The sequence below is a fragment of the Artibeus jamaicensis genome, unplaced genomic scaffold (assembly GCF_021234435.1).
Source record: "Artibeus jamaicensis isolate MK-2021 breed Jamaican fruit bat unplaced genomic scaffold, CSHL_Jam_final scaffold_1964, whole genome shotgun sequence".
Lineage (NCBI taxonomy): Eukaryota > Metazoa > Chordata > Mammalia > Chiroptera > Phyllostomidae > Artibeus > Artibeus jamaicensis.
Window position 1 is genome coordinate 27920431 of NW_026522030.1, and position 72089 is coordinate 27992519.

General features: G+C 40.4%; 1 protein-coding gene and 1 long non-coding RNA gene across 5 annotated transcripts in view; both read right to left on the reverse strand.

Annotated features, from left to right (window-relative positions):
• Positions 1-20035: 20035 nt before the first annotated feature.
• Positions 20036-58799, reverse strand: LOC119038228 (spermatogenesis-associated protein 31D3-like). 4 transcript variants are annotated; one of them, XM_037130692.2, is made up of 8 exons: positions 58752-58799; positions 58402-58635; positions 39814-39935; positions 36746-36844; positions 36490-36644; positions 24296-24341; positions 23653-23713; positions 20036-23370 (listed from the first exon to the last, which is right to left on the reverse strand). In XM_037130692.2, exons 5-8 carry the CDS (start codon positions 36562-36564, stop codon positions 22575-22577), a joined length of 978 nt encoding a protein of 325 aa, XP_036986587.2. In that variant the 5' UTR covers positions 36565-36644; positions 36746-36844; positions 39814-39935; positions 58402-58635; positions 58752-58799; the 3' UTR covers positions 20036-22574. The 4 variants fall into 4 exon arrangements, with proteins under 4 accessions (XP_036986587.2, XP_053512101.1, XP_053512103.1 ...); XM_053656126.1 differs by having other exon boundaries at positions 39814-40063; XM_053656128.1 differs by having other exon boundaries at positions 36490-36664; positions 39814-40063.
• A 12040-nt stretch (positions 58800-70839) lies between these two features.
• Positions 70840-72089, reverse strand: part of LOC128626057 (uncharacterized) — a 6461-nt gene continuing 5211 nt past the window's right edge. Inside the window, exon 4 of the long non-coding RNA XR_008389934.1 lies at positions 70840-71341. This is a non-coding gene — a long non-coding RNA (uncharacterized LOC128626057). The remainder of the gene's footprint in view (positions 71342-72089) is intronic.

A 72089-nucleotide genomic window follows, 5' to 3' on the forward strand; every position in this document is an offset into this window, starting at 1 on the left:
GGAATAGAAAGAAGACATAAACATTCAAGCAGAACAAAATCAAGGCACAAGAAATCAAAAAAATGAGAAGAGGTTTAGGAACCCCTGGGACAACTTTAAACATTCCAACATCTGAATCACAGGGGTGCCAGAAGGAGAAGAGAAAGAGCAAAAAATTGAAAACTTACTTGAAAAAAAAAAGAAAGGAAAATTCCCTAAGTTGGTGAAAGAAATAGACATACAACTCCAGGAAGTACAGAGAGTCCTGAACGAGGTGGACTCAAAAAGGCCCACACCAAGATACATTATAATTAAAATGCCAAAGGTTAAATACAAAGAGAGAAACTTAAAAGCAGCAAAGGAAAAGCAGTTAGTTACCTACAAGGGAGCCTCCATAATGCTACCAGCTGATATCTCAAAAGAATCTGCTGTCAATATAGTTTGGAGTCTGTACTTTCAGAGCTCAGTTGCCTCAGGCAGCTTTGGAAACTACGCTTGCACAAGGACATTAAACATAAATAAGAACTACACTTTTGAGCAAGAATATGAAATAGTATCTAACACAGTTATTAGAAAAAATATACAAAAAAAAAACTGTATTATTTTTTTTTAGAGGCCCATAGCGGGTTCGACACAGTCTTAAACACCACACACCACCAAAAAAAACATTTGAAATCACATCCACCAAATAAAAAAGGGTATCAAAAAAGTCGCCCGGGCGGGACCACAAAACCAAGAGCACACACACATATCAACTTTTCCGGATTAAAAAAAATATAAAGTAATTGGGACATTGTAATCTATGCCTGCAATCACAAAACCTCTTCCCCATTGCTATGCATGCTTCCTTCCTGTGTATCTGTATCTTTCCCTAGTGCCAGATTAATTTAAAGCTGGGTGAAGCCTATTGTTAGTTGTGAGTTTCATCGTTATTCCAAAACCAAGGCTAGTGCTGCAAAGTGAGCAAAGAGAACAAAATATCAACTGATCTACTATGTGCCTGAATAACTGATTGAAGGTTTACCACTAAAGATAATCTTTCAACAACAAAAGTGTAAAACATTGCTAATGAGAAATGTACATCAGTAGTTAATGACAACAAAGGTGAAATGAAATAAGCATTTTCTAACTCTTTGGCAGGCATCTAACATAATGCAATCTTCTTAGGAAAAATATTCATACTTATTAAAACAAACCTTCAAAATACCCCTGTCTTTTTAATCATTTCTAAGATTGTACCTTCATGAAATTTTCACGGTCTAGAAAAATAGAGATGGACAAAACTACTCATCACAATATGGTAGTAAAAAAAAGCTTTTTAAAGTAATTAAATATGGCTTACTATTAGTAGCTATTAAAAATAATGTCTTTGAAGCATTCTTCAAATAGCTTAAGGTAAGATTACAGATAAAAAGCTGAAGGAAAAAAGCAGCACCCAAGACTGTATGCAGAACATAATGCCAACTGTTGCTCATGTGCACACGCACACACAAAGGACTCAAGCACCTATGTGTCAAAAATACACTAAGATATTAACCGTGCTCATTGAAATAGTAGGGTTATGGCTAATGTTTGTTTTCTTTGTATACCACTAAATTTTAATCTCCACGGGAGTGAAATTACCTTTTTGTGCACTGCTGTATTTTCAGAATACCTCAGATATAATAGGTGCTAAAGAAACGTATCTTGAGTGAATGAATATTTTTAATTTCTCCATTTTCTAAAATAAGTATTTGTTGCTTTCTCACAGAACAAACTCAATCATTGTTTAATATATGTGTGTGTAGGTATAATCTGGACTTGAGTAAATTCTACTCAGTAATTTGTAAGTAGAATAATTTCTATATATGAAAATTTATGTATAATATAATTCTAATCCAGAAGATTTTGTTTCCAAATTCAAGTCTGTGCACCCAGAACATCAAACTTTTATGAGTTATTTCTTTCTGCTCAACAAAGAATATTTAGGAAGTATACATATTTCCAAAATCTTTTGAACTTTATATTTCCCCCCTTATTCTCAATTTCCACACCAAAATATATATACATATATATTAGACAAAATATATATATATGTATTCAACAGATAATATATATATTTTGTCTAATATATATTATATATAGTAAGACAAATAATGTAATTCAGGAGAATAAACATGGGTACTCATTAATAAAATATTTTCATAGAAATAGGGTTTATTCTTTAATAAATAAAAGTTTAAAGTAAATTTAACATGAAGCTCTAAGTGATTATGAGTATCACATGAAAATAAGACTCGTGGTCAAAATTTTGTTCAGTAATACATGTGGAGCTTTGTGATCCTCCAGAAGAAACACTGGGTCCAAAGAACAGATGTGTGAAAATTCTTTGGTTGCAACGGTAGAAGCCAGTTCAAACTAGTTTAAGCAAAATGAAAATTTAATGATTTACTGAATCAGGAAGCCAGGGATACATATGGCATCTGCCACAGTGAAATCAATGCGCTCAAACAATATTATCAGGTCCCCTTTCTCTCCACTTCATTATTCTATTACTCTATCTAACGATATGCCGCATGCAGGCTATCACATGGTAGTCAGTGTGGCCATCAGCAAGCCAACTACATATTTCCAGCTTAACATCCCCAGCTTAAAATTTCCGGAAATACAATTTCCCTCTCTGCCCAAATATTAATCCTATGGAATATTCTGCTTGACCTTTACCCAAGGCTAGTGAAACTCAACATCTGCCTAAGACTTCTGACACCAACTGCCATAAATCTAAGAGCAAAATCAGAGGGAATAGTTCTCACAAGCCTGCCCTCACTTCACACACCAGCCTCAAGTTCAGGGATCCCAAAAAGACCACCCTCACTTCAAGTCGGTTAGCTACAAATGTAGGGTATTACAATACCACCCTCAGGTTCAATAATTAGCTAGGAAAACTCAGAGGACTCAGGAAAACAATTAACTTAGTTTTATTGTACCAAAAGGATAAGAGTGAGAGCCAGCCAAAGGAAAAGATACATAGGGAAAAGTCTGGAATGGTTCCAGGCACAAAGCTTTCGTCCTCAGGGATACAGTATTCTCCCAGCACCAATGTATGACAATACTCTAAGAACACTTTCAGCTAAGGAAGTTCACCCAAGCTACTGTGGCCAAAGTTTTTATAAGTTAATATGTGAGCATGATTCACTGAATAATTACCTACATGGTTTAACCAATCTCCAGCCCATATACCTGCTGGAAGTCAGGCTGATAGTGCATGCTCCAAGGAGTACGCCATAATTCATTTTGTTAAATAAAATACCAGATGTGATCCAATGGGCCCATCATGACTAATGAAAACACTCTTAAGAAATTCTGAAGGATTAGAGGTTACCTCCTAGGAACTTGGAACAAAGGCCAGCCTTCTCCTTGAGCTGAGGCCAAATTCCATATTACACAACCCTATTTGGCCATCCCTAATACAATCAATCACTAAGGTTTAATAAATGAGACAATCCGGCCAAAATGGGTCCATTTACATCCTGGGGGGTGAGAGTATAGGGTGCTGAAGAGGAAGTTCCCAGAAGGAACCATGGAAAGAAGCTAATATAAAACATATGAAGAAAAGACACAACTCTGAGCCACCGTAGTCCAATATAACTGGCCACAAACATTACTTCATTATCCAAAATAAGTCAGAGTATAAAAGTTAATAAGAATCTTAGGGAAGTTAGAAAGAAATGATTCTAAAAACTCCATGATAAAATAGAAATCTAATAGAAATAAATAGAAATCTTTCAATGTAAAACATTAAGTATGCATATAAGAAAGTTATTTGAGGAATACAGTTTTGATAAATATTTGTCTACAGTATGAACTTTAAAATTAGCAATACATTTTTTCTTTCCTTTAAATCATAATGTCTAAAAAAATACAACTGTTTTTATTGGTGAAGGAAAAACATCATTGTAAGCCTCAGTAGTTTTCTTATTTGTAAAATGAGGTTATTACTTACCTACCATATAGGATTTTAAGATGATGAGAGAAAATGTTCATGAAATGCCACACATACTGTCTGGCATCTAATGAATAGTATCCAACTAACACTTGTTGCTCTTGTTGCTGCTGCAGCTCCAGATTAAAAACCACAGCTCAAATACAGCAAGTAAGATAACCCAAGTTCAAATGATCACTACCTTGGAAAAGCAGAACTCAGAAGAATTGTTTTCCAGTTCTTTAGAACGAGGGAACAGTACATACAGAAAGAAATTTGAGATGGGAAACAAGTTTCCCATCACTTCATGTACTAAGCAACCAGGGTCTAGTCACACTACCTCCGCTGGCCTCAACTATTACATGTGTAAAGTGGGGACAGTAGTACTATTTTACTATCTTACTGGATTCTTCATGTGATATGTTGAGAAAGTATTCTACAAAATCGGTGACAGTAGTAGTTATAAGACTATCATTTGCTTTGTACATAGAAAGCATTACTACACAATTAAGCCAAAATATGTAAACTTCAATTGCTTGCATAGTTATTGTGTCGAGAGAAAAGTCATTTCTATCACTCCACAAACATGAGATAGATAGCTATAAACCTATATATTCAGCAGTATTACTAGCAGAACTAACCAATGCCAATCCTATCACTGGAATACGAGGATATCCTCCCAAAACTGGAATGTACTTATTAAAAATTGTGCATTTATTCTTACATTTAAACTTCAGTGTCCTTCAAAATACTCTCCAGTTGATGCAATACCCCATCAAGACTTTTTTCCACTGCTCAGAACAGTTTTGAACTTGTTGATTTTGATGCCTTTTAGTACTTCTACCATTTTTTGTTTCACCTCTTCTACCCAAGCAAAACATTTCCCTTTGAGGACTTTTTGCATCTGGGGAAAAAAATCACTTGGAATGAGAAAAGTGACTTGCATAATTTCATTTTCTCACTTCCTGCTTTTCTTAAACTTCAAGCTCAGAATTCTCAAAGATAGTTGTTACTGGAATATCATAAACAGATGACACCCTATGCAGAAATCAATATTTTAATAGATAGCCACTCTTGAATGGTCAAGGAACCAAACACCAAATTTTACAAATTTATTTCCTTTCCCCATAGATTGACAACCCTTGTGCCCTATCTGCAGAGTCGTGCAGATAAAGAGCACATTAGATAAAAACAATGTTGGCACTTAGTAACAACTCAGATAAAAAATCTGTGCGAGTAGTTGAAATACACAGCTCATTTTTCAAGGGAAGATTTGATTTGTGGTTACTTACTGATGGTTTTCTTGTTAGCATATGTGATCAAATCAATGCTAAGTAATTACATATTAGAAACCAAGTCTCAAAAACAACTTTAAGAAGTAAGCATCAGGCATAAAATTACTTTTCATACAAAGAACAGTGACAGCGAATAAAAGAATATAAAATCATCTAATTTTGCCATCTATTGCTTTTGCTTTTATGTCCTTTAAGCCAATTTCTGTGTTAACATTTTGCCCTCCCAGGAATGTTACTTTCCCATGGACACAGTCAAGAATTCACCAAGTTAACACTATCCCTTTTCTGCTGCTTCAGTGCAAGGAAAGGAAAGTGATTTTACTATAAATAACGACAGCTTTGATTTAGCTCCCATTTTTCTTTAGTCTTAAAGATATGTTTATTTATAAATAAATATGTTTATTTATAAAAACTACCGCTGCTGTTTCCTGTTTTCTTGAAGGAAGAAAACTTGGTGTGGGGTGGCAAACACATAATACAATATGCAGATGATGTATTACAGAACTGTACACCCAAGACCTACCTAATTTTATTAGCTCCTATTTTTTAAAGTAATTTATTGTTAAATGTGGGTATTTTAATTATTAATGGCAAATTATCTGCTACACACTTCATGAGTGATGAATATTGACCAATATGTTGATATTTCAAAGGGGACAGTTGTTGGCCTCAAAAGATTAACAATAACTTAAGGATTCTAACCAAACAACTGTGAGGTATCTTGCACGACACCACAGAACTGAAAAAAGAACTATTGAATAGCTATTTAGTCCTGTACTTTTAACTCCTCTGTCTGGAACTCTTGTACAGACTGGAAGGCTATGATTTTTTTTCCTTCCCTACAGACGGTTTCAGCCAGGGTGAAGGGAACGAAGTGGATGGTAACCAGATAGGCTGATGAATATGATGGAGGAGGCTTCCCATGCGTGTTGTATGTGTAACAAGATTGTGGGTGGGTGCTATGTGTGATATGATATATAGAAGCAGAAAAATGCCAGCTTCCCTGTGCCCCAAGAATGTTCACTGACCAGTAAAAACACAATAAAAGCAGTATTACAGAACCTCAATGTTTTTACTTTACTTCATTTTCAGCCCAAGTGCATCATTGTTCGTACAGGAAATCATACTCGGGTTGCTTTCACTACACAAATAAAACACCCCAAGAATTTTTTAGTAACAAGGAGTTTTTTAATTGGCATGTTAAATCCCCCTCCACACCCCCAAGTCAAGGCGCTCCTCCAATGACTTTAAGCCTTTTGTAGGGTTAGGAACTTGGAGAGCTTTTTAAATGAGAAAGTGATTGAATGCCAGGTGGGATTTGGCCAAAGCTGTCACAGCTCTGGTTGTTACCCCCTCTGGTTGTTACCCCATCTTGCTGAACCAAAAAGAAAACTGAATAGCTTAGGCAGTTTGTTTGAAGATGCACATCTGTCTTTCTAGAAGGGATTAATTCATGGCTACAGTTTGTTTGGGAAATGATTAGCCACAGGAAAATTATTAAATTCATGTGGCATCTCTTCAAGCCAAAATGTTTTATAACTTTTCATCTCTGGATCACAATGATAATAATGCTGTCATTTTTATACCCTCCATTGTCTTTCAAAACACTATCATTTTTTTTATGCATTTATCACAAAAAATACAGAACATGTTGACTTTCCAACTTTTAAACAATAAGGATTCAGGCACTGCCATTAAGAGGAATCACAGAAACACTGGATCTGGAGAGAAGGGAATTATTTTTAGCATATATTCCAAACACTAGGTTCCATTAAAGCCACATTCACATCCAGCTGCAACAGGGAGACAGACTAGGTGGCTAAGAGCTTGAGCAAGAAAAAAAATACAGCAAAATCTGTGACACATTTCAAAAGAAAGTGTCTTCCCTTAGAATGGAGTAATGCTAAATTTCAGTACAGTAAATGGATCTACATCTTGAAATACAGTATAATCTCTTTAAATATCCAAGTAATCAGCCCTCTCTATATTATCCAATATTGTATTTTTCACATTCAAGGCATTTGACATATATAAGTAATCCTTGAATTGAGATGGGGAAGGGAGAGTATTCAATAAACACCAAATGGCTGCTATATGTCAGGCACTATGGCATGTCTTAGATAAACAGAATTTATAAAATGCTGGTTCTTTCTTCTGGAGCTCATAGTCCAATAAAGGCAACAGACACCTGAACAATAGATTATTCAGTGTTACAATAAAGACCACAATAGGAGGGTAACCATTAGGTGGAAGAAGCAGAAATCCACAGAATGCATGAAGGCAAAAACAAAGAATTTCATTGGTTACCTTCAGAGGGCCGTCAATGTCAATATCATCATTGTGATATCATAATGTAGTTTTGTGAGATACGATGTTTCTCAATTGTATACAGATATCTCATGTATAAAGTACACATAAGATATCTCTACTTATTTCTTAAAATGACATGTGAGCCCTCATTCATCTCAAAATAAGAAGTTTATTTTTAAAAACTCAAAATGTGATCACTTAATTATCAAACTCACCTAGTCGTATACTTTAAATACATGCAGTCTTTTGCATGTCAATTATGCTTCGTGAAAGCTAAGGAGAAAAAGATGGCATATTTCTCTTCCTGTTTCCTTTCTGAATAATTGAGCCTTATGCCCATTAGGTAAGCCAAACAAATAGGCATCCACACCAAGAGGAGATGCAGGGAAAGGAAGTTTGAGAGGTGTTGGCGATGCCCCAGACATGAGTGTCAGAGCCTAAGCAGGGTGAACACTTTGTTCACCCTGGTACAGAGAAAGGTTTACCCAACTGCCAAACACACTGATGTCACAGGACAAGTGGTAGAAGAGGACATCCGTACATACAAGGGACAGTGGTGATGAGAGGTTACTTACCTATTCCCTAGCCATGCTCTCTGAGAGGGTCTAGAAGCAACAACATCCTAATAATAATAAGCACATCTAACACCCTGACTTTAAATTCTAAATACCATTCTCCATTTAAGGAATACTTGGAGCAATAGCTGAAACTATCCCAGGGCTGATGTAGGGAAAAGTATACAATCAGCCTGAAAAATCTTTTTGTGTCAGAAAGAAATTATAGACATACATCAATACACAGCTAAATTTGTGAAATTGGGCACCAAAATAAATAGTAACATTTTTAATTGAATCAGCTAGGAAACCAAGAGTCTATATTAATATAAATAATGAGGAAACAACTAAGTGATTAAATTGAAAATACCTTAATGAGAATGTTTTAATTCTGACTCAGAGACTATGACAATATTTTACCAGCATAATTAATGCAGACTATAAAGATAAAGCTAAAAAATCTTATAATCTGGGGGAGTGGGAGAAGGGAAATGTACTAGAGTAGAGAACTCTAGGATTTTTCCAACCAGCTATGGAGAAAATAAAGAAGGAAGAGGATAAAATGACTCTTTTGTTTATACTGGGGTGTCCAGGTGCTATAATTGATACTGAAAATATAAAAAGAGAAAGTTTAAGATAGAGGAAGACAATGGGTTAAGTCTGCAACATTCAATAGTGAGGATGTGACTTCTGCCAAGATGCAGTCATAGGTGGAGACGCTATGCTTTCTCACACAACCAAGTTTAAAGACAACAAAATATTAGCAACAGAAAACACAGCCAGAACACAGAAAATTGAACTTTTCGGAAGTCTGATAACAACAAATTCTTCAGCCTGACCGGTAAGAGGGGTGAAGCCAGCAGCTGGCAGAGCGGGGTTGCACAGGAAAACTTGGTCAGACGGACTCAAGCACACAGATCCTGGGTGTGGGGTTACAAGGGGCGAACCCAGTGAACGACCGGCAGACCCAGCAAGGGCGCAGGGTGGAGGGTTGACTGTGGTGGTGCATTCCTGCGCAGACAGACAGGTGAGGGAGTGGGCAGTGAGCCAGGACCAAGCAGGCCCCAGCAACAGACTGGTGGCAGCAAAGGGGGCTGCCATTTCCCCGCTCTGACCCCGCCCCCACATACAGTGTCACAACCCAGTGACCTGGGCAGCCCCACCCTGGTGAACACTTAAGGCTCCGCTCCTCATACTTAACAGGCACAAACAGATCAAAAATGGCTCAGGAACAACTCAGAGTTCCGGAGCCAATAAATGTAAGCAATGAAGAAATAGCCAAACTTTCAGATGCACAGTTCAAAACACTGGTGATCAGGATGCTCACAGAACTGGTTGATTTTAGTCACAAATTAGAGGAACATATGAAGGCTAAACTAATTGACATGAAGGGAAATACACAGGAAACCAATAGTGATGAAAAGGAAACTGGGACTCAAATCAAGGGAGCGGACCAGAAGGAAGGAAAAAATGACCAAACAGGAAAATATGAAGAAACAAGAATTCAAAAAAATGAGGAGAGACTTAGGAACCTCCAGGACATCTTTAAACATTCCAACATCCAAATTATAGGGGTACCAAAAGGGGGAAAGGAACAGCCACGAGTGGAAAACTTATTTGAACAAATAATAAAGGAGAATTTCCCCAATCTGGTAAAGGAAATAGAATTCCAGGAAATCCAGGAAGCTCAGAGAGTCCCAAAGAAGTTGGACCCAAGAAGGAACACACCAAGGCACATCATAATTATATTAGCCAAGATTAAAATGAAGGAGAGAATCCTAGAAACAGCAACAGATAAGGGGACAGTCACTTACAAAGGAGTCCCCATCAGACTGTCTGCAGATTTCTCAAAAGAGACCTTACAGGCAAGAAGGGGCTGGAAAGAGGTATTCCAAGTCATGAAATCCAAAGACCTACATCCAAGATTACTCTATCCAGCAAAACTTTCATTTAGAATGGAAGGACAGATAAAGTGCTTCTCAGATAAGATCAAATTCAAGGAGTTCATCATCACCAAGCCCTTACTATATGAAATGTTAAAGGGAGTTATCTAAGAAAAAGAAGATCAAAAATATGAACAGTGAAAGGACAACAAACTCACAGTTATTAACAACCACACCTAAAACAAAAGCAAACTAAAAGGACAGCTAGATTAGGAGCGGAAACATAGAAATGAAGATCTCATGGAGGGTTAGCAACAGGGGAGTGGGAGGAGGAGAAGGGGGGAGAAGGTACAGAAAATAAGTAGTATTGATGGTAGGTAGAAAAGAGACAGGGGGGACGGCAAGAGTAGTATGGGAAATATAGAATCTAAAGAACTTGAGGCACATGGTCACAAACTAAAGGGGGGAAATGGTGGGGGTGGGAGGGTGCAGGGTAGAGGGGAATGAAGGGGGGGAGTAGAATAACTGTAATGGCATAATCAATAAAATAATTTTTTTTTAAAAAGATACTATAGTGAGGATGTTTAGCAAGTAATTGGTTTCAGTAGCTTGAAACTCAGAGGAGACTCTAGTGCTGACATAGGTAACCACATGAGTGCACACTCATCTAAGGAGGACAGAGAAAGAGAGAAGCATTCAGCTCTGGACAAAGTCCTGGGGTAAGCAGACATCTAAGGAAAGCTTCATGCCATTTGGACAGCACTGTTTATGAGCAAACACAATTATGAGCAAACATGAGAAACAAAGCATTAAAATTTCAAAATATCAGAAACTATCCAAATGTTAAAAAGTAGAAATTTACTATTGCTGCACTTAATAGGATTTGATCATAAAAATGTTAGTTATGAAAAAGTTTATAACATAAAAACGTTTATGACAGTGTTTTTACTTTAAAGTACACAGTACTTAAGAAATGCAACAAAAAATAGGCATAGCAAAATCTGAAAAGAGATGCATCAGAAAATTAACTAATTGTTTTGAAGGCGGGAATCTATGAGGTTCTTCTTTTGGCTTTTCCATATCTTTAAAATTTACTACATAATACATTCTAATAGTGGAGAAAGTCACAAAAAGTATTCTCGTCTACCACTAAGATAAACATGACAGTTTGTAATTAACAAAGAACCCGACACACACTGGGCCCTCAGTAAGTGCTTAAGTGTATCTATCCTTGCAGTGAACACCTTATTTGAGATCACTAGATTACTAGATTCACTGATGGGTCCCAGACAGGTAAAACTGTTGCTAGACCCTCCGAAAACAATACCAGAGTGCTGTGAGCACCTTCTTCCGGTCACTGGTCCTGCAGAGAACCAGAGTTGATGACTTCATGACAGTGTGGGCTGGGAAGTTGGCGTCTCAGAGTCTGACTGTGCAGACCCTGCCAAGGCGCAAGGCTCTCTCCTCCCAAGGCCGCCAAGGTGCAGGAACTAACTGTATCAGGGAGCCCCACTCATTCCTCAACCTGTGCCTGTTACATGCTTATTCCAGTTCTCAGGGCAAAACCTATTAATCCACATTAGCGTCTCCACACAGAACAGCTGGGACCTGAGACTTAGGTTACTTCACAAGGCCAGACAGCCAGGCCAGGGCAACATGACGGACTATGGCCGTCCCCACGTTGAAGGAGGACCCCGTGTGGCTGGCCAAACCCCCATTCCCAGTCTCGAGCGTCTTCTAGGGCCTCAGCCTCCAGAGGACTCAGGGAATAAGAGCTGCTAAGGCCCAGCAGATGGGGATGAAAATGGGAGACTGAGGAAAGGACCCAGCAGGCAGGGCTGGCAGAAGTCACTGGGTAGCCCCATACCTTCTGGCAACCTCTCTTTGTGTTAAACTTCAACTCCTACCTGCCAGAAACAACGAACTTGGCAGCCACAAGTTTCAGATGTCCTCTCAGCATCTGCCCTGACCCTCGGCTTTAGGAAGCCACAAGCCACAGCCCCCAACCGGCTCCTGAACGTGGCCCCACCCCCAGGGCACGTTGGGTGGAGCCTACCCAACAAATCGCTCCCTCTGCTTAAGGTTCCTTCCTTTAGACGTTCCGGAGCTGCACTAGGTGCCCCCGGGTTGTGAGGAAGTAAAGGTTTGTCAGACCTCCCAGAAGTTAGATACAGTTGACCTGGGAACAACGTTGGGGTTGGGGTGCCTGCCACCTACACAATCGAAAATCTGCATATAGCTTAAGTTGGTTCTGTGCATACACAGACTCAGAACTACCAGTTGAAACTTGAGCAATGCATTTTTGAACTGCCAGGGTCAATTGAACTTCCTGGGTCAATTGAACTACGATTGGTAGAACTGAGCAAGTTAACTGAAAAAATTGAATGTGGGAATGGCTGGTGGGGCAGAGGCAGAAAATGGGTGGAGGAGGGAAAGGGGCAAAAATTGGGACAACTATAGTACAATAACCAAAACATTAAAAAATACAATTAAACTGAAAAAAAAGAAAAGAATCCATGTATAAGTGGACCCATGTAGTTCAAACCCACATTTTTTTTTAAGTCGAATGTAATTAAGCCAGATATTATACACAGTGAGGAAAGTGCTGTGAACTGGAAAGCAAGGACACATCCCAGCTGGGGGTGAGCATGTCCTGAAAACATCCAGCGGAGCCTTTCAGTATAACAGGAAGGAAAGGAGGAATGGGGGTTCACATAGTGGTTTTCGCTTTCCTGTTGATTTTCCTGTCTTTGTTTCTAACTATTAGGTGGAGCTGCTTTGACTCCATGTCTTGGTGGTGTGGCTTAATATAGTAGGTGTCTTGTAGGGTCCATTGGCACAGTCTCTTCCATCATCCAAGCTGGGTAGTTGGAGTGAACCCTCCATGTGGGCTGAGAACTCCCTTCTCTTGTAGTTGAGCTTTGATTGCTGTTGAAGATCAATGGGAGGGATTTACCCAGGCCAGTCAGCTGCAAGAATGGCATGACCACTGACCACCAATCCCCACCCTCTGTGGAGGATCAACTGTGCAGAGGCACGGTGGTGTTGCTCTGACGTGGTCTGTAACTGTCCACTGGGTATGCAGGCTCTGGGATTTCTTGGGAGTTCAGGCCAAGATGAACCCTCTCCTGTGTTCTACTGGGACCACCTTGTCTGAGCTGTAAAGCAGTCGGAGATGGCTGCTACTTGTGCTGGGCTTGGAGATATCCAGGTGAGCCAAGCTGTGAACTTAGGCTGGCAGCTGCTAGTGCCGAGCCTGGGACAACTTAAGAAGAGGTAGGGGGACTGGAGGCTTACTGAGGCCAGCTGTTGCTTATTTGATAGGATTTGGGAAGTTGTGAAGCATGAACCAATTCCAGCCTTTCATATGGAAAAGTCACGGTTAATAGTTTGGGTGGACCCATAATTTGGGTGGGACAGTTCCAGCGTATCTCCAGTGCGGGGCAAACAGTGTTAGCCAGGTTTTTGGAGTCTCAGATATGGCACCTGCCTGCTGGCTCTGTGACTCTGTGAGAAGGGCTCAAAAAAGGTACAATGGCCTCTGCCTGCCTTTCTGTCTGGGAGAAAGCTGTCTCCCAGCTTCTCCCTTAATGACAGACACTTCAGTTCCTTCCTGTATGCCACAGGTGCCTTTCAAGCTGTTACCCCTGAGCTGGTGCTCAGAGGAAGTGAGTCTAGAAGTTCATGTATGGGTTCTTTCAGGGGAACTGCTTGTTTCTTCCACTGACTCGATCCCTGCTGGTTTTTCAGCCAGAAGCTATCGGGACTTCTCCTTCTGGCTCTGGAACCCTTGGCTGGGCATCCTGATGTGTGGCTGAGACTCCTTGCTCCTCAGAAATCCCCTCCTCAGGTATCCCCACCACACGTGGATGTAGGACCAGCCCATTCCAAGTCTCTGCCCTCCTACCAGTCTGGATAGTTGTGGTTTCTTTAATTCTGTAGCTGTCAGACTTCCACTCAACTCCACTGCTGACAGTTCTGACTGATGGTTGTTCTGTATTTTAGTTATGATTTTGATGTGGTTGTATGAGGAAGCAAGCCATGTTCACCTACGCTGCCATCTTGACCAATTGTCTCAAAAACATCCTGTAAAGTCTCAGCAAGATGAGCACTACCAAAATGCTCTAGGTAAGGAAAGGTTATAAAAATGCCACATGAAATATATTCTTCAAAAATGGCCTTCTCACAAAAATAAACAAGCCTGAGAAACTGAACCAAATAAAGGGAGACTAAAGATGTATGACAACTAAATCCGGTAATGGAGGTTTTTTTTAAAAGCCACAAATAGCATTATGTCATAAGTTGACAAAATGGAATATTAATGGGAGATTAGTTATAGGTTTTGTGCCATATCTTAAGTTTATAAAGGGAGTGACTGTTCTGTATGTAAGAGAATATTTTTTCTTAAAAAATATACAATAAAACAAATAGGGGAAAATATATACTACATGAAAAGTATTCTCAAATATTTAGAAATGTGCTCATACTACACAAAAAAAAACAAAGAGAAAGACAGAAAAGATCATAAATGGGTCAAAATGTTAGTAGGTAAATCTCAGTTAAAGGTATATTGTTTTCCACACGTGTAACTTTTCCAGTTTAATTACTTTCAAATAAATTCATTTAAAAATGGACCATTGATCCATGTCCTGAATTTTACCAGAACTTTGATATTTCTGCCCTTGATTCCCACAGCCACCACCACCCTCATATCCTGTCCCCAGAAGTGTTCAATGCCAACTTTGCAATTGTCTGATACTGTTCCACCCAAAAAAACTGGGACTCTCTGCACCTTTGAAACATGCTAACATTACAAACAGGATTTTACACAATAATAAAAGACAACCAGCCTCCTCCCAAAATACTTTTTTCCATAAAATATACACAATGTAAAACAAAAATATCAGTATATTAACAGCATGGAACCCGTAATTTCTTGTCTGATGCCACCAGGTCATTTGTCTTCCACGGGCGGTGGTGTGGATGGGTTTGCCAGCACGTCCTCTGCTCTCCTAGTCACTTACTACTCTTCACCTGGATTTCTAGCTTCCAAAAATGTGTTCACATCTTTTGTCCTATCTTCTTCCCTTCTTACCTTTCTTAAGCACATATTCTTTTTAAACTCTTAATTTTTTAACAACTTTATTGAAACGATAGTTCACATACAGTTCAACCATTTATAATGTATAGTTTAAGTTCCACAATTTTTATTATATTCACAAATATGTGCATCACCACATTCAACTTCAAAATATTGTCACGACTTCAAATAGAAACATTGTGACCTTTAGCGACCACCTCTCTCCTATCCCCTCCCTATGGCCCTAAGTAATCACGAATCTACTTGGACTTCGCACGTTGCCTAAATGAATGTTTCATAGGGATGGAATCATATGTGGGTATTTATGACTGGCTTCATTCACCTGGCTTCATTCACCTTAATGTTTTTAAGGATCATCCATGTTGTAGCATGTATTTGTATTTTTCAATTGCCAACAATATTATACTGCATGGTTATATCATGTTTTACTTACCTATTTGATCTGTTTCTGGACATTTGGGTTTTTTCCATCTTTTGACTACTATGAGTGATACTGCTATAAATGTTTGTTTATTTTTCAATTACAATTGACATTCAATATTATTTTACAATAGTTTCAAGTATACCGTACAATGGTTAGACAGTCATCTAATTTGTAAAGTGATCCCCTCAGAAGTCTACTACCCATCTGGACTCTTGCATCAGAAGGGACTGGCATGAAATATTCAATTATGAAGAGCAAAGACCTGCAACCAAGACTAATCTTTTCAGTAAGAATACTATTACAAATCAAAAGAGAGATAAAGAGCTTCCTAGACAAGTAAAAGCTAAAGAGTTCATTACCTCCAAACTAGTATTACAAAAAATGTTAAAGGGACATCTTTAACAACAACCAAAGGAAAAACATAAACATGAATAATAAAAAGGCAATAACTACAGACCTTTCAATAATCATTTTAAGAAAATGATAAGAAAATAAGATCCATACATATACTGTCTGCAAGAGATCCACTTCAAATCAAATGATGCACACAGACTTTAAAAAAGGGGATGGAAAAAGATATTTCACCCAAATGGAAACAAAAAAGAGCAAGAATAGCAATACTTATGTCAGACAAAAGAGACTTTAAAACAAAGGTTATTATGAGAGACAAACAAGGACATTTCATAATTTTAAGGGCATTGATCCAAATAGAGGATTTAAGCCTCATTTAACGTGCAAGCACCCAATGTAGGAGCACCTACATATATGAAACAACATTGACAGATATAAAAAGAGAAGTCAAGAGTAAAGCAGTCATAGTAGGGGCCTTTCACACCTCACTGACATCAGTGCATATATCTTCCAGATGGAAAATCAACAAGGAAACAGCAACCTTAACTGACCCATTAGATGGATTTAATTGATATTTTTAGAGCATTTCACCCAAAGCAGTACAAAATATATTCTTTGCAAGTACACATAGAACATTTTCTAGGATAGACCACAAAAAAAGCCTCAAATTTAAGAAGTTGATATACCAATCATCTTCTTTGACCGCAATAGTAGGAAACTAGAAATTACAAGGAAAATAAAAGAAAACACACATGGAGGCTAAATAACACACTAAAAGAAAGAGAGGGTTAACAATGAGATCAAGAAAGAAATCTAAAGAGACCTGGAGACAAATGAAAATTGCAATTGATTCCAAATCGATGGGTCACGGTGAAAGCAATCTTAAGAGGGAAATTCAATGCAATACAGGCCTGCCTTAAGAAACAAGAAAAATCTCAAACAGTCAATCTAACCTTAACACCTAAAGGAACTAGAAAATGAACAGAAGGAAGGAAACAATAAAGAGCAGAGAGGAAATAAACAAAATAGAACCCAAGAAAACAATACAAAGGAAACAAGATAAAGCGTTAACTAAATTCATAAAGAAAAGAGACAGAGGATCTCCATAAATAAAATCAGAAATCTTTATAAGTTTTTCCATGAACATGCGTTTTCATATATCTTGAGTATATACTTACAGGTGGTATTGCTGGGTCATATGGTAACCCTATGTTTAACACTTAGAGGAAGTACCATACTGCTTTCCAAAGTGGCTGCACCATTTTTCATCCTCAGCAGCAGTGTATGAGGGTTCCATATTCTTTAATTCTCCATGACACTCATCTGACTTCTTAATTCTAGCTACTTTTATGTGTGTGTGGTGCTATCTCATAGTGTTTTTAAATGCATTCTTCTGATGGCTAATGATGATGGGCATCTTTTCATTGATGGTAATCTTTTACTTTTAATGGCATTTTGGGAAGAAAAAATGATCAACAAGTATACCTCTTTCACTGAGTTTGTCATCTGATGTGGACCCCGACTCATGGGGTCTGAGATGTTATGGATGAGATGAGACAAATTCACACAGAGTACCGAGTCCTGTGGAGGAAAAGGGATGGCACTGCCACTCTCTCAAAAGGAGAGTGCACTGACCCTTGCCTTGACAAGCTTTTATTGCTTTTCTGGGCACATTACATTGAGGACAGTTCTCATTTACTATGCACAGGTTCATTTTAGGTAAACCTTTTACAGCAAGGTTTAGGTAAACCTTTGTTTACAGAAAACAAAGGAAAGAATGATGCTAATTACTTCAAAGAGAAAGATATTGCAGACCAAGAGCAAAAGTGTTTGAATCAGTTACACTCCATACTGGGGAAGTTTATCACAGAATTTAGGAAGTTACTGTAAGCACCTTTGCTTCAATTCAGGGTGAGGGAGTTTTAGCAAAAGCAAGTGTCAGGAGCAATCTAGGTACAATGCAGGCCTGATTCCCCACGGGAGAACCTATCCATAGACGTGAATCCTGTGCATTGGACCTTGCTTTCCACTGGCCTTTCTGAGTGGGAGGTGGGCACACACTATGCAGAATGGTCTCCTATAGTCATCTTCATGTGTGACAGGAAAAAACACTTTCTAAATATTTAAAACCACATATAGCAATGCCTATTACATACTTTTCTACTTCTCTATCATTAGAATATTAGTATAATTACTGTGTGATTAAGAAACAGCAATATTGTGCACTGGAATTGCTCTGTAAGATTACTTCTTGAATGGAGTTGAGAGAAGAATTCACTCAAAGGACTCCTCAGGGTTGACTAAAAGGCAGAGCAGAACTGGTTGCCAAAGCCTTTAAAGCTCAATGCTTTTTCATCACCAAAGTTGTTTACATCTGTGGTGGATATGTGTTCTACACATGATAAATATCAAAGTAATCTGGGAGCTTTGACCTGGGCACATAGCATATGTCTGTGAGATGGATGGCAAGATGTTTCAACGGGCCTTTTGCAATTTACTCCTAATGTAAAAAATGGATTGTCAAACATATGCCAAATAATGACTATGAAAGTGGGTGAAGGTAACTGGGGAGACATATTATTCTATCTGTGCTGGTGTATGTTTATGTATTTTTGTAATAATGTTTTAAAAAATAAAATATATTTGGTACCTCATAGGGGCAGAGGGAGGATACCTGGCAGGGATGTATCAGTTCATCAAGTCAAGAATTTAGCTATCCCTCAGTAAGGTGATTTCAGGAAGTGTCATTCCTCTGAGGTTGGGAAGGAAACTACTTTCCATATACCATGAAGGAAAGGGGAAAGAAAGAATGTGAAAGTGTTTTGTTAGAGTGTTTTGTTGAAAAGTTCCCATCTCAAGGCTTCTAGGTCCTCTGAGAACAGTGGTCCAATCATCTGAGTAAGTGACAATGGACTCAGTCTGTGGCAAGTGAGATTTGAAATAGATTTGAGTAGCTCTGGAGAGAGAATGGACTGAAGAAACAGGAACCTAAGCTCCATTTGTTTTGTCCACTTTGGTAAGCACGGGATAATTGTTTGTGGAGTGAAAGAATGATTTCCAGGTAGCTCTGGGACACCAGTTGACTCATTGTGAGGTGGAATCCAATACTGATCAGTTATTAATAGGAAGGCACTTCTGGAAAAACAAAAAGTTGAATTTTTGTCAGACAGACAGGATTAAAGGGAATTTGAAGGGGTTGATTTGTATTGCAGCTTCTTAAGTGTTGTTTGCCCAGTAAGACCATCTAGCTTATGTTGGTGAAGGAGGAAGAAAGAGGTTGCAGATTGACAAGGAGTAAGTGGAAAAATGATATGGGGTTGGAAAATTCACTAGGGGCTTATAAACTGTAAGGATAGACATTTAAGGTCACAGGGTAGAAGGTCAGACCATAATGTTCCAGATAGCAGAGGTGTTCTTGGCAATAAGCTCAACAGTGGGGCAGTAACTGCTCTGGAGTGGACATAAAGGACCCAATATGAGATGATGTGGGAATTGGGAGGCTGGGTTATTGGCAGCTCAATCTACATGGATGTTATAGCCCTCCATTGCCTGCTCGCCTCCTCAAGTTCCCTGCCCTGGGCCTCTTCCCACCTATTATCCTTCCCAGTGCTTCCACAAACTCTGCATTTTTGTGACCCCAATCTTCAGACATTGCAGAGTCGATGACATAACTCTGGACAAGAAAATACAAGTGTGGTAGTGAGAGTTGGCTGTGGTGGACATTTTTTTTTAATTTGCACCCAATATTCACAAGCTTTACTGCAAAAACTACCTCAAGTGCTCTCTCTAAGACAGTCACCCCATTTTTTGTCTCAGTGTGTACAAGTGGAGAGCATTCTCTGAGGGGAAAGGTGTGGGCTGCTATACATGTTTATTAATGCTAACCTAAGAGGTAAGTGACAACCCATGTCCTCAAACTTCTTCAGGGAGGAAATGGGCTTTTGGGGAGGGAAGCATATCTATTTTTCAACAGGAATTCCAGGGGGACTGGTCACTTTTGGAAGTGAAAGAAAGCAATCGGTGCTACACTGACTTTTTTTTAAAGCACAAGTCATGAGATACCCTGAATCCATCCCCCAACACAGTACACAGAAAAGACATTACTGTTATTAGGGAAACATTTATTATTAAAGTGAATCAACATTGCCTACAGGGAAGGAATTATTTTGGTGTCGGAAATTTTTTTCCCCAGAAAATTCTGGAGTAAGGTTTTCTGTCTGAATAGAGACTGATCTCTGAACACAGGACCTTTGGCAGTGCTAGAGCAGCAGGAGGCCCCTGGGCAGGTTGAGGCCCGCAGGTGGGGTTTGGATGGGGCACAGTTGCCCTGTGGGGCACAGATCGGGGTGCTTCTGACTTAATAGCTGGTGCCTTATGGCCACAAATTTCTGGTGGTGTCTGTCCTTGTCTCTGACTTCTCTACTGTTTGCAGAACTCTGTCCCGCTAAGACAGCTGCTAGGCAGCAGAACTTTGTATTTGTGACATTATTGGAGGGAACCCTGGAGTTGAAAGGATGCCCCAGGACAGACTCCACCCAGGCCCACACTGCTGCCTTCTGCTGAGCTTTCCCAAACTTTACTGACCAGGGAGCAGGAGGAGTAGGTGTCTGGAGAGCAGATGGTGTCTATTACCTGCTGAAACCCATCTCTCCTCTGGAAACTTCCCAATGTCTGTCATGAGTTTCTGAGCTTCCATCGTTCTAGTAAAGGCAGCTCTACTTTTAACTGGGCCTCTGCTCTGTGCAGATGAAATAGGGCTGCCCTTTTCCTAGGAGTTTGCTCGCTTTTTGCATTTTATACCAGGACAAAGGTATTGAAAAAAGCACCTAATTTTATTTCTGAAAAGGATTTTAGAAGAAAACTATCTCTTCTAGGACAGAGTCTGGGGAGACTTGCTCCTAAGTGTGTCCTCATCCAGAGTAGGAAACCCCTTCTACTTTGGGATGTTCCCAACCCTGCATCCCCTCCACCAAGCTCCTCTGATTTGGATCCTGTGGGGCTCACTATTCTTGCAGTGGTGGGAACTTGTTACCCTGGCACAAGCTTAAGACATACTTAGGAAGCCAAGGCTCCTGCCACTGCTCCATACTGACTCCTCTGTCCTCCAGATGGACATGCAGCATCTGGGACACTCCCATGTCCACACTGGAGACACCTTGAGCATGAAGCTTTGGAATCAAGCTGAGTCATGTGACATGCCAGTGGGTTGGCCTTGGGCCTGGCTATGCTTCCTGTTCTATTTAGAGCTTGACTCAGCAATTAAATTCTTCTCTAAGGTCTCATAATTTAGGATCTTGGACAACTGATATCTTTTCTGGGGACTTTCTGTGGTTAGAGTTTTTACTTTAAGTTTCTACTTAAAGTAGAAAGGACTTGCTACTTTACTCTCATTCACTAGTTTTAGATTGAAGAGCATCAAGCTCTTAGCCTTGAACACACTGGGCTTAGAAACAGGTTCTGATTTCTTCTCCATTTTCTCTGTCTGTTCCCATTTTTAGTATATTCTTGGAATTCACATACTGATCTGTTGGTTGATGTTCAGTCCTGGCTAGCCTTGCATGGGGGTAAATGTTGGCTATTGGAGAATGTCTCTGACTTGCTTTGCCAATGATGCTGTTTGTGACAGGCGGAAGCATCTGTGTAGCATCCCCAATTCTCTAAACCTCCTCTGCAAGCCCGTAGTGGATATTAGAGGGTGATGGTCTTAGGGTCCTTTGTTCTTCCTTGCCCACAAGAGATGTGGCATGAAGAGGATAATTCAGGATGGCGGCTGAAGTTGCTATACCCTCTTTGTCTTTTTTAAGAATTTTAAAGCTTCTAAGAAGCATGAAGCCACCAGATTTGGAACCTATCTCAGAAAACATGTAGGTTGAAAGTGAGATAAAGTATCTTTCAAATTAGAGATCTCTATGGATTGAAGGAACATTGAGAGAAGTTGCACAACATCCTCATAGGAAACTTGGTAATATGGGCTTCCAGCAACTGCTGTGCGCTGGATCCAGCACTCTGTGCTCCTGGGAAGTATTAGGGCAGTTGTTCCCACCGCTGATGGTGGCTAACTCTTCTGTTTTATTTCAGGGGGGATTCCACAAAAAGTGCCTGACTGATAGCATGTTACCATGCACAGTCCCAGGGAGTTGATTCTCACTGATTCCCTCAAACTTCTTGCTCAAATGCATTTTCAGGACACTCTCCATTCATGTCTGATTTATACTCTGCCCTAACATCATTGAATTTTCTCCTGACAGACTCATGTAACTGTCTAGGTATTTCTCAGAGTCATGTACCACATCCTTCTCTGAAGCACTCTCTAAGTCATTCAACAGATAATCTTTTGGATCATTCTCTAAGCTGTGTTTTTCATCCTTCCCCTCCTCCTCCTCCTCTAGCTGAAGCATTTCTGAGCTCCTCCTAGAGAAGCTTCCTGGTTGGCTCAATCCAGTATTTAGATTTTCGCTACTCTGACCCTTATACACAGAGATGCAGGAGAGGAGATGCTAATTTCTCTATTATTCAGATATACCGAAGAAATGGCTAGAGGACTCAGCAGTGACAAAGACTCATGGATCCTCTGGGGCAGGCCCCATTGGTGTTGGATGAGCCTCTCTTTAAGGTGTTCTAGTTTCTCCCAAAGTTCATTGCTAAGGAGAAATTTTACAGGAAAGATGGAAAGTAAACACAGGCTCGAGATGACTGGCAGTAAGGATTGTTGGCAGTTAAATAACAATATTCTTCTGAGATTTTTGGACCATAGGGGGTAAACCCGACAGACTTTCCTGATGCTTCCGCAACACATTTCTTTCAAGGTGTTGAATGTGAGATGAGTTGAGATAGTCCGATTCATTCCGGAATCTATGGAAATACATTCCATAGCCCTTAATCTGACGTATGGGGCTGGATGATAGGACTGGGCATGGGGACTGAAGGTGAGCCTGGGGTTTGATCTGAGTGAGAGATAGAGGCTGAGACTGGGGCAGGGATTGAAGCAAGGGGTTGGTATCTTGGGTCATAGAAGAGTCAAGAAAGATGGTATTCAGGGTCAGAGTGTCTTCTGATTGGACAGCAGCACCTGCACTAAGACTATTACGTGATGGCAGAGAGAGAAGGTCAAGGGGTTTGGGTGGAGAATGGTCCACTAGAAATTTGGATGCCAAAGGAGGAAAAGGCTCTGGTGGCAGAGAGTGAACCAGTGGTGATGGCACTGAAAGATTATGGAAGGGAGTCCTTGGATTAAGGCAGAGAATGGAGGGCCGTGGTGGGAAAGCCTCAGGCAGAAGAAGTGGTATTAGACGTCCTGGAGGGACTGCTGGAAAGGCAGGGGCCTCAGTGAACAATGGCTTAGTCACAGGACCGGAGGAAGGCAGAGGAGATCCAGAAGGAGTAGAATCTTCGAGGGCCATTGAGAGCAGCAGCTGATCCATCTCAGTGGTTGCATTATTGCACACCTCACAGGAGGGATCTGGACACAACAGCTGACGGAAGCGGGTGGAATCATGACGCTGGCCAAGGGGGCTGCAGGAGACAAGAGGTACAAAGCTGTAGCCAGGACCAGAACAAGGAAAAGAGGACCTACTTGCCTATGAGGATGGGGCCACCTGAAGCCTGCTGCCCCTTCACATTACCCCACATCCATGACTTCACAATGCACTCAATACCACTCACCCCAAGGCCTTCATTCACATCCCCATTCCTATGGCAACCCACTCCCATGGCTATGGAAGGCTGCACTGAATCCCTGAAATTGCATAGAACATGCTAAAGAGAATCAGAAAAATAGAGGAAAACACAAGTCACCTTTTAAACATCGAAATCAGCACCCTTTTTTCCTCTTCTTCCCTTTGGTGGTATCGCCAACCTGGAAAGCCAGGACAGTGGGTTTTATTGGATGAAGGTAGAAGCCCAGGTGTTATAGAGGAGTCTCGTTATGGGAGACCATTAAGATATTAAACTTGGAAAGTCCCAAGACTCAGTAGATGGTGTCGAATGGTTAGCCATAATATTAAAATGGTTTCCTTGTGTGCGTAGCTTCATTTCTAAACTACTTTCACTAACATTATCTCATTTGATGCTAAAAAAACACTCTGTGAGGCAGAGAGGTCAGTAGTTACGTCAAAGAGGAATCTGATCATCCTGAAGTCAAAGAACTTTCTCAAAGTCAGGAAATACAAGTTCTGAGTCTTGACATCTACTGGGCAACACCCCCTGCCCGGATCAATCACTGCTTCATACCCAGAGATGGCAGAGCAGGGAATCTGAGAAGAGTCTCGGGTTCTGACTGTCATCAGTCAGATGACAAGCCTCTCATCAGTGGGCTCTGTTTCCCGAGAGGAATTGCAACAAGCCACTGATAGCCTCAGAGATCGTGAACCTGGGATTTCATGGAAAGGAGGAACAGGGTCACCCTTGGGGAGCTGAAGTAGAATAAGCAGAAACTTACCTTTCAGTTTCCCACCTTTCCCTCTTCTGTTGGGTCTGCACTGACACTGAAAAAAAGGGAAGAGTCATTTCTCTCCTTAGGAAAGTCAGACATTCACAATCTAAGACTAATACAACTCAATTTTAATGACTAGAATTTCATATTCCTTCCTTTTATCAATTTCTATTGTTCAAAGATATTCCCAATGTTTTCTTCTTCAAAAACCTCAAAGTAATATTGTGTCTATGAGACCCCTCACACTTGGAATTCTCAGACAGATTTTATGTCTTCCTTTTGCTCAAGGAAGACATAAAATCTGAGGCCCACAGTCGCACATCGGCTCCCTCAGACAGGACCCTGTAACCTGGAGCAGAGCTCAGGCTCCAGCCTCTGATGAGAGGCTCTCAGAATCTCAGCACTGCTCTCCTGATCAGCACAACACAAGGGAAAGCTTCGTCCATTTATGGGCGAAGCCTGACATGGGAATATGCCTCACAATGAAGAGCAAGGGAACTCATCTCTTGCAGAGAACCCAAACTCAAAATGACCCAACCCAGGGCCAGAAAATCACTTTTGGGGATTTTCTAAGGAATCCTCCACCACACCAAGGTGGTGTGTGAGCTTCAGATATTAACCTGAGTCCTCCCAGAACCCCTAACCCTGCCTGGTCTCTTCTAGAAAAGTGATGTTCTAACTTTTCATTAGATGGCCCACCTTAAGGGTCTCTCTGACCCCACTAAACTCATGTACAAATGTGGGACTAGAAATGGAAACAACAATAAAGAATCTCTTCGGGGCTCTCCCAAGGTTCTTTACCTGTTGTGTGGGTTCATTTTCCCAGAAGATTGATATGTTCACCAGGAAATAAAAGAAGAGAAGGAGCAACCACACCACACAGATGTAAATCAGGGTGCGGTTACAATCTAAAGATTCTGAGCAGAAGCTCAGATAAAGCTCTGAGAGGCTATCCAGAAACTGGCTGAAGGTCATTTTCTGAACGGCAAAGCTGCCTGAGGCAACTGAGCTCTGAGAGTGCAGACTCCTGACTTTACTGCCAGGCCTGCATCACTGAGCATTGAGGAGTCACAAAGGGTTTCTGAGGGTGGGGGAGGGCACACTTTCAAGAGAGTGTGTTCACATCTCTCCCAACACTAGCCCAGCAGCTTTCCTCCCCCCTCTGTCTTACTCTGCCATCCTATTTTCCAACCCACCTTATATCATATATGAATGAATGTTCTCCTTGTTCCATCTATAACCCAGATGAGTCTCCCTTTAATGTATGAAAACCTTGATTTGGGGCTCATGAATTTCACTGCCTTGAAAGTCTGAAATACTGCCTGGAATTTTTGCTTTATACCCAGACATTTACACCCAGAATCATATATGTCCATCATTCCTATAGAAAGTTTTTCTTACATGAACATAGATATAGAACTTAATGTTCCTTTATACTCAGTTTTCTGAGCGCTAAATAGCAAATTTTAATTGATTTGGTTAACCTTTACTGTCTTCGGTCAGAGGGAGTAATTTACTACTCACTATTCACAAAAACCAAAATTGTTACCTTCATTGTTTGTCTAGAAGAGGGGATCAAAGGGAACTAGACATTGAGTTTAATAAACAGGGAAGAATAAGTCCGTTTGCTTGTATAGCCAGGAAGCTGCAGCTTCACACTCCAGAGAATTACAGCATTTCTCCAAGAGGATTAACACTCCTCCTTTTCCCCACTCAGGTACCAAGTGGACCAAGTGGGAGCAGAGGAAGGCAGGCATACGTGCAATATAAGTCCAAATGGTGCGAGTGGAGGTACTGGACCAGAGAGGCCTGTCGGTCCAGCCTGGGGAAAGAAGGGATTAGTTGGGAGACGGACCCACCCAAAGTACATGATAGTTTGAGAAATTGATTGATCATTTTGAGAAATCACCTGGTTTGTCCCACACTCAAGCTAACACAACCCCAAGGGAACAAAGTAGCTGTCTCTTGTCTGAATGACCTGCTCTCTACCCACATATTGTGACCTTTCTCCATGGCCATGTGGGCTTCACACGTAGACTGATGGGGGGATCCTGAAATGGACTGCAGTTGTAAACACATGCTAAGCTAGCTAGATGCTGGACCGGACTGGATTTTAATATGGAGCAGGAACTCTGGACACCGGCTTTTCTCTTGGCCTTGCTGAGGACTCAGCTGGACTTTTTCCATGGTAAGATAGGACATCGGAAACCCATGGGGCAGCTTCTACCACACAAATAAACCATGCTGTTACCGAACAAGAGGTCCAAGGATGGGGGCAATACTTGGCCCACCTAGGGATGCCAAAAACTGCTAAAGAACAGGGGCCCCTCCCAAGGACAGAATACTAGTATCTACTGGGGTGTTCTGCCCGCCGCCAATTGGAAAGACATCTTTCAATGCCAGAGATTTGTGAAAAGGAAACAAAATGTTTACTAATGCTATTTAGGCCTAATGCCTCCACTAAAATATCAAAGTCCTTTAGGGTGTACACCTACACCCACACAGCTCTCCCTTCTCCCACTGTCCCAACTCCAGGTACCGTAAATCAGAAAAAGAGCACACGTCTGCGTTTCAGGCCATTGGCACCATCAGCTGTGTCACCGTGCTGTCACCGTGCAGGCAGGATCTCTTTCTAGTTAATCCAAAGTACTGTGGCACCCTCTCACGGTCCACTGGCAAGAGTTAGTTCCAGTCAAAGTCTCTCCTGCTTTCCAGGCTATGCAGCCAAAGGGGCACCCCAAAGCCGCATGGGCCTCTTCTACCAAAGCTGCAAGAGTCCGCACTCCACCAAAAGCATGTGTCTTTCTTCACCTGGCTGCAGGGATCTCCATTCTGGCAAAGCTGCGTGGTTTTCCCTTTCACCTGGGAAAGAGGGGGTCTGCACTCTGCCAAAACCACATGGGCTCCTTCTTTCACCTCACCTAGAGAGGGTTTTAACTCAGACTGCGTGGCTCTCTTCTACCATGGCTGCAGAGGTCCTCACTCTGCCCCAAACCGAGTGGCTCTCCCCTCACCTGGGCAGTTATCACCTCATATCCTGGAGCCCATCTTTTCCAGGCTCTCACACCAGCGCTCTCACTCAGGGGCGCAACTCCCTAGTTATATCGTGGGTACCAGCCACTCCCTTCTCCCTGGCTCAAAACATGGCCACAGCTATTTAACATATCTATGAAACCAGTTAAAGGTTATAGATATGTTAAATAATCATTCCAGAGGTTAGCTGCAAAACTGTTGCTATGCAAAACAGCTCTCAATGGCCCTGGCTCTATTTGTCCCTTCCCCCAACTGATACTTGGGGGGGGGGTGAGGACATCTTATATGTCTCTCCAATATTCCTATACACTTTGAATTCTGGACACCATTCCAAATCTTTTTTTTGCGCCCCCGCCCCCCGCCCCGTGGCTGCACCCTGTATCAATGCCACACCACAATCTCTCATGCATGGGTCCTTGAAATGCTTTTCTTCTGATCCCACAGAAGGACATAATTCCCACCAACAGCATTACAAGTATATAATAAGTATAAATAATTAAACCTTCAAATGACCTTGGGGGTAAATCTGTAGCAATTATTTCTCTGAAGTTAGTGAAACTTAAACATATAAACACTTTCAGGACATGCTATACACACGGATACACACATCGCAAATCCAGTAATTTCAAAATAAAAGATTTTCTGTTTCCTTTTTTTATGTTAATATTTCTTTGTTTTGTTTTATTTTGTTTTGTTTTGACCCTGTTGTAGACCGTTCTGCCTGGTTTCAGGAATTGTAGCTCTCTGCCCTTTTTGGCTTGAGGATGAATGAGCCAACTACCTCTGGAATATGAGCCACAGGAGACAAAGCTTGTCTCTGGTAGCAAATCTGCCTCAGTTTCCTCTTCCTACCCCCAAAGCTTGGTTGGAAGTCAATGACAGGCAAGACCCCTCACAGCTGGGGGCAACCTAAGCCAGACTCGATCACTTGGGAGGCCTCCATGGAAGGACTCGGAGGGCTGCAACAAGGAGCAATGGACTCTCGCCCCCCAGCTATTCTGACAAAGCCCGAGTCCCCACGTCCTCTGGGAGAAGCACTTCCTGGCACTAATCCCCTTGAGCCTGAATACCTGTTGGGGAGAGATGGGGCTTCTTGCCTTGCTAGAGAGTGTCCTGGGGAACAATCTGGCATCACAAAGACTCGCTGATAAACCTGCAAAATCTGCTTTGCTAAGAGTGCTTTCATTCATGTGTTAAGGGTTTGAGCAGGAAACCCTAAAACTCTGTTCCTGACAGACTCGAACTCATAGTAAGCCCTCAAATTTCTTTGAAATGTTATCTACTGTTTGATCCTTGCTGCCCTGTATTCCTGTGTATTACAACCCAATAAAAGGCTATGGAGCAGGGGGCTCAGGGACTTTTTCTCCTTGGAGAAACTGGCTGCAGATGGCCTTTGTATCCCCTGAGAAACTGGCCACTGCCCACTTCTCCTCCCCAAGCAGATCACAGCATGTCTACGGCCATATTCACTTGTGTCCGTGGCACTCGGGGGGACTTGCGAGAAAGTCACTCCCACAAGTGTTGAAGATATTCTATTATTTGAAGTTACCACAATTGCTTTATTTATTCACCTTAGACATTGTGGTTGCTTCCAATTTTGGCAACTATAAATAAAGGTCTTATAAACTTTCTTTTAAAAAACATTTTATTGACATACAATTCACATACCATACAATTCACCCATTGAAAGTGTTCAATTCAATGACTTCTAGTATATTCATAATGTTGTGCACGCATCACCACAATCAATTTTAAAATATTTTCAAAACTCAGAAATTACATTCCCTTTAGCCTTCACCTTCAATCTTCTTATGCCCCCCAAGCCTTAAGATATCACTAATCTATTTTCTTTTTTCTTTTTAATATACTTTATTGATTATGCCATTACAGTTATCCCATTTCTCCCTTCATCCCCCTCCACCCTGCACACCCCTCCCCCACCATTCCCCACCCCTTTAGTTTATGTCCATGTGTCACAAGTTCTTTAGATTCTCTATTTCCCATACTATTCTTGCCCTCCCCCCTATCTATTTTCTACCTACCATCTATGCTACTTATTCTCTGTACCTTCTCCCCCCTTCCCCTCCTCCCACTCCCCTGTTGCTAACCCTCCATGGGATCTTCATTTCTATGGTTCTGCTCCTGATCTAGCTATCCTCTTAGTTTGCTTTTGTTTTAGGTGTGGTTCTTAATAACTGTGAGTTTGCTGTCCTTTCACTGTTCATCTTTTTTATCTTCTTTTTCTTAGATAAGTCCCTTTAACATTTTATATAGTAAGGGCTTGGTGATAATGAACTCCTTGAATTTGATCTTATCTGAGAAGCACTTTATCTGACCTTCCATTCTAAATGAAAGCTTTGCTGGATAGATCAATCTTAGATGTAGGTCTTTGGATTTCATGACTTGGAATACTTCTTTCCAGCCCCTTCTTGTCTGTAAGGTCTCTTTTGAGAAATCCGCTGACAATCTGATGGGAACTCCTTTGTAGGTGACTGTCCCCTTATCTGTTGCTGCTTCTAGGATTCTCTCCTTCATTTTAATCTTGGCTAATGTAATGATGATGTGCCTTGGTGTGTTCCTTCTTGGGTCCAACTTCTTTGGGACTCTCTGTGCTTCCTGGATTTCCTGGAATTCTATTTCCTTTGCCAGATTGGGGAAGTTCTTCTTTATTATTTATTCAAATAAGTTTTCCACTTGTTGCTCTTCCTCTTCCCCTTCTGGTATCCCTATAATTCGGATATTGGAACATTTAAAGATGTCCTGGAAGTTCCTAAACCTCTCCCCATTGTTTTGAATTCTTGTTTCTTCATTCTTTTCTGTTTGGTTGTTTCTTCCTTCTGGTCCACTCCATTGAGTCCCAGTTTCCTTCCCATCACTATTGGTTCCCTGTGCATTTTCCTTCATTTCACTTAGTGTAGCTTTCATTTATTCATCTAGTTTGCAACCCAAATCAACCAGTCCTGTGAGCATCCTGATCACCAGTGTTTTAAACTGTGCATCTGATAGGTTGGCTATCTCTTGGTCACTTAAATATATTGGCTCTGGGGCTTTGATTTGTTCTTCTGATTGAGCCATTTTTGGTCAGGTCGCACCTGTTATGTATGAGGGGCGGAGCCTTAGGTGTTCACCACGGCAGGGCGACCTAGTGGCTGGGTTGTGATGCTGTATGTGGGGGTAGGGTGGGAAAGGGGTAATGGCATTTGTTCTTCTCTCTCTTGGATTTCAGTCCCCTCTGCTGCTTCCCACAAGCAAACCAGGCCCCTCTGGTGTCGGCTCCTAGGTGTGTGGACCTGTGCACCCTCCAGGACCCTGTGGGTCTCTCCAACAAACTCTCCGTGAACCTGGGAGCTTCTCCTGGCACCTTGACCCCCAAATTTTTTCCAATTGGTGCTTTTAGGCTTTAATTCCCATCGCTGGGGTCCTAGCCTGCACGATCTGTCTCAATGCTTGCTCCTTCGCCTAGTTTATCTGCTCGCGAATGTGTGACTGCATTCAACCAGCCACCTTGTGCCCTCTCTGGGTCTGCCTGTTGCTACCCCTAGCCTGGGATCTGTCAACCGCCACCTGCGCTCCTGGGTCATCCTGGCCACTTTTTCCTGTGTGACCCCTCTCCACCAGCCTCTGACTCTGCCCCTCTTACTGGTCTGGCTTAATGGTTCATTGTTGTCGGGCTTCTGTACAGTTCAATTTTCCATGTTTTGGTTGTGTTTTTTGTTACTAAAACTTTGTTGTCTTTAAAGTTGGTTGTAGGAGGAAGTACAGTGTTTCCACCTATGCCTCCATTTTAGAACATTTCTAATCTATTTTCTTTATAGATTTGCCATTCAGAATATTTCCTACAAATGAAATCATATAATATGTACGCTTTTGTATCTAGTTTCTTTCATTTAGCATGTTTTCCAGATTTGTTTCTGTTGTAGCATAAATCACTACTTCATTTTTTATGACAAATAATATCCCATTGTATGGAGAGACCATATTTTATTTAGATATAAATCATTTGATGAACATTTGGGTATTTCTATTTTTTGGCTATTACCAATAAAGCTATGATGAATACGTGTGCACAGGTTTTGATGCAAACCTATGCTTTCATTTCTTGCTTACTCATTTTTCTCATAATTTAAAGTTGCATTTTGTCAAAGCTTTTTGCTTTCTGAGATTTTGGTAGTATAACCCTATTAGATTCCCTATGCAACAAGACTTTTCTCGTTTAAATGCAGTTTTTATCAAATATCTGCTGACACTCTCAAAAACAGCCCTTGAATCAGCAGGAATGATGTTGATGTGTAAGGCTTAACATTTAAAAATAATGAACACCTTATGTTCTCAAGATCCTATTCTTAGAAAGTCTGAAGGGGTGTGGGTAGAGGAAGTTCTGTGCAGCCAGGGGGAACATGAGCAAACCTATAACATATGTAATAGTACATGTCTGGTCACAATAAAGCATAAAGTAAGTGCTTAAGGATAAAAGCAGCAAAAAAAAAAAAATAGGCTAAAAAACAGAAGGAGCCTCAATTGTGGAAGACTTTAAATAACAATTTAAGAAGCTGAATTTGAACTTTGTACTGAGGGCAGTGAGAAGCTGAGGTTTTTATAAGCAGAAGAAAGGCATACCCAGATTTCTGGTTTGTAAGGTGAGGGGCAAAAGAAAAGATAATTGCGATATTCTGGAGAGATGTGCAAATTAATCACTGTGTCACATGGGACACTTTCTTTTGCAGATGATAGAAAACCAGATGGATTCTGGCTTCAGCAAAAATTTCAATTTTTTGGCTTTCATTTCCTCCACAGTACAGAAGTAGATTGAGCTTCTGGCTCGCCAACCCTTGGTTTTGCTTTCTGAGTGTTGACGCATTCCCAATGCACTTGTCTTGTGGTCCCAAAATGGCATCCTGGCAGGAAAAACAAAACTGTTGTCCTAGTGTTCTCAATTAGAGTCCCAGTATTCCACTGAATGGGACCAGCTGAGTCATAAGAACACTCCTGACACAATTCCTGGGAACCAGAGAATACTTTTAGCGAAGTCTATATCAGTGCTACTCAAAGTGTGGTTCATGGACCAAAGTCTGTTTTCATACTTTTCTTACCATCTGCGAGATTTAAGTATAGAAATCAAGGATCATTAGAAAGAAACATTTATGGCCATCTGACAGTAATTAAATTTAATAATAAAAAATTGAGACATGTATTTTTGGGGTTTTTGTTTCATGTGTCATTTTTTTCAGTGATTTATTTTGATTGTAATTAATACACTATCAGTCCACAGTGGGTGGAGATGTGCAAAGGAAGCAAAGTGGTTCATTGCCACAGAGAGTTTGAGAAACTCTGGTCTAATGTACATGCCCCACTGTGAAGTCTGGGGTGAGTTAGCATTCTGGAAGCACACACACACTTTGGGGAGATATTTCCCTGTCCACATTAGAGAGGGCTTTAACAAATGTCCACTATAATCATCAGACTTAATTTGGAGGGAGAGAGGACATGCCCAGTATCACTCCAACTTTCCTATTTTCTTATGCTTTCTTCCATGTCGACCTACCCTTATTCAAAGTTCTTGGTAAGAATATACTCTGCTTAAGCTTTGCAAATGGCCATTTTAATAGGCTAAACATTACATGGGTATTTGTCTCCCTCCCCATTGAAACTTTTATTATTAGAATCACAGGGTTCAAATGGCTTTGAAGAAACCATTAAAACAAAAGAAACTTTGAGCTAGGTTAACATAAGGTACTTACTATACTGATTTGAATTCCTTTCCCATGCTTGTAACACTGAGGTACAGAAATGCCAGAATCCTATGAATAAATTCCCACTCCCACTCCTGTGTGTGTGTGTGTCTGGCTTTCTCTGTCTCTGTTTGTGTGTGTTTGTATACATATCCTATCCTATTGGTTCTATTTCTTTAAAGAACCTTAATACCTTTACCAGCCTTTGGAAACACTGACTTTTGAAAGCACATTCAAATATTCTGGCTTAAATGCAATATCCACCTTAATCTGACTCCTCCCTCCTATTTCGAGCTCATTTCATAGGACTTTCCAATGCACACTCTACTTTACTCCATCTGGTCACCTCACATTTCTGTGCTCTGTGCTCTGTGCTCTGCTGAGAATGCCTTGGTGCAAAACCTTCCCAATTCCTGCCTTGAAGGCCTGGATATATTACTTCATTAAGAGGTAAGGAGGAAATAAAAGGTAGAGTGAGAGTCTCCCATTTAGAGACATAGAAAACCAGCTTTGAAAAGTAGGGTTTTTTTCTCATGTGCCAAACCTGACTAATTGATCATGGCTACTTGGAGTATTTTAGGAAAGATTCTGAGGTTTCCTCTGAAGGAATGCAGTGATCTATTAGTGATGCCTGACAGTAGAAGAGTAAGAAGGGGTCAGAGTGGAAATAAACCTGCTATGCATTCGCCACTTCTGAACTGGTTATTCAGGAAACTAGCCAGAATAATTTCCTGAGCCCTTTCCAATGCCTCCTCAAACAAGGTATTGGATCTGTGAACATTTTGAAAATACTAATTTATATCCCCATCATTTCCCAGACTTACCTATGTAGGGAAAATCAAACAAGAGCGTTCAAAGAAGGTAGAAAGCATACAGAGAACAGGCTACATTTGCTTCCCCAAAGCCTCCTTTCTCCTGTTATACCAAATGTCAATGCAGAACTTGCCTGCTGGGATGAGTGAGTAGGAAATACAAATATCCCCAGCATGCCCAGTTAGCTACTCCTTGGCAAAGCTGCTTAGCACCTGACACTAGAACATCCTTAAAAATACTTTTTGGAAATCATAAGGCATAAAAATTTTCTTGGGGTATAAAGTTGCATTAGTCCTTTCCTCGAATCCCTGTTTTCTCATCCTGGGATGAGATGAATTTGCAACCACAGATTATGAGATGAACTTTTGTAAACAACCATCTGTTGACGAAAGAACTGTCTTCAAAGATCTGATATCTTTCGATAATACCCTAGCAATCCTAGAAATTCGGTTCTCTGGAGCCAGTGTTCAACAAGCTCAAAAAAAAAAGAGAGATTTTCATGGCATGGAATATCTATCACAGATATTTTGTTCTTCATAATTTCAGCAGCTCCTCTCAACCTTTGCAGCAGTTTTGGAGCCAAGCAGATGGCAGGGGAGGATTTTACCAAGTGGTAAAGTTTCAGCTGCAAAAGGCAATTCCTAGAACAACAATTCAGAAACTCATTTTCCCCAACACTCATATTGGCAGAGGGTTTATGAATCTTTTTAGGAAAACAAGAAGGAAGCAGTGCATCAGAATAAGGCATTTTTGTTTGCTTAGGTTATATGGAAGCAAACACTACTGAAGCCAATTCTTTCCTTGTGTTTGCTATTTCCAGGGCAAAGAGCCAGACTTGTTTGAAAACTAAATAATAGCAAAAAAGCTAAAGCTTAGGATCTGCAATATAACAAACCTCCAGCACACAAAGCAACTGCTAAATGCATTCTGAAACCACTGTATGATAGTTTCAGCTAAGTTCCCCCAACCCTGGTTAGCATTATGCACCCCTGTAGAAAGAGCAAAATATGGACTCAAATCCTGCCTCTGATACTTAATAATGACATGATCTTGAACAAATCATGTGTCTTTTCTGAATCTGTCCCCACAAATGCAGTATGGGGGTGGAGGTGGGGGATGGAGAGGACAAGAGCAATTTCAGAGGATTGTTGTAGAACTCAGTGTGATAGTAATGTCTATGAAAGTAACTGGGATATGGTGAACTAGGAATTAGCACCAGTTTTTCTTCATTTCTCTTCTGCCTATCTTGGCAAAAGTTTATGTCAAAATAACCATCAATTTTCTCGAACTATTTCAGCCCTGGCTCATCCATCTATAATTTCCCTTTTATCTTCAAGCAACTATAATATTAAAATTTGTTTTCCTTGAAACTTCATTTCCCTTTGTCTGTGTGAATAAAGCAGTCACAGTTGGCTTCGGGTATTTTACTTTTGATCCTTTACAATGTGTATGTAACAGAAACTATAAATGTATTTGTTATTCAGAAGCTATAAAAGTATTGTCTTTCAAATGAGAATTGTTTAGTTTAGTTTAAACTTCTTAAATATGACAGATATTACTAGTAGAGATAAAATCTGTGGCAAATATCAGAAAATCTATTCAACTGGCTTAAACAATGAAGGGAATTTACTGGCTTCTGTAACTGAAAAGAACATAAGATTTTCATGGCTGTTTCAGGCATGGTTTGGTCCAGGCTCTGGCTACAATTTTCTTCTATTGTCTCAGTTCTACCTTCCTTCAAATAATATATAGAATAAGGAAATTACTTCAAACTGGTCATAAAGTAGAATTTTCCCATTGAGTCTGTTGGCAAAAAATGGAATTGTATCTTTGTAGAAGAAAAAACTAACCTCAGGTCAATGAAAGGAGCCTTAAGCATATAGAATATAGATAAGCATATAATAAAAGTTAATCACCAAAACAAATCTGGAAATAGCTGAAAAGGAAAGCTGAAGAGGCAGTGATCCCATGTCAGACCAGGAATGGAGACATGAGCCTCAGGCCCCCTTCACTGACTTGTCTGGGTGGAGCATTGAAGTAACACGTCTTTACCACCTTTGCTAACAGGTCCTCAGTGGTACCTTTTCTGACATCTGCAGTCTAAAATCCTGATAAAACAAACCATCTGTATTCTTGGGAAAACAGAAAGCTTTTCCTTCTTAGCATCTCAAAGGATTGGTTTTTTTCCCCTTTGCATCATTTTCCATTACTCTCTGCATTCTTATCCTTGTGAACTTTAAGTGGGCCACCTAAATTTTCCACATCTTTGTTTTTTCTCACTAATGAATTAGGGAAGCAAGATTTGTTCAACTAATTCTTTTCCCCAACTTACCCCTCCAGTTGGCTCCCACATTCCAACAATGCAAGTCTCTCTCTTTCTAAATCCAACTAAGCGCAGACTTCTGTGTTCTTCCATTGCTCTGGGAAACTTTCTTCCCTGTCCCCAACACACACACACACACATACACACACCCTCCACTCGCTTCACTGTCCAATGAAATCCTTCAAGGTTTAGTCTTATCTGGTCTTAATTCCTTAGTAATCTCACCCCATACTGTGATTTTCAGGACCACCTCCCACCCTCCACCTGAGCAACATAATTAAACATCCCACTCTTCTGCTCACCTGGCACTTAGTCCCAAACTGAGTGGTCCTTATCACCTGTGTCGCACTTAGTTCTTTTGGTGACTGTTTTCCCATTAGATTGTTAGTTGTTGGAGGCAGAAATCACGCAGTTTATCTCTGTGTCCCCAGAAGAGGGAGAAGATTTGGAATTTATGCTGAAAGAAAAAAAGAAACTCTGAAAAGATTTTCAAGATACCTTTAAAGTTTCTGAGTAATAGAAGTAACTCTGATGCCCTCCCCTCTGCTCCACTGGTACCTGAGGGTCGAGGAGATAGATGGCGGACATCTGGACTTCCCACTTGGACACTGGTTTTCTACTTGACCCAGAAATCAGGTCAAGGCCATCTCAAAAATCCTTTTAAGACAAACATAAGAACAACATGTAATAAAATAAAACCTCTTTTTGCCATTTAATTCTTAGTCAAGTTTGATATGCTAAGTTGCTTTAAAATGAGAAGTGTCTGTTTATTAGTAAGTAATAAGGTGGCTGTGTTTATGAAATGGGTTGTAGCTACAACATATGGACACAGTTATGAATAAAGCAAACTGCAAAGAGATTAACAGTGGAAGATCTGAGATTTTATTTGTTTTTATGAGGACTCTCCCAGTTACCTTATGTTTCTGGCAAAGTCATAACTGTACCCTAAGGTCTGTTTAGCCTAAACTAAGCAGTCGTCATTAACCCCATTAATGCCAACGAAAGCTCAGGGGAATTCTTAGCAGACTAGGGTTGTGGGGAGGAGAATGATGGCATTTTACTTTAAGCAGACACAGTTCTTTGAGTTTCCTTTGCAGTCAGTAAAGACAGTCTCCCAAATTTCTGACTACGAACTTTCAAGTCCACTCTTCTCCTGAGTCCTGTTTACTATGCATAATAGACAGTTACCTAGTGTACAGTAAGTCCTCATTACTTGAAATGACTGTTCTCTAAAAATGCTTGGTAAACTACAAAGGCCTTGAAACTCACTTGTTTTCCTGCCTGAGGTTGGGGACACTCCTCCTCCATCTGCAATTAACAGCACACATGTTGCAACTACCTGCCAGTGAGGATGAACCTTCCCTGATTTCTGAAGCAACATATCAGAGTAGAAAGTTACTAACTTTCTTATAGCTAAACCTAACAGACATCTTTTCATCTTTGTCTTACTTGGCCTTACCATGGCTCTGAATAATAACTTTTTCTTGGAAATAACGACTTTACTAAACTTCCATAACTCGATAGCCATGTGCTTTTCCTCCTGTGAATATTTAATTATAATATATTCTTGTGGGAGCAACTTTGCCAGCAAGTCCCCCCTGTCCACCACAGATGAAAGTAACACTGCCAAGACATGATCTGCTTGGGGAAGAGAAGTGGCCAGTCTCTCAGAGGAGAAAGGCCAGGATCCCCTTCCTCAATGGCTTTTATTGGGTTGTAATACACAGGAATATATGTGGCAAGGATCAAACAGTAGACAGAATTTCAAAGAAATCTGAGGGCTTAGTCCAAGTCAGTGTCTATCAGGAAAGGGGGTTACAAAAACTTTGGGAGACATACTCATTTTCTGCTCAGACCCTTATCATATGAATGAAAACACTCTTAGCAAAGCAGGCTTCACAAGACTTTTAGGAATTCCTTCTTATGCCCGATCACCCCGGATCCCACTCTAGCCAGCAAGGGGCTGCATTGCCTCCCCCATCACAGGTTTTCAGGCTTAAGTGGATTAGAGTCAGGAAGTGCTTCTCCCAGAGGACACGGGGACTTGAGATATGTCAGAATAGCCAGAGGGTAAGAGTCTATCATTCTCTCTTTGTTGCAGCCCCCCGAGTCCTTGATGGCCTCCCCAATGATCACATCTGGCTTAGGTTGCCCTTCCTCTGAGGGGTCATACTAGTCTCTGACTAACTGACCACGCACTGGGGGCAGGGGAGGAACAGAGGCAGCGTTTGCTACCAGAGACAAGCTTTGTCTCTTTTGAGGCTCACATTCCGGAGGTCACTCACTCAGTCTTAGCCATGGGGGGCAGTTACAACTCCTGAAACCAGGCAGAGCGGTTCCCAACACATTCTTTTGGAGACTTTACAAAATCACCCAAATGCAACATTCCCAGATTGAATTTGTAATCTTTCTCTGCACATACACTTTCCTCCTATGTCCTCCTTGAAAATGAATGCCTCCCACATATATGGGTCCTAAAACTAAGGACTCAAACACTATCTCTGAATCTTCCCTCTCCCCCAGTGCCCAATCTGTCAGCCCACCACCAACCAGTCAGTCAATGCTGATTATTACCATCCCTAAGTAGCACTCAAATACTTCTACTTTTCTGCACCCTTTCGGAAACTGCCCAGTTCAAACAGCCAACTAAATAATGGGGTGAGATCTTAATGACCTCATGCCTCTGAGCCTCCATTTGCTGCTTTGTAACATGAGACAGAATGAACACCAACTTTCTTCCTTCTCTATAGGCTGTGAATGTAAGAATTTAAAACGATAGAGGGTATCAGGGCACCATCAATTCCTTTGGGAGACCATCTCTCTTTCCCTATTTAAATTAAATACTAGTGTGACCAACATTGTGCTTCATATTCTCCCATAGCACAACCATAGCAGGCAACAGTGATATCACAGATAGATGAATAACCTATTATCTCAGACCTTCTCAGGAAGATAAGATAGCCTTTGGGCTGCTACCATTCATTAGGGTAACTGGGTTGGGGCCTTTGGAAAGCCCTCAGGCATTTCAGGACTAGGCTCTGAAGGCAAAAGTAACCCACCAATCCATTTAAAATGAGCACCTAATGGTTATCTTCACTTTTGTATTTTAAATATGTTGGCTTTTAACATGTATTTTAAATATGTATTTTGTACTTTAAAAAACTTTATTTCAAACCACTGTAAACTGCCACAGATAGCTTAAATTCAAGGCAGTGGGTTTCAAACTCTTTTGACAGCAACTCACAAAAAATATACAGAATAATTTTTATCACAGCCCAGTATACACACACATGCACAAAACTAATAAAAATGTTTTATGAAATTGTATTTACCAGGTTACATATAATGCACTCTAATATTATCTATTACATTTTATTTCATTGCTTTTAAGTGCTTGTCGAAACCCCCACTATTTTATAATAGTTATTTTATAATCTACTACCTGTCAGGACCTGCAGTTTGAGAAACACTATTTTAAAATTATAGGTTCCAGACACCCAGCCAGTAGTCTGGTGTCCAAATTTTTAAAATGACTCATTTAAATGCATTATCAAAAAGCAATATTTGCTAAAGAAATCTCAGTCCTCCCAAAGGGCATCATATTGGAGATTCCTATCATAACTCACCAAATGAATAGCCAGCCTTCCCTTTGCAGAACTGAGATGTGAATGAAACATCAAGTGAAAATGGTATAAAATCAGAACAGTTGGAAAAGGGGGACCATCACCAAATGCAATGTGTGGTCCCTCTGGAAAACATAAAACAGCTTAGAGTGAGATGAATGGAACAAAGCAGCAAAAAGATATTAATGGAGAAAAGATAAAGCTTGCAACTTCTGCTGCCAAGCTTCACAACTTGCACTTCTGTTTTCCAACCCTGTAAGACAGAGTAATATTGAGAATGACTTCAGTAATCATGCGGCCCTGAGTATCTCAGCAGACATCATTTAAGTCATTTAAAAGGATAACTGCAAATTAAATTAGTTCATCTTAGTTATGCAAAAATGATAAATTCAAATAAGCAAGGTAATTTGCTTCTAAATTAAAATTTTTTTCAATCACTTGGCATCTCAAATCAAAGCAAACGGGGAATGTTACCAATTATATCAATTTGACTCTTAAATTTAAATACATAAACATATGATGAACAAGATTAAAATTCTTATTTGATATGCACTTAACTTATTACCATCTGCACTAGGGTAGGGAACCACATTCAAGATGTGAAACAGGGTCACATCCTTGAAACCAAAGAAATTTGACACCAAAAGTCCCTTTGTGGGAGCCTAGCAACACAGCAAATGCCCAAAATGTGTTAAACAGGTCAACCCCCTCAGGAAAGGTAAGGTAGCTCACACTAGCAAAGGCAATACTAGGGAAACTTATGAAGTATTTATAAGGAGAAATATTTGATAAATTATAAAAATATTCCATTTTAGGAAGTAGTATGATAATATGTTAAAACTTCAAATGGTTGTGCTTATGAGCACAGACTTTTGTAGGTAAAAAGAAATGAAAATGCATTTAACATCTGTGTTTTGCTACACATTACTAAGGAATTTCAATTACACTAGAGCATTGGAAACTAGGAATCAAAAACATTAAATAACTTGCCTTAGGTCATAGAGTGATAAAGGATAGAACTAAGATTTAAACTCCATCATCTGATTATAATAAATTATTCTTGTCACATTGATATCACTTTATCCTGAACGAGTACTAGAAATATATTAGTGTTATACTATTTGCTTAAATACCAATATTCCCTCAAGTTTATGACCGAGATCAATTTAGATTCCAAATTCAAGGTTCATGAGCAATGAAGTGATCTTTAAAGTAAAAAATACATAAAAAGGAAAAACATGCATTCTGGGTGGCATTATGAATTTTTCAAACATCTGATAAAGTATTATTTGTGTTTCATATCATGATGAAAGAAGTTATCTAATATTATGTAACAAACCACACCAAACTGTAGTAGCTTAAAACAACATAGTCATGTATTCTTGTGTCTTTTTGGTCTGTGGATTGACTGGATTGCTTAGGGTCTTCTAGGAAGTGCAGTAGGATGTTAGCTGGGCCTGCAATCACCTATAGACTCAAGTGGGCTGAACATCAAGTTGGTTCATTCACATCACTGGCAGAGGATACTGGTTATTATTTGGGGATGCCACATAAAGGATCTATAAATGGCCTTTTCATGTGACTTGGGCTTCTTTCAGAGTGGTGGCTGGGCTCCAAAAGAGAGCATCCCAAGAGTAAAGGTTCTAAAGGACCCAGGATTCTTATACTCTAGCCTCAGAAGTCCCTGAAATTCACTTGCACAGCATCCTAGTCAGTGAGCCAGTCAGTAAGGTATAGAGGTAAGCAGTTCAACCCCACCTTTTCATAATGAAAAACAATATGACATAAAGGGAGGGAAGGATATTATCCATCACACCTTAGTCTTTTGCCTCACACCCTGATATCTCTACATTACCCAGATGAGTACAGAGGAAATGCATGATAAAAATTATAATGAGATAAATTATTTTGTTGTATTTTTTCTATTCTTTGGCTCTGTCTCTTTTTCTGGAAACATGGAATTTCTTAAATAAGTGGAAAAAATAAAAGTCTCTTCTTTTTCCATTCTACTCTTTTTTTCCTTCATTTCTTGTCTTTCCTTCTTTCTAATGAAAGAAAAAAAAGGTAGAAATAAATTAATTAATTAAGCAGCAACATATTTAATTAGCTAGTAAATCTTATGGTTAGTTTCTATCCATATCTCCCATTTGACATCTACCTGACTGATTCAGTCATCATCTTACACAATAAGATAATAATAGAATTTTTCAATGCAAGCAAAAAATAGGGAGAAGGTAGGAAAGAAAAAAATAGATAATTAAGAGAGAAGGAAAATATAAATGGAAGGGAAATAAATCAGGAAGACTGAACAGTATTAAGCCCAAGTGGCTGAAAAGACCAAGAGAAAGAAGCCAAAATCTCCCCATATGATGCTGCATCCATCCCTTACTTTCCAGCCATTGCCACCATTTCCAGCCCAGTCCAGCTTTATTTCTTACTCCCTGAATTACTGCTGGACCATCCTACCTAATCTTCCTGCCTGGAGTCTGTATCCTCCTTAGAAACCACCCAAAACACTGCTTTCCTCATAGTGTTCCCACTTTAAAAACAAAAAACAATAGCAACAACACTAAATGACATCTGAAGGATAAAGTCCAATATAAGCATTTTAAAGATTTTCATAATCTGACCTAACTTTTCTTGCCAGTCTTGTTTCCTTTACATACAGCTATCGATTCAGCTACAGCACTCTACTCACTGTATCCAAATACATAGGAAAATAACACTATATCTCATTATTACATCATGAAACATGTGAAGTCTAACTCAAAGAAAATAATAACCAACAAAAAAGATTGTTTTTCACAAGGCAGCGTGGCAACGTTTCAAGCTTGTTAAGTACAGCACTCAAGGTCCAGACCACTTCTCACAAATATAACCTTCTCATTTTTTGTCTTCTGTCCTTTGCTTTAATTGATCTTATCACCAGGAGCTTTTCTACTGCTCTCTGCCTTCCCAAATCCTATCTCACCAGAACCCACAAGAAAACCTCTTCTTTATGGAAACTTACGTTGCTAATTAATTTGGAAGAAGTGTGATTAGCAGGATTATTCTGGACCTGAAGTGCCTTGTTGAACTACAAGCATCTGATTTGATTCTCTATAGAGACCAAGCTGCCAGAGTTCCATTCAGTTTTTACTCTGTAGATTTGTTCAGTGCACAGTAGTTTAAGGGAGCATTTCTCTCCAATTTAGTAGATAATTCAACCAGTATCCATTCATTCATACCACTTTGATTTGTAGTAATTACAAACAGTGATTACAGAAACAGTTAAGAAAACACCATTGCAAATATTATAACTCTCTGAGAGTCTGATATAAATGGGACTTTTTGAAAAAATAGGATATTTGAAGATAATGATGGGTATAATCCATGATCAAACAAATTTTGTGGTGAGAAAAGTTTATTGTCAGGTATAATTAAAGCTATAGATACCATTTTGAAAGTACAGACTTTATAGGGCAAAGAAAGAGACTTTTTGAAGCAAAGTACAAATTAGGAATAATTATAGTGATAATCATGGAATGTCAACATCCATTTTCATTACGATGGGCTCAGTATCCTTCAGAGTCCCATTAAGTCCAGGAAAGCATTAGTGTAAAAGCAAAGGAAGCTTTGGGAAGAATATCTTTAAAGTATTAAGAAATAGAGTGACTGGAAGCCAGAAAACGTAAGTGGAATAAGGCATAAATGTCTTGATCACCAACAGAAACTGTACACTTAAAAATGCCTTATTAAAGAAAAACAAGTTTTCTTTTTCACATCCAATGTTGCATGCAATTATTGTTGTTTTCTAATCAATTTTAAATTCAGAACTAGGTAAAACTAAACTTTTTAGGGGAGTTTATAAGGGTGGTAAAATTATAAAGAAAAGTAAGTAAAAGATTATTATATCAGACAGGAGAGTAAAGGCTTCTGGGGCCAAGTTGTATCACTTGGCATGAGTGGTTCTGTGGATGCTCAACTCATTCTATTCATCTATGTTTTAGGCAGTTTGCTATTTCTGAAAATGTTATATACAAAATTCACTGATAGTAATAAAATCTTCAGCTTCTGTAATTCATTAGCATATAGGTATCTGTTTCTGCTGTAACTAGTGCTTTGTTCACATTCCCTTTTGCCCAAATGAAGCTGGTTGCATGCTTAGTAATGACTCATTCTCTAGAAGCAGTGAAGCTGCACTGACCCCCAGTGACATTTCAAAACAGTTTCTTTATGAATGGGCCTGAGGTGTCCTTCTTAAGACAAGGATGAAGTGTTCTACTTTGTATTATTTAAAGACCATGGTACAATGCCACACAACTAATACGCATTCATTCATTCAACAGATATTCATTGACTTACCTACCAACTGATTACCTGGAGAGCCACAGCATTTTGCCAAATGCTACGGTGAAATGGCATTTGTCGAGTGCTGTAAAGATACTGGAGACTCAGCAATTTCTCCTGGCTATCAAACTTAGTTTGGCTAATGGTTACCACTCACCCTCTCTTTCATTTAAGTCATATAAAGGGATACTCGAAAGGGTTGACCACTTAGAAGGTAGAGACTTAATAGAAATTGAAATAGAAAAAGTGGAGACAGGAGGGAATTTTAAGAAGCAGAGGAGTGAGGAGACAGAGACTGCACAACCAGCGAGGCTTCAGTGCCCTGTGGGTTCAGCTGAGCCAGGTACTCTTCCTGTTCCCTTGCTTGATCTTCCCTCTTGCTCATGCCCTCACCTGGAGGAGTCACACACCCCGTGCAGATGCCACTAAAACAGGTCAAAGCTAAGGAAAGGCCCTGGGATCAAGTCTTGGCTGAGTAGCGTCAACACTTCTGAGCAGCCACAAATGAAAAAGCCAGAAGATAAACACCACCCACTTTCAAAGAAGTGCCAAAGGTGAAAAGCAGAAAAGCCGAAATTAGTAGTCACATCCCAAGGCATGAGGACAGAGCCAGAAGCATTAGTTGGAACTATTTCCTAGGGTTTGATACTGGATTTGGTTGAGTGTGGGTTAGCTTAATTTAAAAGCATAGAATTCAAGCAGACACTCTCTTTCCTCAGGACTTTTATCCCTCACCTTACTTACAGTCTATTATTGATAAGGCATTAAAAACAGCAAACAACATCTGGAAGCCTTTCAAGCAGTCTTGCTAATGAACAAACTTAGTCCAGACAGATTTGGCCTTGAAGATGACCACATCTCTTGAGAACAGTTCTTCCCAGATTCCTCCTCTGACTATTTTGGGAAACAAAGCACTTGAAGAAATTACACACACACACATACACACACACACACACACACACACACACACACAAATTAGTTCAGGTTTGAGCAGCCTGAGACACTGGTAGACAGAAATACCTTAGCTACCAGCAGAAAATTTAGTGAACTTGTACTATGTCCCCTGCAGGATGTTTACTCAAAGTACTTTAAATATAATGGCTCAGTGTATCTGACATTTTAAAACTTTTCCATTGGATTAAAATCAATTAGATTTTTTTTGGATCTTGATCCTCTCCCACCCCAGTTGAAACCATAAAGACTAGGACTATCTTGCCATCTTTTTCACCTCCATAACCTCCAGTCACCCCTCAAAAAGCGAAGCATGCGCTGGGAGCTCTTAGCACCTCACAGATCACCTCAATTCTACCTGTTTCACAGTAGAAAAGTGACTTGCTTCATCAATATCTTGCAAAGTGTGTAGTAAGCCTAAAAATGTTTTCGCTTCCCTTGTCTTATATTTCTATCTGATTTTCAGTGAAGTAACAGTAGTTTAAACTTCTCTGCTACGTGGCCTGAGCCAGTGCTTAACAAAGGATATGGGGGAGGGGGGTTGTGTGTACAGGTGTGCGTTCACGTCACTCGATGTGATTGCTGATGTGAGGTGGGAGACAGGCACGTGTGTATTTATGTTAAAGAGACAAAGAGATGGTAAGACTCACAGAAAATAATTCACGTTTGTGGCATTAATGTTACATTTTGGAGAGAGGTTTGAGGAGCAGCTAAGGGGATGGATTCCTATCCAATTGTGTACGGAGGCCCCTGTATGAAGACAATCAAAGACTTTGCCAGCATTAAAATATTTCATTCTAGAAAAGAGAAAATGCAATGTTCAGTCATCTCCTCCCCTCTTTCTCACTTCCTTGGTGCCCATCCAAGGTAGGGCCCCTTGGTGCTGGCTTCTCAGTCCTCCCAGGGGAAGTGTACCAAGACCACGAGGGCCAGTTGGGGCTGCTGGCAGAGATGCTGCTGATCTGGTTCTTTCCTATCCCAGTTTCCATCCGCTGGTGCTTTTGGTGGTGGCAGCCCCGGTCCTGATCAGGTTCGAATTACCACCTTGTGGCCAGCAGGGTGAGTCCCAGTAAGCATCCGGTTGCATTCACCAGCTCTCTACCTGCTCAGGGCTGTAATGTGCCATTGTTTCAAGACTCCCATTTTACACTTAACACATCAGCTTTCTCTCAAGACAGTTATTTGATCACTAACCATTTTGAATATCATGATCATCGGCTCATTTATTTTTTCTATTTTAAAGGATGGTGCTGGGGTGCTCAGGGAGCAGCTGTATCGATTTCCACATTTGCCAAGGCATCCGAGTGTGAGCTGCCTATCACGATACTGACTTTAATAAAAGGTTATTACTGTGATCATTATTTAGCATTTATATAGCTGCTCACAATTGTTTACCCATTATTCCTCAGAGAAGCACTGTCAAGGTGAGCAGTATTAGCAACCCTATTATAGAGACAATAAATCAGGGAGAGGTTTTAGGAACATCCACAAAAGGACACAAAATGAATAACCACAGAACTGAGACAGTCCTGGACCTCATTCCCTTTGACATTCTTGGTGAGTTCTGGTCAGCAGACTTACACAGAGCACTCTCCTCTTGCGGATTACAGCTCAGATATAGTGAGAGGCTTTCCCCGGCTGCCCTATCAAAAACAGCATCCCCTCCCCAATCGCATCCCTGGGTTTATGGACTTCACAGTGCCGAGTGCTACTGAAGTTATCTTCCTTGTGTGTTTATGTTCTTCTTTATCATTTGTCTTTGCCATTCAAGAGGTCCTCCCCATAACAGCATCAGTCTTGTCTGGGTTGTTCACTGCTGTATCCATCCCCTTTTTGAAAAGCACCTGGCATACCGTAAGTGCTCGGTAATGCTTGTTGAGTGAATGGCAAGGACAAGCTCCCTGCAAATACTCCTACTTATGCATCGTTTCCTATGTCTTTTTGTCTCTTTCTGGATTTCCTGGATATAGGCACACATATAGTCAATTATTCTTAATTATCTTGGAGCTAGTGATCAGGTTTGTGAATGGCCCAGGTCCTTGGCTTCCTTTCCTCTAGAGATTCCTCCAGATCTTTCAGTCATTTCTCGACTTCAGTTGAGAGGGGTCTAGAAGAGAGTTGGGTGATGAAAATCCTACCAAACAATTTCACTAGTTCTAATAGCTTTGGAAAGGTACAAAGTTGACATTATTGATTCCAAGATTTCTTTTTCACTTTATTTGTGTATTTTTAAAAATCCATCTGTTTTATATATGCAATACAGTGAAAGGTACTTTGAAGAAGTTAAAAGCACTGTATTAAATGTAAGATATAATTATGTATATATGTAGTACCATTAACCTTGATAATCGAGAGTTGCTTATACATTTAAGATTTAATTAGCTTTCATAGAACAGTAGCTCACACTTTTCTAATGAGTAGGGCTGGCCAAGGACTTTGAAAATGTATCTTTGGTTGATTTTTTTTTTCAACCATCAAGACAAGATAAAGCTTGAAATCCCTTAAAAGCAAGAGAGGTTGCCAGTAATGCTGATTTCTTGTCAACAAGTAAGAACAGACAAATGGTACTAAACATTTGAATTTTCTTGCATCAAATTTCAAACGAGAGTACAATTTCCTCTGGAAAAAAATCTTAGGCTGATCTTGGAGGAAAAAGACCCTAGATAATCTCAAAATTAAGTTTCCTATTTAAGGTTGTTTCTAATGTTCTTTATAGCCCCATATGCAACCATAAAATGGGTTGCCTTTTTGTTCTAAATATAACAAATCGACATAGTACTTATATTTAATAACATGTGCTGCTGTATTTGGTACTCACTATAATTACATCCATAGATATTATTGTCACCACTTTATAGATGAAGAAAATTGTCACCACTAGATGAAGAAAAAGGAAACAAAGCTATTGAGGTCTTTACCGCAGGTTTTAGAAGAAGTGACCGAGAAGACTGGTCTGGCTCACATCTCTCGACTCCAGTTTAATATTCTCCACAATGATGTTAGAAAACCGCATTGGAAAGGAAAGACTCATTTCTAATACATCTGTCCCACCACCAAGTGTTGAAAATCAGACATATATTTTACTTTATGGTTAAACTGGCCACATCTACTCAGTCTGTACCTTACCCCAGGCCCTGTGCTTTATCCTAGGAAGATGCAAAGACAGCAAACAAAGAGGTTTGATTTCTATGGTCCTTACACACATACAGACATTGCGGTCAGACAAGGAGGCAGGGTAGGAGGGGTAGGGGCAAGGCTCTAACAGAGATGCCAACTGCCTTGGAGCAGGGTAAGAGTAGTATCTGAAAACATTCCACGAAAGAGATCACCTTTCATGCCAAAATGACCTTGGCATAAAATCAAGATTTAATAGAGGATGTGTTGGGAAAAGTGAAGAGGGGGATGGGGTGGCTACCAAATTTTATCTGCTTAAATTTTATCTACCATGTCAAGAAATTAGTAGGTAATATTTTAAAATTACTTTCAGATAAAAGTATTTGTGGTAGTTATAAAATAGAGGTAAACACAGGAAGAACTAAAATAGAAATGGCTAACGTGGTTTTCCCTGGGATATAGAACTGGGGCAATAGGAAGGATTAGAACTGTGAAGTGGGATGCTCCTTTCTTATTTCCTTTTGTCTTTTATTCATTTTTTCCATTAAGGTTAAGCATCTATGCTACTTTCTATTAGCTTCAGGTGTACCTCACAGCAGTTAGACAATTGTATACTTTACTGAGTGCTCTCCCCAATATTTTGAGTAACCACCTGGCACCGCAGATAGTTATTACCATATTATTGATGGTATTACCTATGGTGTACTTTACATCCCCATGACTCTTCTGTAACTACCAGTTTGTACTTCTTCATCCCTTCACCTTTTTCACCCTGTCACCAATCACCTTCCCCTCTGGCGTCCTTCAGTCTGCTTTCTGTATCTATGGGACTGTTTCTATTTTGTTTGTTTGTTTGTTTCCCTTGCCCAAGGAAATATATCAAAAAGAGATTGCTGAGAAATGTCAGAGATTTCACTGCCTGTGTTTTCTTCTAGGACTTTTTTGTTTTCAAGTCTTTCATTTAATTCTTTAATCTATTTCAAGTTTATTCTTGTGTATGGTGTAAGAAGGTGGTCTAGTTTTGTTTCTTTGCATGTATCTATCCAATGTTCCCAACACCACTTATTGAATAGTCTGTCTTTACCTCATTATGTGTTCTTGCCTCCTTTGTCATAGCATAATTTATCATAGCAACGTGGATTTACTTCTGGGCTCTCAATTTGGTTCCATTAATCTGTGTCTGTTTTTATGCTCATACCCTGCTATTTTGATTGCTATAGTCTTATAGTATAATTTGATATCAGGCAATATGCCACAGCCCACAGTGTTGTTCTTTTCAAGATTGCTGTCACTATTCAGGGTCTTTTGTGTTTGCATACAACTTTTTGGATTATTTGTGCTAGTTCTGTGAAAACCACTATTGGTATTTTGATAGGAACTGCAATGAGTCTATAGATTGCTTTAGGTACTATGGACACTTTAATGATGTTAATTCTATTCATTGTGTTTCTTTGTAAACTCTTCAGTATTATTTGATTTTAAAATCTCAGCTATGGATTACTTAGAGAAATATTAATTTTTAAATGGGCTGTCAAGAATAAGTAATGTTTCTACAAAAGAGAGAGAAGCTGGGGCATTTCTAACAGAGGAACCAAAACTAACAGAGAGAAAGCAGGACGGCAGGGGGAAGAGTGAGAAATCCATTTGAATTGAAGTGTGGATTATACCCACATGGACAGGGAATCATAAACTGGTTTTCTATTTTAGAAGGCCTTGGATACAAGGACATACAAATATATGCTTACATATTTGTTCGCAAGAAGGACATACAAGGGCATTAAACTGAGGCAGTATGCTCAGAATTGACCTTCACATATAGCACTGATTCTTACATTTGAAATTTCCTGCCTGTTAAAATAAAACTGCTTGGCCCCAAGGCCAAATTTCTTCTTGAGTTGATCTAGGGTGGGGCCCCCAAATTTGCATTTCTAGTAAGTTACCAGGTAATGCTAAAGATGTTGGTCTGAAAGCCACAATTTGAGAATCAGCAAAAGACAAATCTTGCAACAAGAAGTCAAGACTGAAGTGGTGTGAGAATGAGGTAAAGGGACTCTTTCAACAGGACAGACAAGAGAATTGGTGCCCTGGATAGGACGCTGATGGTGGAAAATTACAGAGCAGCAATCAAGAGAGCAGACAAAGTGCTTCAAAGGACAGGGGACCATTGGACCACATTCTGGGTCATTTCAAATCACAGATCATCAGTAAAACATCTCTACTGCCTGTGCCAGGTACACAAAAAGCATTTAAAAATAATTTTTTTAATGGCAATCTTGTGTAGAAATTAAGTTGCAAGTTTTATCTTACCTTCTCTTCCCCTCACATCAATACCTCATTCTAGTACAATTTAGTTTGCAAAAGCATATTCCAGGAAAAGGCATCCATAGTTGCACCTTGTTAGCAAGCGCATCTGTCTGTGTATGTAAAATCATAGAAAACCTGATTTCTTTATTATTTGATCTTGGTACATCCTTGTAGCTAAATAGTGCTCAAAATAAATATAGAGCATAAGAAGCATCCATCTCTACTAAGTGGGGCAAAAAATAAAAAATGATTAACTCACCATGAAAGCATAGATGAACCTTTATACAACCAACATTCTTTGAGTATCTATTTTACTAAGTAACAAGCACCATGGATGTGATGGTATACAAAAATGAATAATACGTGGGCACCTCTCAGAACAGTTCAAAATCTACCCATCTTTTTCCAATACTCTTAAGTCTGCCTAAAGATTGCATTTTTTTCTTGTAATAAAAACTCTAAAACACGGACAGAAAATGAAGATAGCATTTCTAAATTGACTACCTCTGTTGTCTAATTATTAAACTAAAGAGAACACTATGGTTCTGGGTTCTTTCACCAAGCTCAGATGCACTTTGCTGACACAGAGAGAGTCTGGGGAACATCCAGCACACATTTACTCCTCTGGTCTTTAAGTATAGTGAGCGTTTTATCACTTACACCTTTCAATGCCCAAAGTGAGTGCCACTTGGGGTTTTTTATATCATTTCCTTTACTACCTCCCAAAATAACACGGTCACTTCAGGACCACTGAGTGGTTGGCACTGTGATGTGTTTCCCAGAAGTACTAATAGTTCTGGAGAGGAGCAAGTATTTTCACAGCTGCAGGTCTGGGTGCTGAACTTCTACTGTCAGTAAGAATCGTATCCCCATGAAAATACAGAAGTGGGACTGACCATCAGGGGGATAAGGCGATAGGAAATGCTGTTTACTTGAGTCAGGGAGCAACCAAAAATGATTCCTGCAACTGGAACAAAATTAAACAAGGGCTGAAGGTCAACTTTCTCTTTTATTTTGGCCTATCAAGCACTTCTAAGCAGCCTTTCTCAAATGTTTCAGGTCTACTGATTACTTCAGGTCTACTTCATTTGTCTAGAGACTAGAGACTAGAGAATTCTGTCTCTTGCTATTTTTCCTCTTTTTGTTGCATCATGCCCCTCTCCTCCTCACCCTCTCCACTCTGATTTCCCTGCCTGGAATACTCTTCCCTCCCTGCTTTGCCAAGTGGTCTTCTTCTCACCTTTAGCTCTGAACCATATCAGCTCCTGAGGAATGCTTGAGGAAGATGCTCCCCTGCCTGGTTTAGGCCAAATGCCCTTGTTCTAAACACACTTGGCACCATCAACCAGCTCATTAAACCTTTGTAACATATATCATAGGATATTTATACAATCTTGTATGATTGTTGAATTTTGGTCTGGTCTGCCCACTAGACTGTAAAATGCATGAAGGCAGGGACTCTATCTCTTTTTCTTACCATTGTGCTCCAGAGCCTGAAATAGCACCTCACAGATGTTAGGTACTAAATAAACACATTCTTTTCAAAGGAAGAAAGGGAGAATGTATGAGTGGCAAATTGATACTACTAAAATAACAAAGAGGAGATTAGCATTTTACATAAATGATAATAGTAGTTAACATGTTAAACTTCCAATGTCAGGTAAAGTTCTAAGATATATTTTTGATTTATTCTCCTTGCCAACCCTATAATGTAGTTATTTTTATTATCTTCATTTCATAGATGAGGTAACTGAGCTGTGTAGAGATTAATTTATTCAAGCTCACACAGCCAGTAATATACCTCACATATGATCGTATATAACCATAAGAAGCCAATCTGCTCTAGAAATCTTTTCAACCAACCATTTTTAAGGGTTTCTGGAACCAGAAAGAGATTTAAAAGTCAGGGATTTTTCTTATATGAAATTGAACTTTGTAAGTAAAAAAACTCTGTGTCCTCTTTACAAATGTGTTAACCTCCTCAATAGATGAAGATCAGAGATACTCTTATCTGGATTTCAACTGCCTCTGTGTCACGTTTCAGGATGAAATTTCTCTACACAAATGTAAGGATGAGCTGATTACAATGAGTACAATGTAAAGCAGTGGCCCAACCTCACTTCAGTTTCGACTATATGGTTTTAAAGAGAGCAGAACAGCAACGGAAGATCCTAAATGATGAGATGAAAGAAAGAGAGACAAAAAGAGAGTTCAGAATATGGGAAGAAAAAAAGCAGTTCGCTAGGAAGAAAGCCTAAAATAGAGTAATATTTGTTTAGAAAAGAGAAGATAAAAAAGGAATGTGCTGCCTTCCAAATACCTACAGGAAGCCACTTTCTGTGTATATGACCACAGATCAGTTTATTTGGGGTCTGACCTGGAATAGAAAGCTAATGTTCAGACAAGACAAAGCCTTCTGTGGAGGGGAGGGAAGGAGGAAGGGCTTCACATGGAAATAGCAAGTAATTTGTGTGCAAAATGGAACTCTAGATGGAGCAGTTCCCTTTATTTGAATTGTCTGTGGAGTCTGATGCTGATTTCACTGGATTAGTGACTATCAGAAAGATGACTGGTAGGAGTCCCCTAGCTCTGTGATTGGAAATAGAATGGAATGACCAACCACTTACAAAATAGATCTGTGGGCAGGATTCATGTAAAGAGGGGGAGGCAAGAAGATTAAGAGGAAGAGGAGGGGGAGGGAGAAAAGTTGTAGTTGGAAGAGCTTTGAAAAGTTGTCCAAAACCATGGAGTTTGCAGAATATGATATGGTGCACACGCTGCAGAGTCCAAGTACTGGGATTTGAACCCAGGTTTCATCGTCCACTAGTTATAACCTCTTGAAACCTCAGACTTCCTGTTTTTAAATGTGGGGTTCTAATCGTATGTAGCTCACTAATTTTTTTAAGGATTAAAGAATCTAATCCTTGTTAATGTCATAGTAAATATTTAATAAATATTAGTGCTCCTGCTGCCAGTAAAGATGATCTATGATGAGACTTCATGAACCTGAAATACTAGCTGTGTTGAATAATAATATTCCTGGGATCCCCCAGGAATAACCAGACCAATAACAATACTGTATTAGACTCTCTTCTGGAGGAGGTCATCGCCTGACAAGGAGCTCTATGCCTCCAATGCAGAAAGCCCAAGTAAGACTCCACCTGCCAGAAATCGTCCACTCTAGGCTTGTTCTATAAAACCATTTTCTTGTCTCCCCCTTTCAGCTCTTGTTCTCCATCCTTTCTTCTTCGTTTACTTTTCTACTTTGTTCTCTATTTTCCAGTTCTTTGAAACCTCTGCTCCTCTCCACATGTGAGGATCCTGTTGAGACAAACTAAGCAGATCTGTTTCCTCTGTGTTTAAACATCGCAGGCCAAGAGGGGGAAATGTTTCCTTTGGGTGGGTGCCAAGTAACTTCAGGGAGTGGGGGGTGAGAGTTTTTAATGACACAGTAAGAAAGAAAATATTTGTGTTTCATTTTAATTGAACTTTTCTTAAGCTCACTACATTTTAGTAGGTGAAAAGAATCAACATATGAGAACACTAGGCACAAAAATACACATACTGGCTTTGTGCACAGAAATGGAAAAAGCAGATTGGGCAAAGGGAGGTCTAGTGCAGGCGTCTGTGGGAAGACTTGCCCCACAAAACTCTGAGCTTCACGGCACCGCCTTTATCACTTCATTCAGATGAGTCGTGTAGATCCTGTTTGATTGGCTCACAAAAAATTGGCAAGATAAGGAACAAGTTTATTATTTTAAATATATTTCTATCTATTGGGGTCACTACAGTACCTTGAGGAACAAGATTATTATCTGTCACACTCCAGTTAAACCTGGAAAAGTGAGCTTTGTGAAAGGAGGTGGCTTACCTTGTCAGATGACTCTAGAAAGAGCTACTTTTGTCACTATTTCCTCAGCATTTACTATGTGCTAGGTACCGTACTAACTACTTTATACATGTGATCTCATTTTAACCTCCCAGCAGCTCTGTGAGGTAGGTATTGTTAAACCTATTTTACAATGATAGGTGACATCAAGCAATTCACGTGGGGCACACAGCTGACAAGTAGAGTTGGGACTTTTACCCAAGTCAGTAAGACACCAAACCCTGCACTTACATTGCAGTATCAGGTGTGGCCCCACCCATCCAGTTATCTGCTGTAAGGGTTCCAGGAAAGACTCATTACCATAGGATTTATGAAGACAACAGAGTAGCCGAGAATGAGAACTACACGCATGTGTGTATAATATAATTAAATGACATAAAATATCATGTTCTAGTAAATGAATCACTGTAGGACTAGGCTAGAAACCTCAGTTCCTCCCACTGTTCCAAGCTAAAAGAACATTTCCTTTCTGGTTAAAGTTTCTCTTCTCTCAGGGTTATCCAGCCTTTTCTGGGTAATCCATTTCTGTGTGGACTGCTAACCTTTACATCCCAGCTGTGCCTCAGTTTTATCATCTGAATAAGCAGCCCTGAACTCAGAGAGTTATCAGGATGAAGAGAAGCCGAGTGCCTGGCATATTACCGATATATTTAAAATGTTCCCTATTAGCAACATGCTGTTTCCTCGAATGGAGATCATTCCCATTTGAAGCACGGACTTTAGTCCTTGTTGATGGACTTGCTTGAAAATAGACATTATCATGATATTGTCAAAGGAGACTTTGCTTCTCTCCACTGCATCTGTAAAGTGTTCTTACCTGATTGGCTTATTAACTGCCCAGAAAAGGCTGCTCCTTTGTCTACAGCTCCCTGTAGCTCCTTGGCATCCTGTGAGGAGGGTGAGGGTCTGTGTTGTACACCCTTTGCCACATTGAAATGGGGGAAGATGTTTTCAAGGATGGTGGTAACAAGAATTGGTAGTCAAAGTGAATTGATTTTTTTTCACACATCTTCAAAAAGGATTTTCTATCTACTGTGGAGCACCCTGACTCAGGGAGAGTTGGTTTCCAAATCCCAAGACTATTTCAAGTATCCATGAAGTCTCAGACTCTACACATTTAATCATCTAGTATAATGCTCCCAGTCTACAGATGAGGAAACTGAGACTCAGAAAGTTGTCAGTGCCCATGATAGTATTTTTCCTCTGATATTCTGTCTTATCAAATTTATCTTTCTTGAATTGTAAATTTTTTCCACTGCTCTTCAGTAAAGATATTGCTAAATTTTCTAGCTAAATTTCCTTAAATAGTTTATCATTTGAGCTAATAACTTGTGGAGGTTGAGAGGGGACTTCCATTTTGATGTTTTTTAATATTTTCTTTTCTCACTTAATTTTAACTCCATTGTTCCCCAAGGGCTATTCTGGTTTTATAGGTCAAAAATATTAAATATTGGAAATTCTATACATTTCAACCTGATACCTAAAAGTCAAACACAATCTCTGTTTTTAGTTTTATACAGACATTGATATTGTGAATTTTATTTCTTGCTTCTTTGGTTTCTTAATATATAGTATACTTCAAAGCAAAGATTAGAAAGCCAAAAGATTTACCATGTAAATAACTGTAAAATATGCACAGATATGAACTAATGGCCCATTTAATATACCCCTTGAATTTCAGTCTCTCCCAACACACCTAGGCCACCTATTTGGGGTCCCCAATACTGCCCTTTCTTGCCTGCCATGGACACAGTAAGGCACCAGGGGGAGAAGTCAATCTACCAAAGAAGTCTAAATCTCTTGCGTGACTAAGCAAAGAGCAAACTGAATTTGCAACAACACGCAGTTGAGTGGCGTGCCTGGCAACGACACAGCAGCCCAGCCTGGGTAGAGGTCAGAGGTCATAGTGGACCCTGACTCATGGTCCCTCTCCTGATCAGGACCAGCTGGTCCTTCCTATGTAAACAATAAACAGACAGCTCCAAGCGGATGGTACCAGTGTGTCAGCGACCGTGCAAGAGCAGCCTGTGAGAAGTGTCAGGGAACGTGACTGCTGAGTCCACAGTCGTTTCCTCAGAGAAATTCTCACAGGTGACTCACGCGGCTTCTAAATCACTCAAATGGACAGATAACCACAAGCAAACTGCAGGCCCCATCAAACGTTTCTTATACTGATGCATCTATGAGACAGCCTGCAGGGGGAGGGGAGCCTCGTACTCCCACAGAGTGCTAAAAGTTAATGAGTGAAGAGATTAAAAGCTGCTTCAAGCCCAGCTTTAAAAAATGTGAACAAAGCAGTAACTTAGTAACAGTTTCCCCAGGACCCCAGAGCCAACTACTTCAGTCCAGTGCAGGGACATGTAGGAGCAAGTCTGCCTATGAGAGAGGGGACAGCAGTGCCACTGAACCATGGGCTCAGGCTCACCGTGAATGAAGCCTCACTAGTGTCACCTCAGCCAAATGACCCCACTGAGACTCAGTTTCCTCACTCGCAGCATGGGAGATACCTAAGTCATAGGGTCGTGAGACACAGCGGCCCCTGGTCACCCGTGGTGTTGATAAGTTCAAGAGCAGTGCCAGGCAGGTAGCCGGAGGTCAGTAAACGAGAAGAAGGATTAGTACTTATTTAGGACTTACGCTGTGCCAGGCACTGACTTGAGAACTTTAAGCATATCGTTTATTTAAGTCCTCTCCACAATACAAAAGCAAGCACTAACATTATCTGCATTGTGTAAGTGAGGAAACTGAGGCATAACAAAATTCCCACATGTAGCCAGGGAAGGGGTTGGGACTCTAACCCAGGCTGTCAGCTGACCCGAAAGCCCATGATCCTCACCAATAAACGGTGATGACTGTCCTGAGAATGACCCACAGAAAACCAGACGATATCAACGAACCTACTGAGTCCTTCCTTCTTTCTCTAACTTCTTCCATCTGATGGAGTACAGTTCCCTGCACTCAGAGGGGAGCCCATGTCTTTTAGGAGCTCCTAAACCCTCCCGGGATTGCTGAGGCCCGGGGAAACTACTCTGAGTTGAAGGGAGATCAATCCAGAGTCTTTTCAAGTTCTGTTCTGGGCAGCAACTCTAACCTTTCTTTTGTAACTGATTTACTCTCTGCAGCAGTCAGCTTCGGCTACCTTCTCTGAGAACTGGGTAGACTCAGGAAATGCTGGGCTGGCCAACCAGAAAATTAAATAAGAATGTCGTCAGGCCCTGAAGCTTAATTCTCAAATGCCAACAATTTAGAACAATGAGTCACTCTTTCAAAATAGAAATAGTTGTCAACAAGTGTTTAAATTCTTGCAGCATAACATAGTTTAACAGTTAAAAACACAGCCTAAAAGCCTAAATTCTAGACCCAGCTCTGGCTGTGTGACCCTGAGAAAGTTTCTTAACCTCTCTGTGCTATAATGGTTGCCTTATTTATCTCCTGGGAACAACAATAGGCCATACTGCAGAAGTCGACGTGAAGATTAATGGATTGATTTATGTAAATACATTAGAAATAGCTGGCACATCATGAAAGCTGTATAAATATTAGCTTTTCTTATTATTAATTTATTCTGCTGTGTTTCAGTACACGTATACAGGTTTTGCAGCAATGTCTTTCATAAACAACATTGCTGATGCTTTATTCCTTTTGAAAATGGTTTCTCTATTTTTACCATCTCACCACCAGCCGCCACCCATCCCGTATAAATCCCCTTCCCATCTCATCTTTTCCTTAAGTAAAGGAAATTACATTTAAAAGCCACATGGAATTGCAACACTCAACATGCTCATAAAAGCTAGAATTCTCTAAAGACATTAACTCAAATTATGGCTCTGACATAATATTTCAGAGGGCTCAATGTAGCCTCTGGCGGTGAGCTGTGAGGTCTTTACTAACTGCCTCCTTTTCCCCAGCTGCTTCTGTCTTCTCAAAAGCCTCCTACAGATGTAGCTGGCCTCTAGATTTGCCATTTCAAAGGAATGCAACCTTTGCTCCAGACTCAGACTCACCTCACAGAGCAGTGGTTCTCTGACTTAAGTATCAGACTGCCCTGGAGAGCTTGTGGAAACGCAGGGAGTTGGGCCCGGCTCAGAGCTGCCGTCTCAGTGGTTCTGGGGTGAGGTCTGATGATCTGCATTTCTTACAGGTGCCCGACGATGCTGATGCCGCTGGTCAGGACTGCACTGAGAACCACTGCCATGGGCATTTCTCCTCACTTCCTTCCCCCTGAGGTCCCATAAATCCTCCAAAACAGAATGAAAAATTCTGTTTGTGTATGCACATTACTCCTCCATTTTTTGAGAAATGCAAAACAAGTTTTGTTGAAACACCAACACAGCCTTAACAAAACAAGACTCACCTCATTTCAGCTGCTTCACTCATTCCACTCACCCACCCCATTCTTCAGTCAACTCCTGCCTTTCTTTGCACAGATGCTCAGGATTGCGTGTTTGTTTCTACTTCACTAGTCCTGCTGTTTACATGTACACATTAGTGTTTCTCCTTCTTCCCCATTAAACTGGAAAGTCCTTGAATGTCTTTCTCTCTAAGGCTCCCAGCACCCGATGCTGAAGGCACAGTGGGTGTTTGGTAAATGCAGTTGAGTGATAAATGCTGACTATTTTATTGTACCTGGTAAGCAGAATGAAGAAACAGATATTGCCATAAGAACTTTAAACTTTGCATCAGAGACCAAAGTGTGTTTATTTTTTGCAGCACTTACGTAGCCAAAAGATGACTTTCCACTCACATATAAATATGCAATATGTTGCCAATGAGCACTTTAAATGCTTTGATGCCATTCTCAGAAATACCATCTGTGCATCTTCTTCTCACATAGTTATCAGAATGAGTAATTTAATATAGGGCAGTATGTTTCAAACTAATAGGAAATTGCAAGAGTGATACCAAGTTCTAGAAATATTAGTGTAATTGTAATAGACTTTTATTTTGTGGGACATTCGTGCATGTATACCAACTACATCAAATCTTTTCAGAATTAAAAAAAGGAATGGTATTAGCCCTGAAGGCAATCAATGAGACTATTTCCTGAGAGTTAATAATTAACCCAGAAGTTATTATTATTATGTACTGATTTACAAATCTCATGAACTTACATCATTGAAGGATGAGATCATTATTATCTTATCTATTGACTAAGAGTTGAACTGTACCAAGTATATTATCACTATTTCCCAAGCAAGTAAAGGCTATTAGGGAGACAATCAGAAGGCAAAGCCTCTGTCTCGGTATCCTCTGAGGTCTAGAATATACATTAACCACAACGGCATCGGAGGTCAAATATTTACACAATTCTGTTGAAAGAAGTCATTGTTATACCATGTCCCAGTTGATGTGACAATGTGTGGCCTTTAAAAACATTTTTTTAAGGATTTAGTGCTACATCTAACCTTCTTTTGATCTATTTTTTTTCTGATCATTAAATTAATAAGAACTTTTTTTTGCCAGTGTATTCTGAACACTTCGTTTCATAGCAGTTTCAATCTTTCTGAAGTTCAACCAGAGACCAATAATTAGTTCTAACGGAGGATAAGTGTAGGCTGTTTCTGAATTTTTTTAAAAAGTCATTTCATGCTATTGTTACTTCCATGATAAAACATAGTGACATTTGGGTTGATTTCTTTCCCTGGTCTGATTCCTAATGTTGCTTTTATCTACCCAAGCTGTCTTGTTTTATAAAAGAAGCTGTACTGGTGAATTTGAGCTAGTCTTTTCTTACATATGCCATATAATTATAGGCAGCACACATTTCCCCCTGGCAATTAATCTTTTCCCCTAAAGAAATTAGAAAAGTAAAGGGTAGAGGGTATTCTTTTTGTCTTTAAAAGTTAAAAATCACATTTTGCCATGCCACATGCGGATTTCAAGCCAGTAAGACTCTTTTTTAAAGTTATTTTTTTAATTGAGATGGAATTGACATAATATCATGCATGTTTAAGGGGCATGACACGTTTATTTGATATATTTGTATATTGCAATATGATCTCCATGATAGCATTAGCTAACACCTTTATCACGTCACATAATTATCATTTCTTTTTTATGGTGAGAATAATTAAGATCTACTCTCTTAGGACGCTTGATGCCTATAATTCCATATTGCTGTCTACAACCACTGTGCTGTGTATTAGATCTCCAGGACTTATTCATCAGTAGTTGGAAGTTTGTGCCCTTAAGCCCTCCAGCCCCTGGTAACCACCATTCTCTCTGTTTTCACTGAATTTAGCTCTTTCAGATCCCACATATAAGTTATATCATATAGTATTTGTTCAAGCCAGTCAGACTCTTGGCTATTGGCACAGCTTTAAAACCAAATAGGCTAGCGTTACGCATTAAAATATGCCAAGAGCAGCTATGGTTGAGAAAATAGGAAAAATAATCCTGATCCTCCACTGCTATTCCAGAAGCAAAGTTAAAAGTGACTTCAAAGGAAACTGACATTTGGACCAATTCCAAGTCAGTGAGAATTCAATCCAGCCCATCCACTGCCGGAAAATGTGGATAACATGAAAGTGATAGTCAACACAAACCCAGTCGTCAAGAAAGTTGGAGAACATTAAATAGATGATAAGAGGTCAAAAGGACTTGTGGCAAAGTACTTTTATTTTTCTAGGATTTGGCTGTGATTTGTTTTCTAAATTGTGTTAAGTTTCTAGTTGCTAGTCACTTCCTGGACTTTAGAATTAGCAAAAGATAGCACTTGGTGCTGTAATCAAGCAATTCACTAAGAAGTACAGATTTTTTAAAAATTAGCTGAGTCCTTTCATAAAAAATTTTTTAATGAAAAAAACATTTTTTAATCTTTTTGTTTGTTGACTAGATTTAACTTAGCAGGTCAGAAAACAAGAACTAGATCCTAAATAAAAAGATCTGAAAGTGAGCCCATTGCCCACATTCCACTTACAGGACAACGCTGGCAACTCAGTGTACCTGCCAAGGGCACCAGTTCCTCTGCCACAAGGTGAGACAGTGTTTAGCTTTTCACATAAAAGTAATTGGGGCCGTTTTAGACTGAATCTTCCTCAATTGTTTTTTGCATACCCCACATTTGTACCAGTTTTGTTAGTCTGTTTTCTCGGTTGTTGACTTTTGCAAAATTAATTTCATTCCCATATTAAAGTCTTCCCAAGTTTCCACACAGAGGGGTAGGGAATAGTAAGTTTACAGTTGTGAGTACATGAAGTGCAATTTATTTTTGTATTATTATTTATTAATTATCATATTATTATTCTGTATTACAGCTATAAACCTACTTTTGCCCACCCCTATGTATAATTTTAGGTATCAGCAAACTTTCAGAATCTCTCCAACTATGATATTTCTACATATTTCTGAAGTCCTGTTCCTTTGAATGATAATGCTTTTGCAAAAAAACATGCCTCAGATGGAGACCATCAAATTCTATGGTGGTTAATCGGGGAGGTGGGTTAAGGGTTGGAGGGACTGAGCAAAAAGGAAAAAGGACCTATAGACATGGACAACAGCGTGGTGATTGTGGGGGAGAGATGGGTACAAGGGGGACAAATAGTAATGAAAAAATACAATGAAGATTAAATTTAAAAAATATAGTAAAATAGGAAATGTAAAAGGGATTCTATGGTGGTGTCCCCCACTGCTCTGAGGGTGTTATGCAGGGTGATGGATGTTGCCTGCAATGTGGTGGAACACACACATGAGCTTTGGAATCACACCTGGGTTCAAGTCCCAACTCCACTACTGAGCATCCGTGTGATCTGTGAGATTCATTCAACATTTCTAAACCTCAGTTTCCACATCGCTGAAATAAGGACGGCAACAACAACCTCACGGGATTACTATAAAACTTCGAGAAGATAATGTATGTAAGCTGCTTTGAAGAGTGTCAGCATATAGTAAACACTCAATAAATGAGACTTGCTGTTGTTATGTTTGTTTGATTGGCGCTAACTTCTTCCCTTTAAGAATGCCCTCTTTTCCAATAAGTTTAAAAATACCCTTAAACCCTTGAACAACACAGAGATGCGGGTGCTAATGCCCCACACAGTTGAAAATCCACGTGGAACTTCTGACACCCCAAAACTTAACTACTAATAGCCTACTGTTGATTAACACATATTTTGTATTATATACCATATTCTTACAATAAATTTAGTAAGCTAGACAAAAGAAAATGTCATTAAGAAAAATCTCAAAGTAGAGAAAATACATTTACATTACTATACTCTATTCACGGATACCATCAGTTTACATCATATGTTTTAGGCTGCACCGTTTGTATGCAAGCTTTTTCCAACTGTCAACTGAAAGAAAACAATCCACATGCAATTGGACCCTCACAGCTCAAACCCATGGTGTTCAAACATCAAGTACGCATTGTTTTCCCCAGAAATGGCTTATCCACTTTACTCCGCTAAGACACACTACCTAACACGTGTTTACATACATGTTGATCTGCTCTCACTCAGTGTATTTATACAATACAATATGTAGTGAACAAGTATTTACTAAGTGCCTATTTTGTAGTGGATATGACACATGGAGGAAGAAAGGGTAAGTGTTCCTGGTAAGATGTAATGCCATTCCTGCTTTTCAAGACTTCACAATTTCATGACAAAAGACAGAGAATTTTTTTTAATTACAATTCTAAAAGAATTTAGGAAATGGCAGGCAGAAAACTCTTTCAAAGAGGATATCTTGAAGAATGAGTAGGAGTTTGTCAGGTCAAGAGGATGGAGGCTGGGGGGTGAGTGAGGCTCCAGGCCAAAGCATCTGGAAAACTAAGTTAAAAATCAGAGATTGACTAATGAGGACAAAAGCAGAACAAGAGGAAAAAATAATCGGTGGGGGGGACATTCTCCACCTAAGGACTGAGGGAGGCCCAGGGCTATCTCTAGCTGACCACGGAGAACAGCTCTCAGAGATCAGATTGCGTCTGCTGCCCAGACCTTACTTACCTCTCTCTCTCTCTCTCTCTCTCTCTCTCTCAAAGCAGAAAATTTTGCCTCTATGAACTCCATTTTCTATACTGGCAACCTATATTTTCATGAGACATTATTTCTTTTCTTTCAAATGTGTACTCTTTATTTACTAAATGGTTTGCTTATAAATGTAAATGACAAAATCCATGTGACTTTAGCAAAGAAACAAAAACAACAACAAAACAACATGCCCCTCTAACGTCAGCCACTTCACCATCTCTGCTTGAACTTGATAACCTGTCTTTATACTGGTTCAGACAGATGTCTGTCCCCTGATAAAAGCTGACAAGTGCTGCACACTCACTATGCACCAGTCATTGTCCCCAACTTAATTTATTCCTCCCAACAGCCTTACAAAGAAGAGGTATTGCTCTTATCCACATTATATATATATATATACAGAAATGGAAACTCAGAGAGGTAACGTGCCTAAGGCCAGACAGCCACTTGTGACACTGCGAAGACTTGACCCCAGGTCACCTGACTTCACAGCCCAAACACTCTTAATGCCCAGGGCAGTGGTTCCCGGCACCAGGTCCTGAACTGGGGCCAGGCAATAAGGAAAACTCACTGGCCTGTTGTCAGATGAAAAACAAAACCTGAGAAGCCCAGCACAGGGATATTTTACATAGAGATGGGCTTATAGAGAGGGTGGTAGTTTATGAAATCATGTCTTACTTTTTTGGATATCATACCGTCCTTTATTTTATGAGATGATGAGCTTGAAAGAGGGCAGTTGCTTTCTTCACATTGCCCTACTTACAAGACAAAACAAAACAAGTTGGCGTGTGATGTCCATTTTTTCATTGAAAAATTTTGTTTTCATTCCCAACAATTCAAAGTCTAAAATTCACTACTGGGTGGGAAACTGTCTTCCTCCCGGCAAGGCCCATGTTTACCCTCTGCTGTCCACATGACTAGTCATTGTCATCTGAACTTCCCATTTTTCATTGCCTGATGTTTAAGTGCTGCCACTTCCCTTCCCCAAACTTGGACCCATTTCTTAAATGCATTTGTATTTACAGAAGGAGAGTAAGTGAATAGATAATATAATAGCTTTCTTCAGCTGTGGTTTCCACAGGAGTGCAAAGTCCGGCTTTTTCTTATCATAACTGGCTGGAAACATTCCACATCCGAGATGTCAAGTCATAACAATATGGAAAAAAAGAAAAGCCCACTTTGCTCTCAGAACTACAAAGTTCTCTATAGAAAAGACATTCTTAAAAGCCATGTGCAATATCCTACATCAATTTCCTCTGGCAAGGCATCTCATACAAAGGGGTCTTATAAATGGACTAAATGTGGCTGGGTGCAAAAGTACAGTAAGCCCTCTGTGAGATGCTCTTGAGGGTGGACGCCTCAAACAGGGGCTTCCTTCATAAGGGTTCCCTGAAAATAGCTGACTTGAAGTTTTGTGACCAGTAATAACCTTCTTAAAAATAAACCACTTATACCATCTGCTGCTTAACAGTGCCCTATAAATTATAGCAGGAATGCATGGCTTTGCTACCCTGCCAAATGTCTTCTAAGTTGACAAAAGGGTAAACAGAGGGCTGGGCAGCACTCGCTCCTTCCATGCCTTGCCCGCTCACCACCTTTGTCTGGCCTCTGCCTATGCTCTGTGTCTTCCTGGGCAGGAGTAAGTCTGGGGTGGAGAAGAGCAGACCCCACCTCCACATTTCCAAGACCAAAGGAGTCCAGGAAGGACAGGGTCAGGTCAGAAGGAGCAGGTTGAGGAGCTGGAATGAGCCCTCCAATGGCGGGCGGGTGAAGAGGATGTTGGCTGTAGTCCAGGCTTTGATCGCTGAGCCAGTTGAGACACAGATGCAAGCTCGGGAGAGGAATCAAGAACAGGAGAGGGATCAAAATATTATTTTTAATATCTGACAAAGAAGAAGTATTAGGAATAATTAATTGGACCAGAGACCAATAGGGTTTTTATATCTCCCTCCAAACGTGGATTAGGTACATCCACAAGGGGAGAGTGAGATTTGCCAAGCAATAGTTATCTAACCTAACTCATATCCACTGAAATGTGACCCTACTCAGATCCTGCTGAGAGCTAGCCACGTGTGGGCAACTTTTCCCCTCTTGTGGGGCGAGCCTGGGAGGGGGTGGGAGGAGACAGCCATTTCTACCCAAGGCCCCTCAGGGAGGGTGAGGCAGACATACGGAGGAAGGGACAGGGAAGAAATTACAGCAGGTAGAGCCCAGAGGATCCTCCCAGGAAAAGGCCACAGCTGTGGTAAAGTACCAACCTCAAAATCCCTCCAAACTCAGAAAAAGCTTGTTTGGGCCACCTGTCAGATCGTTAAGAGAAACAATTTTGTCTGACACTTATTCTAAAGTGCTGTGCCTTGAATCACAGAGTTACATAGTTTCATTGGGCCTTTTTTTTTCAGTTAAATAACACAAGCAATAGCCAATCTAATATATAAGAAACTTAACTGAGCCTTTTTCCTAAGTAAATTTTCACTCTTTAAAATGAAGCCAAACATGGCAATGACAGTGGAATGAAAAAAATACTCAAAAAGAAAGCCCTATGTTCAGGAAATGAGAAAATTAAAATGAAAAAAAAAATCACTTGATTTCACACCAAATAAACCATATTATACTGGTTGTCATCCAAGCCAAGATTTTTCTCAAGGAAAATGCAAACAAGCTCACTGCTATTAAAGTCTTCGTTCCTCGCCCAGTTCCCAGTCTCCCAGGTCAGTCTGTAAGAGTTCCCGAAGGACCCAGGGGAGACTATTCCATCGCTGCTTCCAGCTGGCTTCATTCTCTCTGAGATTAGAGTTTTCAGAGGAGTGTATTGTGATCCTGTGTGTGTGTGTTGGGGGTGGTGAAAAGAGGCAGCAGCCTCTTTTCAGGAACACACGAGGAGCATTTAGGTCCTACTCCCGAAGGGGAGAATGAGCAACACGTCACCACTCTGTGAAGAAGCTCCAGGTTGTGTGAGCAAGGGGGGTGCTAGCCCTTCTTCAACACCCTCCTCTCAGGTGCTCTGAGCTCTCCTTCAGGTGAGAAAGGGAAAAGAAAGCAGAAGTGATACTGAGCCGGACAAGAGATATGCCATGCATAAAAGAAGGATGACCAAATTCTAGCTACCCCCAAATTCTGCATGATTTTTTGGCCTTCGTTTCAGAAGATTATTCAAAGCAAAGTTGGGAGCTGGTGATTAGAAAATATGAATGTTAGGATATTGAAAAAAGGGGATGTAGTGGGGGAAGTGAATAGACACAAGGTCAAGTCATTTAGATATATTTGTGTTGGCTAAATCCAAGCTCAGACCCTTCATTACCATACTTGGTCCTCAGATGATGGCCTCTGGCTGGCATGTCAGTATTTCTGGGCTTTCTTTATCATATTGAAGATATTTATTTGGGTAGTTGGGTCTCCAGTTTGCGAACCACAACTGCAGAGCCTAAAAGCCTGAGTTTCCCTCAAACATTACATGTTTTTTCCTTCTTCCTTTCCTTCTAGATTCACCCAACTCCCACCCTTTTTTTTCTACTTCCGGCAAGTTATGCAGACATATTTTCACTGGGACCTACAGTGAATGCAGCCCTTTTAAACCTGGAACTTAACTACTCTTGAAAGCTTCTCTAGGCAACATTCCTCCAATTCCATCCTATCATAAACTCCTGTTATGAGGAAAGCATCCCATTATGTGATTTGGAAGATACAAAAACATGCCAGTCCTGTATATTTATTTATCTATTGCAGCATTAAAAATTACTCCAAAACCTAACAACATACAGCAACAAACACTTATCTTACAGTTCCTGTGGCTCAGAAATTGAGAGGTGGTTTAACTGGGTGGTTCCAGCTCTGGGTCAGTCACAAGGCTGTAAATCAAGGCAGGAGCCGCAGTCATTTCAAGGTTCAATGGGCGGAGAGGATCCCCGTACAAGCTCATTCACACATGCCTTTCCACAGGACTGCCTCTGTGCTTTTCCTTCCTTGTTGGCCCGTCATCTTCCAGAGCGTTGCTAGCTGGATAGCCTGTGATAGCCTGGCCTTGCTTCCATGGTGGCTGGGCTGGAGGAAGAGGCAAGGATAGAGGGAGAGGGGAAGAAAGAGAAGGGAGAAGAAGAGGAGGGGAACAAGGAGGAAAAGGAGAAAGGGAGAAAAGAAGGGAGAGAGAGAGAAAAGGAGGAAGAGGGGAGGAGCAAGAGATCTTGACCAAGATGGATGCCAGCCTTCTTATAACCTTATGCTGAAACTGACGTCCTGTCATTTCTGCCATAGACGTAAGTCAATACAACCAACTCACACTCAAGAAGAGAACAATATGTGGGAGGTGAATGCCAACAGACGGGCATCACTGGCGGGCCATTTTAGAGCCTACCAGGCTCCACAACTTAGACAAACATTGACATGTACAGATACAGCAGGTACAAACAAGTTGTGTAACAGTAGAAGAGAATGCTCTGACATGGCAGAAAGGGAACTCAAAATCATGTGGGAGAGGCTTGGAAGGCTCCTTAAAGGAGGCAAAATTCTAGGTCTCCAATAGAGCTCAGAACAGGCATTTCAGGCAGCCAGAACTTCTTGAGCAAGTGACCTGGGGTTGGAGCAAGCATCAAAATTATTTGGAGGGCCTGTTAAGCAAGCACCGAAATTACTCAGAGGGCTTGTTAAGTGAAACTGGCTGGGCCCCACTTGCAGAGTTTCTGGTTCAGTAAGCCAGTGGGCAGACAGGGGAGGGGGAGGAGAAGGCACCGAGAATTTGCGTTTCAGGCAACAGCTGATGCCTGTGGTCCAGGGACCATGCTTTGAGGGTCCCCGACAAGAGCAAAGGCTTGGAAGTAGAGCATATTTCGAAAGTAAAAAAATAGAATCTTTTTATTTGTCAATTTGGACTGATCCAGTTAGTTTCAGAGTCATCTTAGAATTGGTGGAAACAAAAGCCATTAGTCTGTGCTTAAGGAATCCCAAACTATCAACTTCTGGTGCTGGGAAGGATTCAGAGAATCTAAACTCATTATTTTACAAATCAGGAAAGTGAGGCTCAAACAGATAATGAGCTTTTCTTTAAAATCAGATGGGAAGAAAAGGGAAGAGAAATAAATACATACATACATACATACATACATAAATAAATGTCGGATGGATGTCTGTGGTTCCCTTACTCCAGGGCTCCTGAAAGAAATGTACTAGAGCCATTTTTCTTTGGAGGTTGAGTGCTATTTGAAATGAACTAACGAGTTTGTGATGGATTCTCCCAGGAGACCGACCACTCACCCACTATAAAATGCATATTCCCACACTTAGGTAGGGAAGGGAGGCTGAAAGAACTCTCAGAACACCTCCGGGTCCATTAGACAAGTTTCCTGGTGCAAATGGGTGCATGTAATGCCTGCCTGGCTTCTGCTCAATGAACAGAAGCCTTCCTGACACGTCTGCCGTCCCTCCCCCTCCACCGTCCTTTTTCTCTCACAAGGCCTCGGGTGTACACATTTGGTTGCCTAAACTCTGCAACATTTGGATTTGGGGTGCTGTTTCTTTTTAAAGTCTAAATAATTAATCGACTCTCAGTGAAAACGGGGATGCGTCCATCTGGACTCCTAAAATATGCTCTCCGTGGAAAGAGGGTAGTGAAACCCTGTGAACCCCGCAGCTTGTTCCTTGCAATGTGTGCACTAAATTAACTTGATGCCTTTGTTCTATTGTCTGAGCTTTTGTCACCTTTTATTTGACTGAATTTAGGGAAACAGTATGAAGACATTTAAAAGAGGCCCAAGGGGATCTCATTTGCACATTCAAATACAAGCAGTTTTTATCATTATTCCCCTGCCCCTGACTTCATTTACTCTCACTTTCCCCCCTAGTTACTGTTCTTCACCCCACTCTGACATACGAGGCCTGTCTGGAAAAAGTCCAGCCATTGTTAATATGATAACAGTTTGTGCAACATCCATGTCAGCTGGCAGCCGAGGAGAGTGGACTGGAATGTGCATGCATAAACAATGACCACTTCACTGTACTAGTCAGTGGGGACAGTAGATGCCCTTGAATGAGCATGTGTACTGTGTGGCTGTCACATTCAATACTGCTGCATCAAAGTTTGTGTTAATCTTGACTATTCCTCCATAGAAACTATTCAGATGATTCAGAAGGCTGCAGCTATGGGCAGCTGGTGATTGGCAGCTTCATTACGACAATGCGCCTGCTCATATATCGCCTCTACTGCCGAGGTTTTTGGTGAAACATCAAATCACCCAGGTGACTCACCTCCCCTGCAACCCAGATTTGGCACCCTGCAACTTCTGGGTTTTCCCAAAACTAAAATCACCTTTGAAAGGGAAGAGATTTCAGATCATTGATGAGATTCAGGAAAATACAATGGGGCAGCTGATAGCGATTGGGAGAACTGTGTGAGGTCCCAAGGTGCCTACTTTAAAGGACACTAAGGTGTCATTCATTGTCTTATCTGCAATATTTCATGTATCTTTTTCAATAAATGTCTCTATTTTTCATATTGCATGGCTGGATACCTTCTGGACAGACCTCATACATTCTTGCTTCAAAAGCAGAAACAAAGATTCTAAAGGCAACTGAACTGTAACCCCCTTTCCACTTGTGGTTTCTGCAGAAACTTGCTTAGGCACAAATGTCTCTTTAATTGTGACATTCTGAAGAGTCCTAAATCTCACCACTCGCACTCCCTCCTAAAGTTAGGACCTGTCCTAAGTGAAAGGTAAACCACAGACAAACTGAAGTTGGCCACAACCTCGCTGCAGATTCCCTCACACTGAAACCTGGTTTCTGAGCATATATTTGTTAACTGGGATGAGAGGATGCCATGTAGCTAATGTCTTTTTGAAAAGTTGAGAGGTGAGAATGGCAAATTGAATATCCATTTTATTCATTGCCTTTACCCATTTAACCACAAATTGTTTCCTCTTCTCCCACTGAGCACCGTTTAATGAGCTGCATCAGGTGTACAATGGAAGCAGTGAACCACAGATGGAAGAACATGTCCCGTGACCAAGCACACCAGTAAGACCCTGCCTTCTCCACTTCCCAGGTGTCTGGGCCTCATCAAGTAATTTAACGTCTCCAGGCCTCAGGTTCTTCATCTGGGCCGCGGTTTCCTCACCTGGAACGGAGGTGATAAAATGGAGTTGCCAGGAAGATCACAGACTCTGCGTGGATACCTAAATTCAATAAATAGTAGTTCGGTGACTGAGGCAATAAATTAAACACACGATTTTTTTTTTCTCAAGAAGCGCACAATCTCCATTTACATTGTGGCCAGCTTGATTTTATTTTTCATTGGCTCGGAACCGTTTTTGTATATCTTACTCTCAATTCCAGCTCAATTAGAGAAATCCAAATTTACCCGAACGGTAGTCCAGGATCAGTGTCTGACTTGCACTAAAAGGCCTGATGGGCTTTTCCCAACCAAGACCAAGTTATTAACAACTTTGTTGTTTTCTAAATCATTAGGAAGAAACTGTCAGAAAGGAATCATTCTTTGTATCTTCTGGGGGTTGATAGGAAAAAAGAATTTTAAAATGTTGGAGCCTGAAGCATCAGTCACTGACATATATTCATCTGAAACAAAGATGGCTTTAAAAAAATCTGCGGTGCACATACACAAGGAAAGAAAGATACTTTGGCTGCAAAAACTCCCCATCTTCTCTGGGGAAGCTCAGGCCCCTGCCTGCTGTTCATCAGCCTTGATTTTGATGGGGTGATTTTTAGTCAGCTGCCTCAATCATTTTGGCACAGACAAAAATCCTTTAAAAAATGTTACACTTCATCAAAGTGTATCATGAGACTTCACGGTCATTATCTCAATGGTCGCTCTGATGTGCTACAATTGGCAAAGACACAAACAGTAGGGGGTGGATGAGAAGAAAGCCAACGTTTCGTGTGGAAAGCTGGCAAGCCTCGCCAAGCTTCTGTCAACAACTCCGTGGTCTGATCCGATGCACTGAGCGTGCTGATGATGCTCTTGTTTCTGGAGGAAGTAAACAAGAAAATGAATTCCACCACGCAACACAGCCTCTTTGTATCTTCTAAATGGTGTGACTGGACCCGGGCCAGCTGTGTTGAAAGTTTGGCCATTTATGTCATCAGGGCCCCAGTACTGATGGAGGCTTTGATTACGACTTGGACCCAGCTATAAGACCCTTCAGGGGCAGCCACGCAGCAAATAAAGGCATTGATTGGTTGTTGGGTCAATTTAGCCATAAGGGTACAGAGCATGGCTCTTTTGAAAAGCCTAATGGATTAGCTACACAACCAGTCTCACTGTAGGCCTTATTTTTCAAGTAACTCCATGACAGTTTTCCAGCTTGGCAGGGAACTAACTCTTCTTCCAAAGCAAGCTTCAGAGCTGTTCTTACTATCAATAGTAGGGCTCAAAGGATTAGACACAGCGGGCTTTACAATTTAATGAAAACAGCTGTTGAAGCAACAATTAAGGCCAACAATAGTTTGCATGGAAAGCTATTAATTATGTAAAGTTATGCAGAAAGAGGAATACGCTTTTATTCAGGGCCTTCTAAAGCTACTGAGCTGCCTTCCATTCCATGCCTCTCAAGTGCCAGGAAGTAGGGGTGCTTGTAGGAAGTGGTCCCCTGCGTGTGGGTTGACTGTGTCATCAGAGCTCCAGGCTGCCAGTTTGCTGCACAGCCAGCCATGGGTGAAATATGCAGGAAAGAATACCCGTTTACTCAACATTACTTTGGGTACCTCACATACAA

Excerpts from the sequence above, each read along its gene's own strand:
- LOC119038228 (XM_037130693.2), bottom strand. The coding sequence starts at position 36,564 with ATGGGAAAACAGTCACCAAAAGAACTAAGTGCGACACAGGTGATAAGG. Across the intron at positions 23,714-24,295 it reads GAAAGGTGGGAAACTGAAAG|GTTGGCGATACCACCAAAGG; the intron begins GTAAGTTTCTGC and ends CTGGCTTTCCAG. Across the intron at positions 23,371-23,652 it reads CTGATTTCGATGTTTAAAAG|CCCCCTTGGCCAGCGTCATG; the intron begins GTGACTTGTGTT and ends TGTCTCCTGCAG.